Source organism: Rutidosis leptorrhynchoides, chromosome 4 (genome assembly GCF_046630445.1).
Source record: "Rutidosis leptorrhynchoides isolate AG116_Rl617_1_P2 chromosome 4, CSIRO_AGI_Rlap_v1, whole genome shotgun sequence".
In the NCBI taxonomy this organism is placed as follows: domain Eukaryota; kingdom Viridiplantae; phylum Streptophyta; class Magnoliopsida; order Asterales; family Asteraceae; genus Rutidosis; species Rutidosis leptorrhynchoides.
In genome coordinates, this window is record NC_092336.1 from 396465590 (window position 1) to 396537678 (window position 72089).

At 33.4% G+C, this 72089-nt stretch overlaps 1 protein-coding gene across 1 annotated transcript; it reads left to right on the forward strand.

The window, feature by feature from the left end:
* The first annotated feature begins 17485 nt into the window (after window positions 1–17485).
* LOC139841943 (uncharacterized) lies at window positions 17486–18280 on the forward strand. Its single transcript, XM_071832129.1, has 2 exons — window positions 17486–18056; window positions 18261–18280. The coding sequence occupies exons 1-2, from the start codon at window positions 17486–17488 to the stop codon at window positions 18278–18280; spliced, it is 591 nt and encodes a 196-aa protein (XP_071688230.1).
* The last annotated feature ends 53809 nt before the right edge of the window (window positions 18281–72089 follow it).

Here is a 72089-nt window from a genome sequence, read left to right on the forward strand (position 1 = left end):
TCCTACATATTTAGCAACATCGGCTTTCATACCCAGCCACCAAAAATGTTTCTTGAGATCCTTGTACATCTTCCCCATTCCAGGATGTATTGAGTATCTGGTTTTATGAGCTTCTCTAAGTACCATTTCTCTCATATCTCCAAATTTTGGAACCCAAATTCTTTCAGCCTTATACCGGGTTCCGTCTTCCCGAATATTAAGATGCTTCTCCGATCCTTTGGGTATTTCATCCTTTAAATTTCCTTATTTTAAAACTCCTTGTTGCGCCTCCTTTATTTGGGTAGTAAGATTATTGTGAATCATTATATTCATAGATTTTACTCGAATGGGTTCTCTGTCCTTTCTGCTCAAGGCGTCGGCTACCACATTTGCCTTCCCCGGGTGGTAACGAATCTCAAAATCGTAATCATTTAACAATTCAATCCACCTGCGCTGCCTAATGTTCAGTTGTTTCTGATTAAATATGTGTTGAAGACTCTTGTGGTCGGTATATATAATACTTTTGACCCCATATAAGTAGTGCCTCCAAGTCTTTAATGCAAAAACAACCGCGCCTAATTCCAAATCATGCGTCGTATAATTCTGCTCGTGAATCTTCAATTGTCTAGACGCATAAGCAATTACCTTCGTTCATTGCATTAATACAAACCCGAGACCTTGCTTTGAGGCGTCACAATATATCACAAAATCATCATTCCCTTCACGTAATGACAATATAGGTGCCGTAGTTAACTTTTTCTTCAACAATTGAAACGCTTTCTCCTGCTCATCCTTCCATTCAAATTTCTTCCCTTTATGCGTTAATGCAGTCAAGGGTTTTGCTATTTTGGAAAAATCTTGGATGAATCTTCTGTAGTAACCAGCCAATCCTAAAAATTGACGTATATGCTTCGGAGTTTTCGGGGTTTCTCACTTTTCAACGGTTTCAATCTTTGCCGGATCCACCTGAATACCTTCTTTGTTCACTATATGACCGAGGAATTGAACTTCTTCCAACCAAAATGCACACTTTGAAAACTTAGCGTACAGTTTTTCTCTCCTTAACAACTCTAGCACTTTTATCAAATGATCTTCGTGCTCCTGGTCATTCTTTGAGTAAATAAGTATGTCATCGATGAAAACAATGAAAAACTTGTCAAGATATGGCCCACATACTCGGTTCATGAGATCCATGAACACAGCTGGTGCGTTAGTCAATCCAAACGGCATAACCATAATCTCGTAATGACCGTAACGCGTCCTAAAAGCAGTCTTTGGAATATCATCCTCCTTCACCCGCATTTGATGATATCCAGAACGTAAATCGATCTTCGAATAAACCGACGAGCCTTGTAGTTGATCAAATAAGTCGTCGATTCTTGGTAATGGGTAACAGTTCTTGATGGTAAGTTTGTTCAACTCTCGATAGTCGATACACAACCTGAATGTACAATCTTTCTTCTTAACAAACAGAACAGGAGCTCTCCATGGTGATGTACTTGGTCTAATGAAACCATGCTCTAAAAGTTCCTGTAACTGACTTTGTAATTCTTTCATTTCGCTGGGTGCGATTGTATGGAGCACGAGCTATTGGTGCAGCTCCTGGTACAAGATCTATTTGAAATTCAACGGATCGATGTGGGGGTAATCCTGGTAATTCTTTCGGAAATACGTCGGGAAATTCTTTTGCGACGGAAACATCACTGATTTTCTTTTCTTCAGGTTTAACTTCCTTGATGTGTGCTAGAATTTCGTAACAACCTTTTCTTATTAGTTTTTGCGCCTTTAAACTACTAATAAGATTTAATTTCGCGTTGTTCTTTTCTCCGTACACCATTAAAGGTTTTCCTTTTTCACACATAATGTGAATCACATTTTTGTAACAAACAACCTCTGCTCTCACCTTTTTCAACCAGTTGTAACACCCGTTTTTCAGTTACACGTTATTTCGAGCGTCATTCGAAATACGAGGCTTGTAAGTGTATATTTGGATCCCAAATAAAGTTGGAGTTGATGTTCTAAAACCTTACCATTGGATAGTAAATCTCATTACGTTTCCAACGATATTTGATTCGTCGAAAACGGAGTTACGGTTTGAAAGTTACGACCAAAACAAGTTCAGTTTCAGACTCAGTTCATTGGGACTCCGTCCAGACTTTAGGACGCCGTCCAACAATGAAGGTTAGGACGCCGTCCAAGCATTTTGGACGCAGTCCAAAGTGCCTGACAGGCCAGCAACTGTATTTTAAAGGTTTTAAAAGAGGGTATTTGAGTCTTTTCACTTGGGGGTCAGTTTTGAGCCATTAAAACTGATCCACTCTCATTCTTATCCCCATTTCACCTTCTCAAACACTCTCATCAAACCCTAATGAGAGAGAGAGGTTCTAGCAAGAGAGAGTTGGGGATTTGGAGAAGAAGAAGTGTGATTCGGGTCGGGTCTCAAGAGTTAAAGTTGTTCACCTCGTTCACGACTACGTAGTGGTAGTGTTGGTAAGCTCTAAATCCGAATTTATTTGTTAAGATTATTGTTTGAGTTAAAGTTTGTGCTAGTTAGAGTTATAACCCATTTATTGTGAAGTTTGGGGGTTTTTGGGGAAGATTCATGTATGTAAACCCGAATTGGTGACTTAGGGTTTCAATTGATGGAATTGTTAGTTTGGACCTTGCATGTGTTAGTTAAACCATAGAACACTTGTGTTGACTTGATTTTTGGGTGTAAACCCTAATCTAGGTCAAAATGAGTCGAATGGGTATTTTGGGTCAAGTAAGCTTGATTCGGTGTCAAACTAAGTTATGGGTCAAGATTTGATGAACCAAGTATATAAATGTTTGATTCAAGTGTTAAATGGTATTTTGAAAAGTTAGTCACTAGCCGTTAGTGATTAAAGATGCTTTTGGGACTTATGTCAAGATGGGTTGACTTAGATGAGTCAAATTTGGTAATGACTTTAATTTTGGATTAATTGGATGATAAGCAATTTTGGTTAAGACCTAGATTGGTTTAAATGGTGTCAAATATAATTTTGGTTAAATTGTACTTGTTGGATGGGTCGGAATTATCACCCGTAGTGGTAATTGGTGAAGTCCGCTTTATGTGTCTAAATGGGCGGTTTGTGGTGATAGGTGTAAACCCTTGGTTAAGGGTGTTGAAGTCGAATTCTCTCGTAGAGAATGTATGTTGATTGTTTGTATATCTATATGCGTATTATAGGTAAAAGGTTTGCTCGGTTGCTTTTGGAGGCGATTTACGTTTATGACTTGTGCGGGCAATTCGAGGTGAGTGGAATAATTATATGTGTAGGTATATAATGTATCTATGTGTTGTAGCGTGAAATGTGTAGTGTCGAGGTGTTAAGACACCATGTTTCACGTGAAGAGTGTAGCATCGAGGTGTTAAGATGCCACTCGGGTGTAGCATCGAGGTGTTAAGATGCCACATAGGAGTGTAGTGTTGAGGTTTTAAGACACCACTCCGTAAAATAATGAGTGTTGCATCGAGGTGTTAAGATGCCACTCGGGGTGATGTTCCGAGGTGTTAAGGTGCCACCCTAGGGGTTAGTGGTGCGAGGTGTTAAGTGCCCTAACGGATGTTATGAACACCGATGGCGTTTTCGCGAGCGCCGTTCCCTTGTACTATTGGTTAACCATGGTTATTTGTGTTGTAGCGTAAGCATATTATATTTGTTCATATTATATATGCTTTTGTTATGCTAGCTTGATTATTGGAGGTTATAGCTTGTAATTGTGATGATAAGCTAATTGTGTTGCTAGCATGTATGCGGTATGTGAGTAAGTGTTTGCAAGTAGGTATATTATATATGTATGTGTATAATTATTGCATTCACTAAGCCTCGGCTTACCCCTCTCGTTGTTTACCTTTTTACAGGTATTTTGTTATTGATGCTAGCTAGTTGTTAGACTAGACGTGCAGGAGCGGTTGGGCTTGATGGGGTAGCTTTCGGATAATTGGACGCGGATGGGGGTTTTGGTAGTCCCCGGGATTATGCTCTTGGTATCGGGTTGGGTTGTAGAGTTCTAATCCGTCTAAAGAGATAAATGGGTCAAAACTGCTACTTTATTTGTAAAACGGGTCATTGTGAGCCCGGGGTTGTAAAACTTGTTTTTATGGTGGCAATATCTTAGTTTTACTTAATATGTCATATTGTGAAAATGGTTTCGTTGAAAAGTGTCGGGGAGTGAGCTTTTCGCTCGCGTGTAAACAAAAACTGATCAGTACTTTTTAGTTCATTGGGACGCCGTCCCAAATCCTTGGATGCCGTCCCAGTTGTAAAGGCTGGACGCCGTCCCGATTTCTGGACGCCGTCCAGATGGGTAGTCACAGAAATTTTTTTTTGTGTCGTGTTTTTGGTAAATCAATGTTGGGTTGTTACACCAGTCCATGCCAATTATTACATCAAAACTCCCTAACTCGACTGGTATTAAATCAATTTTAAATATTTCATCCCCCAGTTTAATTTCTCTATCCCGACATATATTATCTGCTGAAATTAATTTACCGTTTGCTAATTCGAGTAATAATTTACTATCCAAAGGCGTCAATGGGCAACTTAATTTAGCACAAAAATCTCTGCTCATATAGCTTCTATCCGCACCCGAATCAAATAAAACATAAGCAGATGTATTGTCAATAAGAAACGTACCCGTAACAAGCTCCGGGTCTTCCTGCGCTTCTGCCGCATTAATATTGAAAACTCTTCCGCGGCTTTGCCCATTAGTATTCCCTTGGTTTGGGCAATTTCTAATAATGTGGCCCGGTTTTCCACATTTATAACAAACTACGTCGGCATTATTTGTTCTGACCTTATTTGTTTCTTTATTTTTATTTGTTCTTTGGTCCGTAAACCTCACATTTTGCCGCGCCATGACCACTTCTCTTACACTTGGTGCAAACTGTTATGCAAAACGCATTCAGATGGTACTCTGCACACCTGAAGCATGGTTGTTTCTGTTGTTTGTTGTTATTGAGGTTGTTGTTGAGATTGTTATTGTTGTTGAAACTGTTGTTGTAGTTGTTGTTGTTGTTTTTTGGACGTTTGTTGTAGTTATTATTAGGATTGCGGTTATTGTTGCGATTGTAGTAGCGGTTGTGGTTGTAATTGTTATTGTTGTTGTACTGGTGACTCTTGTCACCATTTTCCTCCCACTTCCTCTTGAGTTGTTTCGTGTTGGCTTCTTCGGCCGCCTGTTCTTTAATTCTCCCCTCAATCTGATTTATGAGTTTATGAGCCATTCGACTTGCCTTATGTATGGAAGTGGGCTCATGTGAACTCACATCTTCTTGAATCCTTACTGGTAACTCTTTTACAAATGCGTTGATCTTCTCTTCTTCATCTTCGAATGCTCCCGGACACAATAGGCACAACTTTGTGAATCGTCGTTCATACGTGGTAATGTTGAACCCTTGTGTTCGTAACTCTCTAAGCTCTACCTTGAGCTTATTGACTTCGTTTCTAGGACGGTACTGCTCGTTCATCAATTGCTTGAATGCCGACCACGGTAGTGCGTAAGCAGCATTTTGTCCTACCTGTTCAAGATAGGTGTTCCACCACGTTAACGCAGTACCTATGAAGGTATGCGTAGTGTACTTAACTTTGTCCTCTTCAGTACACTTACTTATGGCAAACACCAATTCGACCTTCTCGGTCCACCGTTTCAATCCAATTGGTCCTTCGGTTCCATCAAATTCCAAAGGTTTGCAGGCACTGAATTCTTTGTAGGAGCATCCTACACGATTTCTTGTGGAATTAGTTCCACTGCTAGAACCAGAGTTATTGTTGTTATTTTGCATTGCGGTCTGCACTGGGGCTATGTTCACAGCAAGGAAAACACGAAAGTCTTCCTCGCTCATGTTCAAGTTCTGACGAGTCGTCGGTGCCATTTCCTTCAAAAATAGTCAAAAGAATTAAGTTAATCATATAGAATTTTAAGAGTAGTCAATAGTATTTCGTAGCATAGTATGAACTCATTTATATAAGCTTTTTCTTCATATTAGTGTTTTATAGTTTTAATTCGGGTAGTACCTACCCGTTAAGTTCATACTTAGTAGCTAATATACATTTCAACTACTACAATTCTATATAAAAAACCTGATTATAATAAAATTTCGCGTTCAAATTTTATACAAAATTTTACAAACTTACAATACCACTATTATACATATAGGATGAAATATAGCACATAATAACTTGCTACACGGCAGCTATAAAGGTAATTCTAATTAATACGCAAGTTGTTCAGCAAGGGCAATAAAGGCACGTAATTCATAAGTCCAGAAACAGGTCATGCATTCTGGTTTTACTAAAACGACTTCCCATCCGTGGTCTTGTGGAAAGTAACTGTTATGACCATTGGCTAGGCAGCATGTTGTAATGTTGTCAAAAGGACGAGGGTTTCGTAATGCCCAACAGCCTCGTAGCAATCTAAAAACCTTGTTTCTTACCCCAACTACTGAGTCCGTCACTTGTGGGAATGTTTCATTTAATAGTTGTAATCCGATGTTCTTTTTCTCATTCTGGTGAGAAGCGAACATCTCTAACCTGTAAGCATAACATGCTTCTTTATGTTGTATGTTAGAAGCTCTTTCTAATTCACGAAATCCTATGTTGGGATATGTTGAGTCAAAATAGGTTCTTAACCCGTAGCGAAAAATTGCGTTTGGCTTCCCCGCATTTAACGCTTTAAAGAAAACACGGCGTAACTTACAGTCTCCCCAATGTGATATTGTGATGCCCCGTACAACACCATCGTGTACGAATCATCAACAACAGGATAATTACAAGGTCAAATACTATATGCTGTTTCAAAACAAGTTTGCATTCATGAATAAAAGTGACGTTTTAACCAACGTCAAATGTTTAGCAACCAAAAGTGAGCCTCTACGAATAGCAAGCAATAATAGTACGTGACCCATAGGTCGTTACAAATACATCGTTTCCAAAGTAATATAGTTTGAATGCAAAGTAAACATTTCATGCGGTGACATCTCTAAGCGCAGCTGGTGTCTACAAAGCATGACTAGTACATCGGAAGCAAGCAAACCTTAAGCACCTGAGAAAAACATGCTTAAAAATGTCAACACAAAGGTTGGTGAGCTATAGTTTAAGTATAACAGTAATGTAAGGTAGGCCACGAGATTTCAATGCTTCAACATCGTTTCAAAACAGTATGAAAAGTATATGTATAACCGTGGGCACTTGGTAACTAACTTAACGTTTATCACCCCCTAAAAGTACACTTGGCTAGTGCGTATGTTTACGAAGTATTAAACACCCATTAAATGCTAGCGCTACTAGCCCGAGTGGGGATGTCAAACCCTATGGATCCATATCTAAGATTCGCGTTCAGCGGTTCAAAGACCAATGACTAAACGTTACCGAGCTAAGGGGAAATTTTATGCCGTTGTATAACCCACACATATATAAAGTTTAAATACTCGTGCCTAGTATGTAAAACGTAAAATGTGCATGTATTCTCAGTTCCCAAAATAGTTAAAGTAAAAAGGGATGCTATAACTCACAGTGGAAAGTAGTAAAAGTCGATACGCGGAAAGGTAAGCAAAGTGGTTGGTCTGAAAAGTCCTCAACCTAAGTCAAAAGTTGCTAAGTCAGTAAATCGTTCCCATAGGTTTAAAAGTATGTAAATCAGGTCTTAAGTATCATCATCATCCATCATTAAACAAAAAGTGTAAAGTAAGTTTCGTTCAAGAAAAGAGTTTAAAACAAAGGCTGACTTCGTTCAGCCTCTACGAACTCTATACAAACTGAAATAAGGTGAGGCCAGTGGTCATGGCTCTGTATATGAGTCCCCTAGAGGCTGACCAATTTACAAAATCAAACTCGTCTTCGTTTGACCGTGGTGATGGTTTAAGTGCGAGTAGGTCAGAAATTTCAGCATAACATTAATAGGGTGTAGTGACTTTTGGAGAGCCATAAATCCTAAACCGTACCTCGGATTAAGATGAGGCCTAAACGGAAGATCATCTACTCGAATTGAACTAACTAAAAATAAACTTTACAGTAGCCTAGGTTACTGATCAGACCTCAAAAAACAGTAAACAGTGTGCTTCGGTGGGTTCTTGGTGCTTGATGTTCATCACGGTTCTCATCCTTGATGCATATAGCTTCAAGTGTACAATTCATTGAGGTGTTTACATCATCTTTACCAAGTTTTAACCATCATAACACTAATTCAAGTCTAAGATATGTAGCACAACTCATTTAAGTGTTGCAAGTAGTTTGAAGAACCAAAGTTACATCAAGATCTTAGATCCGACACATACAAGAGTTATAAAAGTAATATTAAGCTACAAACTTGAAAGTAAACTAAATAAATAAGATCTTAAACTGTAGAACATAGTTCTTAGTTAGATATTGAAGATCCTAGACTCAAAAGTCTAGATCTAAAGTTCTTAAGTTAGATCCTAAGTTATAAAACTTGGATCTTTACTTTAATGAAACCATAAGTTATGAAACTTAGATTTTCATCTTGAAAAGTGTATGTAAGCTCATAAGCTCTTGTTTACAACAAAATTAGAAGACCATAAGCTATAGAAACTTAGATCCAACATAAGTATATGAAGTTATAACTAGAAAGTTATACTTCAATGTTCTTGAACTTACAAAGTTAACTTTGGTTCAAGAAAAATGAGATCAAGATTAACTAGTAACACTTGACCAAAATAACAACATCACAAACTTTAAAGTACATAAAATGAAGAGATAAACTAATTCTACAAGTGAAAAGTTCATGGTTGTTCATACTTTAAAGATTCAAGCCAAGACTTTGATCTTTAAGAAAGTAAACCTTGAGTTTACAAACATGAACACAAGTATGTTTAAAACTCATGAACTTTAAATCTTTTAAAACATTAAGTGTAGAACCATAAACTAGAAAGTTTAGGTTCTTGTTTGTTCTTGTAATAACAAGATAATATGAAGAATAAACTAGGAAGTTTGATTCTTAACAACAATAAATAACAAGCTAACAAAGCAAGTAATTCAACAACAACAAAGAACAAGTAACTTAATCAAGCAAATGATGATGATGATGTAGGTATATGTTTCGGTTTTCACAAGAAAAAGAAGTGAAAAAATGAAGCCTTGTTACTTACAATTTGAGAGAAAAGGAGAGTAAAAAGAAATTGCAAGTAAGTTGTGTGTGTTTGGAATGAGAGAATGCAAGTGAGTAAGTAATAAAAAAAAATTTTGAACTCTCCCACACCCATCTAAAGTGGACGGTTTCGGTGTCAAAGAGGAAGGGTCAAATGCAACCTTTCAAGCATGGGGAGGAGGTGATAGCTTAGAATGGTAATAAAGCAAATTGGTATGGGAAAGTGGTGTAAGTGTACATGTAACTAGATTCCTTTACTAATTAATCCAAGTTAAGTCCTTAACAAGTCATTAACATAATGTTGGGCTCCTAATAGTCCATTAAGAAAAGTAGGGTGGGCTTCCAAGTCCATTAACATGAATCCATTAACAATATCAAGTTTTAAGTAAGTAAGCAACAATTAATTAAATAAGGCCCAAGTAATTAACCACTTGCATTAGTTAATTAAAAATGATTAATAATAATTAATCATGAATGTAAATAATATTCGAAAATATTATTCGTTAAAAGTACGTGTGTCACAAAGACGAGTCGGGCATGTAAAGTCAAGTACGGTAACAAGTAAATGTATAAAAATACATTCATTAAACACAAGCATTAATAATAAATATTATTAATTAAACGTTGGAAAATCCAGGGTCGTTACAGATATACCCCACATATCAAAGAAAAGCCTTTTATAAACTAAGGCATTTCTGAAAAGTCTTTCAAATGTTTGACAAGTTAATTTCGCCATAACTAATTGTGCTGATGAATTCTGACCGACTCTAGACAAGATTTCCTCAATCATATCCTCTGGTAGGTCTTCTAAAATATTCGGTTATCTACCCTTAACGTCCATTTTGTTTTTATACTGTAAAACAGACAAGGATTAGATTTGTAAAAGATAATTAACAAACAATACAAGCAATTTTTACATAGAACATAAAAGTACAAGCATACTACAATACATATAATACACAACATGATTAAAACCCTCTAATCTGAATCACTGGTTTCTTCTTCTTCGAACTTGGTTCGTTTTCCTAATTTTCTAGGGATATATGGTGGTCTTCTAATACGAGCCGTCATTTTCCACAATGGTTTAGAAAAACCTGGTGGTTTAGAGGTTCCCGGGTTATTGTTACATTTTAAGAAATACGGACGTTGCCGATACATATAAAGTTCATCGGGGTTGGAATCGGGTTTCTCTATTTTTATACCTTTTCCCTTATTATTTTCTTTTGCTTTATTAAATTGGGTCGAGGTAATTTCTATAACATCATCGGAATCCTCATCGGGATCTGATTCATCAGAAAATTGGTAATCTTCCCAATATTTTGCTTCCTTGGTGGAAACACCATTGACCATTATTGACTTTGGTCCGTTGGTTGAGGATTTTCTTTTATTAAACAGATTTACTGTAGGTATCAATATTTCTTCCTCCGGAACCTCTTCTTCTTCCGGTTCTTCCTCTTCCGGTTCCTCCTCTTCCGGTTCCTCTTCTTCCGGTTCCTCCTCTTCCGGTTTCTCTTCTTCGGGAATTTGTGAATCTTCCTAAAGTATATTCGACTCTTCATTATTATTAGGTGAGTCGATGAGATTTGTACTAGAGGTAGACATCTATCATACAATATCAAACACGTTAAGAGAATAATATATCACATAATATTTACATGTTAATAATATATAGTTTCCAACAAAAAAATGTTAAGCAATCGTTTTTGAAGAAAAACACGGTCGAAGTCCAGACTCACTAATGTATCCTAAGAAACTCGGTAAGACACACTAATGCAAAAATTCTGGTTCTCTAAGACCAACGCTCGGATACCAACTGAAGTGTCCCGTTCATATTGATTATAAACGTTCCATATTAATTGATTTCGTTGCGAGGTTTTGACCTCTATATGAGACGTTTTTCAAAGACTGTATTCATTTTTAAAACAAACCATAACCTTTATTTTATCAACAAGGTTAAAAAGTCACCACTTAGATTATCTAGAAATGATAATCTAACTAATATCACACTTATACACTACCAATACATATTGGTTTACAAATATTAATATGTTACAACAAAATAAATCTTGAATGCAGTTTTAAACAATATTATACAAGCATGCTGACACCAAATCTTGTCCATTTAATAGCATGCAACAGCGGAAGCTCTTAACTAATCACCTGAGAATAAACATGCTTTAAACGTCAACAAAAATGTTGGTGAGTTATAGGTTTAACCTATATATTTATCAAATCGTAATAATAGACCACAAGATTTCATATTTCAATATATACATCCCATACATAGAGATAAAAATCATTCATATGGTGAACACCTGGTAACCGACCTTAACAAGATGCATATAGAATATCCCCTATCATTCTGGGACTCCCTTCGGACATGATGAATTCAAAGTACTAAAGCATCCGGTACTTTGGATGGGGCTCGTTGGGCCCGATAGATCTATCTTTAGGATTCACGTCAATTAGGGTGTCTGTTCCCGAATTCTTAGATTACCAGACTAAAAAAGGGGCATATTCGGTTTAATAATCCAGCCATAGAATGTAGTTTCATTTACTTGTGTCTATTTTGTAAAACATTTATAAAATTGCATGTATTCTCATCCCAAAATATTAGATTTTAAAAGTGGGACTATAACTCACTTTCACAGATTTTTACTTTGTCAGGAAGTAAGACTTGGCCACTGGTCGATTCACGAACCTATAACAAATATGTACATATATATCAAAGTATGATCAAAATATATTTACAACATTTTTAATACGTTTTGCTGTTTTAAGTTTATTCAGTCAGCTGTCCTCGTTAGTGACTTACAACTAGTTGTCCATTGTTAGATGTACAGAAATAAATTGATATATATTATCTTGACCCAATCCACGACCCAGTGTATACACGTCTCAGGCTAGATCACAACTCAAAGTATATATATTTTTGGAATCAACCTCAACCCTGTATAGCTAACTCAAACATTACTGCATATAGAATGTCTATGGTTGTTCCAAATAATATATATACATGGGTCGATATGATATGTCAAAACATTTGCATACGTGTCTATGGTATCCCAAGATTACATAATATATTAGAATACATATATAATACAATATAAGTTAGCTAGGATATGATTTGTATAGAATTGTTACAATATTTCCCGTAGCTACAACAATCAAAAAATATCCAATCTTGTTTTACCCATAACTTCTTCGTTTTAAATCCGTTTTGAGTGAATCAAATTGCTATAGTTTCATATTGAACTCTATTTTATGAATCTAAACAGAAAAAGTATAGGTTTATAGTCAGAAATATATGTTACAAGTCATTTTTGTAAGAGGTAGTCATTTCAGTCGAAAGAACGACGTCTTGATGACCATTTTGAAAAACATACTTCCACTTTGAGTTTAACCATGATTTTTGGATATAGTTTCATGTTCATAAGAAAAATCATTTTCCCAGAAGAACAACTTTTAAATCAAAGTTTATCATAGTTTTTAATTAACTAACCCAAAACAGCCCGCAGTGTTACTACGACAGTGTATATCCGGTTTTACGGTATTTTTCGTGTTTTCTGGTTTTAAATCATTAAGTTAGCATATTATATAGATATAGAACATGTGTTTAGTTGATTTTAAAAGTCAAGTTAGAAGGATTAACTTTTGTTTGCGAACAAGTTTAGAATTAATTAAACTATGTTCTAGTGATTTCAAGTTTAAACCTTCGAATAAGGTAGTTTTATATATATGAATCGAATGATGTTATGAAATCATTACTACCTCAGGTTTTATGGATAAATCTACTGGAAATGAGAAAAATAGATCTAGATTCAAAGGATCCTTGGATGGCTTGAAAGTTCTTGAAGCAGAATCATGACACAAAAACAAGTTCAAGTAAGATTTCCATTCGAAATAAGATTGTTATAGTTATAGAAATTGAATCAAAGTTTGAATATGAGTATTACTTTGTATTAGAAAGATATCTTACTGTAAATAAGAAAGATTTCTTGAGGTTGGATGATCACTTTACAAGATTGGAAGTAAGCTAGCAAACTTGGAAGTATTCTTGATTTTATGAAACTAGAACTTATAGAATTTATGAAGAACACTTAGAACTTGAAGATAGAACTTGAGAGAGATCAATTAGATAAAGAAAACTGAAGAATGAAAGTGTTTGTAGGTGTTTTTGGTCGTTGGTATATGGATTAGATATAAAGGATGTGTAATTTTGTTTACATGTAAATAAGTCATGAATGATTACTAATATTTTTGTAATTTTATGAGTTATTTCATGCTAGTAGCCAAATGATGGTTCCCACATATGTTAGGTGACTCACATGGGCTGCTAAGAGCTAATCATTGGAGTGTATATACCAATAGTACATACATCTAAAAGCTGTGTATTGTACGAGTACGAATACGGGTGCATACGAGTAGAATTATTGATGAAACTGAACGAGGATGTAATTGTAAGCATTTTTATTAAGTAGAAGTATTTTGATAAGTGTGTTGAAGTCTTTCAAAAGTGTATGAATACATATTAAAACACTACATGTATATACATTTTAACTGAGTCGTTAAGTCATCATTAGTCGTTACATGTAAATGTTGATTTGAAACCTTTAGGTTAACGATCTTGTTAAATGTTGTTAACCCAATGTTTATTATATCTAATCAGATGTTAAATTATTATATTATCATGATATTATGATATATTAATATATCTTAATATGATATATATACATTTAAATGTCGTTATAACTATAATCGTTACATATATGTCTCGTTTTGAAATCATTAAGTTAGTAGTCTTGTTTTTACATATGTAGTTCATTGTTAATATACTTAATGAAATTTTTAATTATCATTATCATGTATATATATAGTGTAACAATATCTTAAAATGATTCATATGTAATTAGTAAAGCATTGTTATAACGATAATCATTATATATATCGTTTTCAAGTTTATTGATTCAATAGTCTCATTTTTATGTATATAACTCATTGTTAAAATACCTAATGAGATACTTACTTATCTTAATATCATGTTAACTATATATATATATATATATATATATATATATATATATATATATATATATATATATATATATATATATATATATATATATCCATATATATGTCATCATATAGTTTTTACAAGTTTTAACGTTCGTGAATCACCGGTCAACTTGGGTGGTCAATTGACTATATGAAACCTATTTCAATTAATCAAGTCTTAACAAGTTTGATTGCTTAACATGTTGGAAACACTTAATCATGTAAATAACCAATTCATTTAATATATAAAAATATGAAAAAGTTCGGGTCACTACAAAGTGTACTCATGTGCCATACATGTGAGGGTACTTTCGTCCTTTTCCATATTTCTTCTCCATTTTCATTCTCTTTCATCTTCTATCTCTTTCTTGATATATGAACCCTAATAAAATCAAATCTAAATTACAATCCAAATTACAATCCAAATCAAGACTCCTAACTAAAATAAAATCCAAATCAATAAAACCATAAAATCTCATATATGATCTTCAAAAGTATCCACATGCCTGATTTTGGCTACTGATCCATTTTCTTCAACCTTCATTGACATCGATCCAAGACTAAAAAAGGTATCATTCAGGACTAAAATTTATCATCTTTACTAATTGATTTTTGTTAAAATAATCATATCAACCCCTTAAAACAAATAGACAAATTAAATTGATGGTTATATGAAAATATATGTTAAAAAATCAGATCTAACATCATATAAACCACAAAATTGAAACAAATGATTCAATCACCATCGATTGAAACCGTCGATGACGAAATCAGTGGTTTTCGAAAATCACAAACCATATCTGAATTTCTGAAAAAAAAACTCTCACCTCTTCACAAACGATTCAATCACCATCGATTGAAACTCTCGCCTTTTCGTCGTTTGAACCATCTTGATTTTCCGATAACCATTTACCATCATCGACACCGTCAGCCACCATCGTTTTCCAGCCGGGTGTTGAACCACCTCCGTAGATCTGGACTCTTTATGTTTGTATGTGTTCAACTGAATCGATAAAAAAAAAAAAAAAAAAACAATAAGTGGGTTTTAGTTTTTGTAAATTGTGTGAGATTAGGTTTTGGTTTTTGTAAATTTTGTGAGATTGGTTTTTGATTCGTGTATGTGTATGTAACTCCATGATGAGAATCTACAGCTGTTTTCATTCCCCCCCAAAAAAAAAACTTTTGAAGCAATGGCGAATCTTGGTTATAGGACTCAATAATAAATTGTTTAAGATTATAATTTTGGAAAGGAGTATTTGTTTGCAGATGCTTTTGATGGATTTGAATAGAAATTAGAGTTTATGTTTAAATATGGATGAATGGGTGGGTAAAGGGATAAAGAAGATAATAGTAATGGTTCATTGGGAAGAAATAACGAAATTACTAAAACACCCTCATGTGCTTATCATGTGACATGAGTTAACGGTCAAAATTGACAGAAATTAGACTGAGGAACGAGGAATGTAGTAAGTTAATACCACAAGGACGAGGGATGTAGAATTTTGGGCAAAAGGACGAGGAGTGTTGTTTGGTATAAACCACAGGGACGAGGAATGTAGTAAGTTAATATCGCAGCCTTGCAGGTACTCTTCAGTACCTCACATTTACTCGACCTGACATTTCCTATGCTGTTCAACAAGTTTGTCTATTTATTCATGATCCTCGACAGCCTCATTTTTCGGCCCTTAGACGGATGTCTGCAGCTTTTCTCTATGAGTTAATATTCAATACTAATTTTTCGATACAAATGTTATCAGCAATAAAGATTTTTTATTGTAGTTGTATTATACATTTGATAAATATCAATATTAACGTAATGGACTACTAAGTTATGAAAATGCCGTACAACGTACGAACTCATAAAATTAGTATTAAAATATATAATGTAAAATAAAAATAGGTAAAAAGTAATGCCGGAGTAATAAACTAAATATTAACAGAAAATACAATGTGATGTTTCATTAAAAAAAATATTTTTGACAGATAAACGTAATAACGTTAAAACAGATTAAAAATCAATCCAAAATTTAGAAAAAAAAAATGTGAATATGTCACTATACTCGTGCATTGGAAAAATATTTTTTCTATCAAGAATATAATTATTATGGAGGAATATTCAAATGAAACCAAATTTTAAGTTGAGATTCAAGGGACCAATCAGAATGCGACACGTGGCGCGATAATCACATGTGATTGAAAAAAATTAAAATTTTTTTTTTCTAAAAAAAAATTAATTTAATTTTTTTTCGATTTTTAATTTTTTTTTTTCCAATCACATGTTATTGGATTTGACATGCAGTAAATTACATGTGATTCTGCATGTCAAATTCAATCACATGTGATTGAAATTTTTTTTTTTTAGTAAAATGACGATTTTTAGTTAATTTGTGCTAAAACCTTTAAACACCAAGTTTTTGATCAAATCACCGAATTAAAGTCTGAAATTTTGAAGATATAATCACGAAACGCTAACAAACTTGATCAAATCACCAAATTAAAGTCGCGTTCCGGTTGAAATTTTTTTTTGAAAAAAGAAATTTGAATTTTTTTTGAAAAAAAATTTTGAATTTTTTTTTTCCAATCACATGTGATTGGATTTGACATGCAGAATCACATGTGATTGTGTTTTACAATCACATTGTGATTGGATTTGAAATGCTAAATTTAAAAAAAAAAAAAATTTCAAACAAAAGTAAAAAAAAAAATTCCAAAAAAAAAATATTTTTTAAAGAAAAATTAAATTTTTTTTTTCAATCACATGTGATTGTTGCGCCATATGTCGTGCTCTGATTGGTCCGTTAAATTTCAAGCAAATTATTGGATTCAAATATTACAACTCAATTATTATTATGTACTCCGTACTGTATATGAAAACACATACTGTGGACACACAGTAGACTAAATCAAGACTAGCGCCAAATATATTCACAGCTTATAAAACTCAACCAACTCCACCCAGCCCATTTATCAATTGCACTTTGCAAGCACTCATGGAAGATCAAACCACTTGCCTTCTTGATTGGTCATATTTCTACCATGGAAAGGTCTTATTTCATTTCTCACAACTCAAATTACATTGACTGTAAATTGCTTGTTAAAAATTGTTTATCTACTTGTTACTTTTTAATTATAATATAAAGCTGATAAACAATTTTTAATAAGTATATATAAGTAGTTTATAACAATTGGATGGAAATTATATATTGTTATGCACATTATATTTCTTTTCCAATTGAATCTTTTATCATGGGTATTGATATTGATTTAAACTGTTGTTAAACAGACAACGGAAGAATTATCAGAATCACTATTGATCAAGATAATGGAGCTTGAAGCAACAAGATTCAAAGCACAAGAAGAATTAAATAAAAAAGATGATCAATTAACTAATCTTAAACACCTTTTAACCACCGCAATTAACGAAAAGAATGAAGCCCAAAACCGTTACCAAACTCTCCTCAATTACCACCGTACAACTACCGTACCACCGCCGCACTCCGGCGTATCAAGCATAGAAGATGAACCCATCACCAATACCAACTTATCGCTATCCGATTGTGAAGAAAGCATTGTTTCATCGCCGGTGATGGAAACCCCAATTGGAGTAACACCGCCGTTAAGGTTGCCGGAGCTAGAATTGGGTTTTCCGGTGAGGGTTTTGCCGGAAAAAGGGAAGCTTTTAGAAGCAGTGATAAAAGCAGGGCCTTTGTTACAGAACTTACTTTTGGCGGGACCATTGCCACATTGGCGTCACCCACCGCCGCCGTTGGATAGTTACCGGATTCCTCCGCCGCCGGTGGTGATGCCACCGGTTCATTATTTGTTTGATAAGAAAAGAGGGTTTGATGAAGGGTCTGAGTCTTCCACTGAGACCAAATATCAAAGAATTGCTAGTACTAATTAAACTTTAAAATTAAAATCCTTTATTATTACTCTGTATTAGATTATATTAAAATTAAATATAGTCATGGTTTAACGTATAGCAAAAATCTCCCTCGTTTTTAGATCATCATGATTAAATTTAAGTTTGACAGATTTAATTTAGGAAACAAACTTTTTTTTTTTTTTTTTTTTTTTTATTTTGTTTTTTTGAAAAGGCAAGAAAATCTTATATTGAAACACACGAAATAAACAAACTACAACATCGCTAGGCAACTACACAAGGGGTATGCTTGGCGTCTCGAAGGAAAACAAGAATTGTTGCAAGGAGCAACTACTAGACTAGCTAAATATTTTTACCTCAATTTTTTATTTTATTTTAGGTAATTATGTTTATTTGTCTTATTAAATATAACTAAAAAAGGAGAGTGGTTATTTTTAAGTTAAAACTCTATACTCCATCTTTTTAAGTAAATCGTATGCAAACATGATCATTGGCAGTTACATGAGGATATGGAATACCTTGTGAATGATAATTCTTACGAACTGGATATTTATTTAATCTTCGTTATGTTCCTAATATGATTGTAGAAGATTAATGGCACATGTATGTGCCAATTATCAAGCTTGCATATGTTCGTTATTCTCATGTAAGTGTTAATAACCAGATTTCCATATTATTTACAAACAAAAATATAATATCATTAATTTTTAACGGAGTTCTAACCTAAAAGTAATAATACTCATCTTATTGATTAACATTTGTTAAAACAATTCTTTAAACGTCACAATAAACATAGATAACCTAATATAGGAAATTGTAGTAAAAATGTTACTCCATGCGTCTCATTTCAATAGTCCCTCTTTGACTTTTCAAGTCTTTTTTTTACTAACTTTGACTTAAAATATATTTGTTTGTGTTATGTATTATTTTATAAAATTTATATATATGAAAACACATTTAAAGCACAATACATTCATATAAATTTCATCAAGTAATACCTAATACAAACAAATATATTATAAATCAAAGTTGGTAAAGAAAGACTTGAAAAGTCAAACATGGACTATTGGAATGAGACAGAGGGAGTACCTTTGAGTGGAATTTGCCGTTTAATATAATATCGTTCTTTTATATATATATATATATATATATATATATATATATATATATATATATATATATATATATATATATATACACACACACACACTTGAGATTACATGTGAAAAACGCTTTTAAAAAAGCTTAAATTAAGCTATCAAAATACTCTGCTTGATGTAACACAGTATAAATTGTACTATTAAGCAAGGTTGCAAAATTTGCTATTCGGAGATTAATCGGTCGGGACGTTGGAAAGATTAATCGGCAATTCGGAAATTAATCGGGGATTAATCGAATTGTACTGTATACATTTAAATATTAAATTTTACAATCAATGTGTAAATATAGAAAAAAACCATGAATATAAAGATAAACTTTAACATAATTGCTTAAAATTGTTCATTTTTCTCCAAAACTATAAAGTTCTAGTTTAAATTCATGTTAAAATGTTAACCATTTTTTACTTTAACCGATTTTGGTTACCAAATTCGGTTTTGACCCATCAATTGACGTTGACTGTTTAATTAAACAGATTTTTGGAAATCAGAACGGTTTGCTCTTAAAAATGATTAATCGGAGATTAATCGGCGAGTAATCGGGTTTTTTACAACACTGCTATTAAGAGTGTTAATCGTTGACTTAGATGTCGGAGCTCACTTTTTGAAAGCTCTTCGCAAACGTGAACGCGAGTTCGAGCTCTATTTGTGTCAAGAAGTTGTATCTCTGGTCACTGTGAATTAGTTTCATTTCCGTCATATTAGAGTATTTATAGGGATGGCGATGGACACCCGAATTAGTGGATATCCACCAGATTTATCCACTTCGTGATGCATGTGGATGAACCTAAATGGATATGGATACGGATATGAATGAATCTAAATGGATATTATTATGGACATGGATGAAAAGTTTCATCCATGGTTGAAACAACCCAACCCGTATTCCATACGATAATTTTTTTTTTTTTTTTTTATAAAATAATTCACATTTACGCGCCAATAAAATGTGTAAGCCATTCCACAAGTTCCATTTAAAACGTACCACAATTTAAATGTTTACAAGGCACGAAGGCCATTAATTAAGTTTAATACAAGTTCGACCCACTACAAATGATAGTTTATAATCCAAACGACACCTCGAGCATAGTTTGGGACTAAACTATCCAAAACGTTATGCCAACTTCCAAAAGCTCCAACGAAACACCATCAAAGGACACCTAGTGCCCAACAACCCCTTTTCCCCTATCCGCACCTGCATCTAAAAGGATAAACAACGAGAGGGTAAGCTAAAACTTAGTGAATGCAATAATTATATACATGCATATATAATATACCTACTTGCAAACACTCGAATACACATACCGAAATACATGCTAGCAACACAATTAGCTTATCATCCATACGAGGCTACCAACCTCTAATACCACAAGCTAGCAAAACAATCGCATAATTATATATAACTCGAACAGTATAATAAGCTTTCGCTTACAACACAATAACCATGGTTAACCAATCGTACAAGGGAATGGTGCCCGCGAAAGACCATTGGAATTCACAACATCCATTAGTGTACTTAACACCTCGTATCACTAACCCCCGGGTGGCATCTTAACACCTCGATACTTCACCCCGAGTGGCATCTTAACACCTCGATGCTTCACCCGTCAATTACTTAGAGTGGCATCTTAAAACCTCGATGCTTCACTCCGAGTGGCGTCTTAACACCTCGACACTTCACTCGTCACGTGAAACGTGGTGTCTTAACACCTCGACACTTCACATCTCACGCTACAACAATTAGATACATTATATACCTACGCATATAATTATTCCACTCACCTTAACGATTCGGTGACGGTTTTATACTTCCGCAAGCTTCAAAGCAAAGTACCTAATATAATAAGTACTTCAATCAACACAATATCTAGTTGGACTAAATACCAACAATTTACTTATGTGCATTTAATGACTTAATGCATTAAATGCCCAATTTTCACCAAAACCGCCCTTAAGGGTCAAGACTCAACTTCAATCACTAAAGCTAGTAAATTAAAGTCTACTAACACAAACTTGGGTATTTCATACCCACTTCACCCAATTAGGTCAACTAGTACTCATTTGACCCATTAACACTTCTTTCATCAATTTAAAGGTGTATTAATGATCAACAACACCATTTAACACTTACAACCCCAAATCATAAGACCAAACCCTAGATTATGGCTATTTAGGGTTTCCTTTTATCACCTAACCCAAATCCACCCATATTACCCCCAAATGGGTCTTACAAGTTCCCAATGAACCAAACCCTAGCATAAACTAATTAAAACTCAAAACATGGAGTTAGGACTTACCAACACTATCCTCTTGTAGCTAAGAACAAGGAGAACAACTTTAATTCTTGCTCCAAGGTTTGATTCACAAATCTCCACTCTCAAATCTCAATTGAAATCAAATGGGTTTTTAAGTTTTGAGAGTAAATGGAGAAAGAAAAGGGAAATGAAAATGAATAAAATGGATGAGTGGTGGATGTTTAGTGCTCCAATCAGATCTAGACGTAAAATGATGATTTTGCCCTTGAACCACTTATTTTAAAAACAAAATCCGGAACCAGTTCACCCAGTGGGTCGCGGCGCGGCCCCAATTGTCGCGGCGTGGCGTTTAACGTATTTTACGAGCTTTCTTAAATCATTCCTGACTCAGATTCTAGTTATTTGTCTCGGCGCGACCTCATTCTTCGCGGCGCGACATATAAAGGAAAACTCGACCCTTCTTATCATGCCTCCTGACTCTGGTTTGAGTTCAATGTCGCGGCGCGACAAAGGCTTCCGCGGCGCGACAATTGCCTTCAACTGAGCCATTCGACAACTTACACAACTTAACGATTTATTCAACTTGTAAACTTTGTTTACGCTTCCTATGCACGTCTAAACTTCATATTTTAGTCTCACAAGACTTAACATCAACAAAGACTCATGCATATACCTATACACGCATATATTCTAGACATATCTATATATATACATACATATTTGTATACATATATTTATGTAGTGACCCGAACTTTTCCATGTTTATATATATTAATTGAGATTGATATTTACATGACTAAATGTTTCCAACGTGTTAAGCAATCAAACTTGTTAAGACTTGATTAAATGAAATAAGTTTCATATAGACAATTGATCACCCAAGTTGACCGGCGATTCACGAACGTTACAAAATTGTAAAAACTACATGTTGTGGTATATATAGACATATATATATGGTTGACATGAGATTATAATGAGTAAATATCTCACTAAGTATATTAACAATGTGTGATATACATAAGAAATGAGTTTACTAAATTAAGAAACTCGAAATGATATATATATAACGATTATCGTTATGATAACGTCTACTAAATACATATGTATCATATTTAGATATTGATAAACTATATTTAACATGATAAAATGATATTTAAATATATCATTAAGTGTGTTAACAATGAACTACATATATAAAAACAAGACTACTAACTCAAGAATTACGAAACGAGACTTATATGTAACGATTATCGTTGTAACGATATTTTAATGTATGTATCATATTAAGAGATATTCATAAATCATAATATCATGATAATATAATAGTTTAACATCTCATTTGATATAATAAACATTGGGTTAACAACATTAATTGAGATCGTTAACTTAAAGGTTTCAAAACAACACTTACATGTAACGACTAACGAAGACTTAACGACTCCATTAGAATGTATATATATGTTGTGTTTTGATATGTATTCTTACAATTTTGAAAGACTTCAAGACACATATCAAAGTACTTCTACTTAACAAAAATGCTTACAATTACATCCTCGTTCAGTTTCATCAACAATTCTACTCGTATGCACCCGTATTCGTACTCGTACAATACACAGCTTTTAGATGTATGTACTATTGGTATATACACTCCAATGATCAGCTCTTAGCAGCCCTTGTGAGTCACCTAACACATGTGGGAACCATCATTTGGCAACTAGCATGAAATATCTCATAAAATTACAAAAATATTAGTAATCATTCATGACTTATTTACATGAAAACAAAATTACATATCCTTTATATCTAATCCACATACCAACGACCAAAAACACCTACAAACACTTTCATTCTTCAATTTTCTTCATCTAATTGATCTCTCTCAAGTTCCATGAAATGTCCCGTTCATATTGATTATAAACGTTCCATATTAATTGATTTCGTCGCGAGGTTTTGACCTCTATATGAGACGTTTTTCAAAGACTGCATTCATTTTTAAAATAACCATAACCTTTATTTTATCGATAAAGGTTTAAAAAGCATTACGTAGATTATCAAATAATGATAATCTAAAATATACCGTTTACACACGACCATTACATAATGGTTTACAATAAGAATATATTACATCAAAAATAAGTTTCTTGAATGCAGTTTTTACATAATATCATACAAGCATGGAATCCAAATCTTGTCCTTATTTTTGTATGCAACAGCGGAAGCTCTTAATAATCACCTGAGAATAAACATGCTTAACATGTCAACAAAAATGTTGGTGAGTTATAGGTTTAACCTATATATTATCAAATCATAATAATAGACCACAAGATTTCATATTTCAATATACATCCCATACATAGAGATAAAATTCATTCATATGGTGAACACCTGGTAACCGACATTAACAAAATGCATATAAGAATATCCCCTATCATTCCGGGAAATCCTTCGAACATGATATAAACGAATTCGAAGTACTAAAGCATCCGGTAATTTGGATGGGGTTCGTTAGGCCCAATAGATCTATCTTTAGAATTCGCGTCAATTAGTAGATCGGTTTACTAATTCTTAGGCTACCAAGCAAAAGGGGCATATTCGGCTTCGATCATTCACCCATATAATGTAGTTTCATTTACTTGTGTCTATTTCGTAAAACATTTATAAAACTGCATGTATTCTCATCCCAAAATATTAGATTTTAAAAATGGGACTATAACTCACTTTCACAGATTTTTACTTCGTCGGAAAGTAAGACTTGGCCACTGGTCGATTCACGAATCTATAACAAATATGTACATAAATATCAAAGTATGTTCAAAATATATTTACAACACTTTTAATACATTTTGATGTTTTAAGTTTATTAAGTCAGCTGTCCTCGTTAGTAACCTACAACTAGTTGTCCAAAGTTAGATGTACAGAAAAAAATGATATATATTATCTTGAATCAATCCACGACCCAATGTATACACGTCTCAGGCTAGATCACAACTCAAAGTATATATATTTTTGGAATCAACCTCAACCATGTATAGCTAACTCCCACATTACTGCATATAGAGTGTCTATGGTTGTTCCAAATAATATATACACATGGGTCGATATGATATGTCAAAACATTTGCATACGTGTCTATGGTATCCCAAGATTACATAATATATTAGAATACATGTATAATACAATATAGGTTAGCTAGGATCTGATTAATATAGATTTGTTACCAATTTTCACGTAGCTACAACAAGAAAAATTATCCAATCTTGTTTTACCCATAACTTCTTCATTTTAAATCCGTTTTGAGTGAATCAAATTGTTATGGTTTCATATTGAACTCTATTTTATGAATCTAAACAGAAAATGTATAGGTTTATAGTCAGAAATATAAGTTACAAGTCATTTTTATAAAGGTAGTCATTTTAGTCGAAAGAACGACGTCTAGATGACCATTTTAGAAAACATACTTACACTTTGAGTTTAACCATTATTTTTGGATATAGTTTCATGTTCATAAGAAAAATCATTTTCCCTGAAGAACAACTTTTAAATCAAAGTTTAACATAGTTTTTAATTAACTAACCCTAAACAGCCCGCGGTGTTACTACGTCGGCGTATATCCGGTTTTACGGTGTTTTTCGTGTTTTCTGATTTTAAATCATTAACTTAGCATATAATATAGATATATAACATGTGTTTATTTGATTTTAAAAGTCAAGTTAGAAGGATTAACTTTTGTTTGCGAATAAGTTTAGAATTAACTAAACTATGTTCTAGTAATTTCAAGTTTAAACCTTCGAATAAGATAGATTTATATGTATGAATCGAATGATGTTATGAACATCATTACTACCTCAAGTTTTGTGGATAAACCTACTGAAAAAGAGACAAATAGATCTAGCTTCAAAGGATCTTGGATGGCTTGAAAGTTCTTGAAGTAGAATCATGACACGAAAACAAGTTCAAGTAAGATTTCCACTCGAAATAAGATTGTTATAGTTATAGAAATTGAATCAAAGTTTGAATATGAGTATTACCTTGTATTAGAAAGATATCTTACTATAAATAAGAAAGATTTCTTGAGGTTGGATGATCACTCTACAAGATTGGAAGTAAGCTAGCAAACTTGGAAGTATTCTTGATTTTATGAAACTAGAACTTGTAGAATTTATGAATAACACTTAGAACTTGAAGATGGAACTTGAGAGAGATTAATAAGATGAATAAAATTGAAGAATGAAAGTGTTTTTAGGTGTTTTTGGTCGTTGGTATATGGATTAGATATAAAGGATATGTAATTTTGTGTTTATGTAAATAAGTCATGAATGATTACTCATATTTTTGTAATTTTATGAGATATTTCATGCTAGTTGCCAAATGATGGTTCCCATATGTGTTAGGTGACTCACATGGGCTGCTAAAAGCTGATCATTGGAGTGTATATACCAATAGTACATACATCTAAAAGCTGTGTATTGTACGAGTACGAATACGGGTGCATACGAGTAGAATTGTTGATGAAACTGAACGAGGATGTAATTGTAAGCATTTTTGTTAAGTAGAAGTATTTTGATAAGTTTCTTGAAGTCTTTTAAAAGTTTATGAATACATATTAAAACACTACATGTATATACATTTTAACTGAGTCGTTAAGTCATCGTTAGTCGTTACATGTAAATGTTGTTTTGAAGCCTTTAGGTTAACGATCCTGTTAAGTGTTGTTAACCCATTGTTTATTATATCAACTGAGATGTTAAATTATTACATTATCATGATATTATGATATATTAATATATCTTAATATGATATATATACAATTAAATGTCGTTACAACGATAATCGTTACATATATGTCTCGTTTCGAAATCATTAAGTTAGTAGTCTTGTTTTTACATATGTAGTTCATTGTTAATATACTTAATGATATGTTTACTTACCATAATACCATTTTAACTATATATATATCTATATATATGACATAATATAGTTTTTACAAGTTTTAACGTTCGTGAATCGCCGGTCAACTTGGGTGGTCAATTGTCTATATAAAACCTATTTCAATTAATCAAGTCTTAACAAGTTTGATTGCTTAACATGTTGGAAACAATTAATCATATAAATATCAATTTCATTTAATATATATAAACATGGAAAAGTTTGGGTCACTACAGTACCTACCCGTTAAATAAATTTCGTCCCGAAATTTTAAGCAGTTGGAGGTGTTGTCGTATCTTCTGGAAATAAGTGCGGGTATTTCTACTTCATCTGATCTTCTCGTTCCCAGGTGAACTCGGGTCCTCTACGAGCATTCCATCGAACCTTAACAATTGGTATCTTGTTTTGTTTAAGTCTTTTAACCTCACAATCCATTATTTCGACGGGTTCTTCGATGAATTGAAGTTTTTCATTGATTTGGATTTCGTCTAACGGAATAGTGAGATCTTCTTTAGTAAAACATTTCTTCAAATTCGAGACGTGGAAAGTGTTATGTACAGTCGCGAGTTGTTGAGGTAACTCAAGTCGGTAAGCTACTGGTCCGACACGATCAATAATCTTTAATGGTCCAATATACCTTGGATTTAATTTTCCTTGTTTACCAAATCGAACAACACCTTTCCAAGGTGCAACCTTAAGCATGACCATCTCTCCAATTTCAAATTCTATATCTTTTCTTTTAATGTTAGCGTAGCTCTTTTGTCGACTTTGGGCGGTTTTCAACCGTTGTTGAATTTGGATGATCTTCTCGGTAGTTTCTTGTATTATCTCCGGACCCGTAATCTGTCTATCCCCCACTTCACTCCAACAAATCGGAGACCTGCAATTTCTACCATAAAGTGCTTCAAACGGCGCCATCTCAATGCTTGTATGGTAGTTGTTGTTGTAGGAAAATTCTGCTAACGGTAGATGTTGATCCCAACTGTTTCCGAAATCAATAACACATGCTCGTAGCATGTCTTCAAGCGTTTGTATCGTCCTTTCGCTCTACCCATCAGTTTGTGGATGATAGGCAGTACTCATGTCTAGAAGAGTTCCTAATGCTTGCTGTAATGTCTGCCAGAATCTTGAAATAAATCTGCCATCCCTATCAGAGATAATAGAGATTGGTATTCCATGTCTGGAGACGACTTCCTTCAAATACAGTCGTGCTAACTTCTCCATCTTGTCATCTTCTCTTATTGGCAGGAAGTGTGCTGATTTGGTGAGACGATCAACTATTACCCAAATAGTATCAAAACCGCTTGCAGTCCTTGGCAATTTAGTGATGAAATCCATGGTAATGTTTTCCCATTTCCATTCCGGGATTTCGGGTTGTTGAAGTAGACCTGATGGTTTCTGATGCTCCGCTTTGACCTTAGAACACGTCAAACATTCCCCTACGTATTTCACAACATCGGCTTTCATACCTGGCCACCAAAAATGTTTCTTGAGATCCTTGTACATCTTCCCCGTTCCAGGATGTATTGAGTATCTGGTTTTATGAGCTTCTCTAAGTACCATTTCTCTTATATCTCCAAATTTTGGTACCCAAATCCTTTCAGCCCTATACCGGGTTCCGTCTTCCCGAATATTAAGATGCTTCTCCGATCCTTTGGGTATTTCATCCTTTAAATTTCCCTCTTTTAAAACTCCTTGTTGCGCCTCCTTTATTTGAGTAGTAAGGTTATTGTGAATCATTATATTCATAGATTTTACTCGAATGGGTTCTCTGTCCTTCCTGCTCAAGGCATCGGCTACCACATTTGTCTTCCCTGGGTGGTAACGAATCTCAAAGTCGTAATCATTCAACAATTCAATCCACTTACGCTGCCTCATATTCAGTTGTTTCTGATTAAATATGTGTTGAAGACTTTTGTGATCGGTATATATAATACTTTTGACCCCATATAAGTAGTGCCTCCAAGTCTTTAATGCAAAAACAACCGCGCCTAATTCCAAATCATGCGTCGTATAATTTTGTTCGTAAATCTTCAATTGTCTAGACGCATAAGAAATTACTTTCGTTCGTTGCATTAATACACAACCGAGACCTTGCTTTGAGGCGTCACAATATATCACAAAATCATCATTCCCTTCAGGTAATGACAATATAGGTGCCGTAATTAACTTTTTCTTCAATAACTCAAACGCTTTCTCTTGTTCATCCTTCCATTCAAATTTCTTCCCTTTATGCGTTAATGCAGTCAAGGGTTTTGCTATTTTGGAAAAGTCTTGGATGAACCTTCTGTAGTAACCAGCTAGTCCTAAAAACTGGTGTATGTGTTTCGGAGTTTTCGGGGTTTTCCACTTTTCAACGGTTTCAATCTTTGCTGGATCCACCAGAATACCTTCTTTGTTCACTATGTGACCATGGAATTGAACTTCTTCCAGCCAAAATGCACACTTTGAAAACTTAGCGTAAAGTTTTTCTTTCCTTAACAACTCTAGTACTTTTCTCAAGTGTTCTTCGTGCTCTTGATCATTCTTCGAGTAAATAAGTATGTCATCGATGAAAATAATGACAAACTTGTCAAGATATGGCCTACACACTCGGTTCATGAGGTCCATGAACACAGCTGGTGCGTTAGTCAATCCAAATGGCATAATCATAAACTCGTAATGACCGTAACGCGTCCTAAAAGCAGTCTTTGGAATATCATCCTCCTTCACCCACATTTGATGATATCCAGAACGTAATTCAATCTTCGAATAAACAGACGAGCCTTGTAGTTGATCAAATAAGTCGTCGATTCTCGGTAGTGGGTAGCGGTTCTTGATGGTAAGTTTGTTCAACTCTCGGTAGTCGATACACAACCTGAATGTACCATCTTTCTTCTTGACAAACAAAACAGGAGCTCCCCACGGTGATGTGCTTGGTCGAATGAAACCACGCTCTAAAAGTTCTTGTAATTGGCTCTGAAGTTCCTTCATTTTGCTAGGTGCGAGTCTGTATGGAGCACGAGCTATTGGTGCAGCTCCCGGTACAAGGTCTATTTGAAATTCAACGGATCGGTGTGGGGGTAATCCCGGTAATTCTTTCGAAAATACATCTGGAAATTCTTTTGCGACGGGAACATCACTGATGTTCTTTTCTCCAGGTTTAACTTCCTCGATGTGTGCTAGAATGATGTAACAACCTTTTCTTATTAGTTTTTGCGCCTTCAAACTACTAATAAGATTTAACTTCGCGTTGTTCTTTTCTCCGTACACCATTAAAGGTTTTCCCTTTTCACGCATAATGCGAATCGCATTTTTGTAACAAACGACCTCTGCTCTCACCTTTTTCAACCAGTCCATGCCAATTATTATATCAAAACTCCCTAACTCGACTGGTATTAAATCAATTTTAAACGTTTCATCCCCTAGTTTAATTTCTCTCTCCCGACATATATTATCTGCTGAAATTAATTTACCGTTTGCTAATTCGAGTAAAAATTTATTATCCAAAGGCATCAATGGGCAACTTAATTTAGCACAAAATTCTCTACTCATATAGCTTCTATCCGCACCCGAATCATATAAAATATAAGCAGATTTATCGTCAATAAGAAACGTACCCGTAACAAGCTCCGGGTCTTCCTGTGCTTCTGCTGCATTAATATTAAAAACTCTTCCACGGCCCTGCCCATTAGTATTCCCCTGATTCGGGCAATTTCTAATAACATGGCCCGGTTTTCCACATTTATAACAAACAGCGTTGGTAATACTTCCTCCGACACTATTCGTTTCGGCATTACTTGTTCCGACATTATTTGTTCCTTTAGTTTTGTTAAACTTTGGTCCGTAGACCTCACACTTTGTCGCGCTATGACCATTTCTTTTACACCTGTTGCAAAATGTCGTGCAAAACGCCTAATGATTTTCTTCACACCTGATGTGTGCGAGAGGTGTATACGAAATAGTTATATTTTTATTGCGAAATACTATTAAATACGATACAATTTTACACAAGTTATTTATTTATTTACAGATGGGATATACCTAAACCTTGCTACAACACTATAGGCAGTGTACCCAATCGTAGAGTAGTATAGTTTTTAGTAAGTTCAGTTCGTTCCACAGGGAGATGACTTATTTTACACTATATTTTTAAACAATTATATTTGTACAAAATATATATAATTATATATAATAATATATAAAAGGGGGTTTTACCGTTTAATGACCGGTTTGTCGATTTTATATTTTAAGTCACAATTAAAACCTAATGCAAAATATAAATGACGATAATTTAAGTGCGTAAAATAAATAACAATATAATAATTATGCTTATTTAAACTTCCGTAACCATGATGTTTGACGTTTTGATTATAATTTATTACCCTGAGTTAATTGTCCTTTGTCCTAGATGTATTTGAAACCTATCTGGTTTTTGTCCATAATAGTTCATCGGTCATAATTATAAAATGCTCGGCAAATTTAACCTTATACCCGAAGTCAAATATTCTAACTAATTGGGGATTCGAACTGTAACAAGGTCTTAATACATTGTTTAATGAATACACCAGGTTATCGACTATGTGTAAACCAAGGTTTTAATACTTTGTTAACAATTACACCAATTACCCTTGAATGTAATCCACCCCTGTTTTAATGAGTCCATTGACTATTAATCCATCCCCGTGTCCGGTCAAATGAACAATTAATTGTATTTATAAATATCCTGACCATCGTATCCGATTAAGCGTATGTGGTTATATATAGATACGTCAAATTGTAACCTTTATATTAAATTAACGAGGTATCGTTAATTTAATATAAAGCCCATTAATAGCCCATAGTCTAATTTCCACAAGTGTCGTTCTTTTGTCCAAACCCCAATTATGGTCCAAAGCCCAATTATCCCGTCTTTAATATTTAGCCCAACATCACGATTACTTCGGCTCAAATAAGCATAATAATAACTTAAGTACGTGACATTAATTTAAAAAGGAGAACATAGCTTACATTGATTATTTATCGCGTAGTGTTACACGGATAGAACTTCGACTTCAAAACCCGTAAAATAACCTTTACATAACCCAAACTAATCTAATATAAAACTAACATATACTATATATATATTATATATATTATTATTACAGAGGGAGTATTATTATTATTTTTGGTGTGTTTTTACTCGATCAGAAGCCTGGTATTTATAGATGTGGCCTGAGATTTCACTCCATGCGATCGTATGGAAAAATAGCTTCCAGGCCATGCGATCGCATGGCCAGCTGGATCCAGCCACATTGCTTTGTTTTCTTCTTTGTCGACGTATTATTTAAATATATAATATATAAATAATTTATATAATTATTTAAATATTTTATTATATTCTTGTGCATAGTTGACTCATAATTTTCGGCCCGTTGCGTCGCGCGTTGATAGTTGGCTCAGGTCCTGGTTCCGGATTTTCGAACGTCCTTTCGTACTATTTAATATCTTGTACTTTGCGTTTCACAATTTGTAATTTGCACAAAAAATTATTTTCCTTAACTCCCAAAATCCGCGCAAGTCTTTTAACTCAATTTTTGGGACGCTTTTGAGTGCACTATGGCTTTAAGGACCCTTTTCCAGTTTTAGGATGCTTTTTCTTCAATTCTTTAATCTTCGTGCTTCGTCTTCGCATTTATTTATTTAAACGATTACAACTTAAAAATAGAATAATTACAACTAAAAACTTTACATATTGGGATGATATTGCGACTAAATATATGTTCGTTTGGAGCACTATCAAATATCTCCATACTTGAGCGTTGCTTGTCCTCAAGCAATACAGAACTTGAAATTAAATTACACGAATCACTTCTTTATTCTTCACACTTTATACATCAGTGATTTTGATACGGCGGTATAAACAATGATAGTAACGGTGTGGTTTACAGTCCCACATGACTATGAAAATTTAGATCCTTTAAGGAAATTAGATCTTTATGAAAACATTTAATCGTTTGAAAATTCAAGCTAGATTTTACCCTAGACAAGTTTTCCGGAATAACCCTTCACCGGTGTTTGCAAATTGTTTTTGTGAGTTTGGTGGGTTTCAGATTTGAAAATTTTAGCTCAAAAAACTTATGGTTTTGTGTCACCCACTTGCTAACCTTGTATTAGGAAAGCAACACGTCCAGTATACTTGCTCCGTATATTACCTTTCGGCAAACTACCATCCGGTTGTAAAGGAAAGCGTTGAACAAGCAACTGTTAAGGCAATGTCTAATGACATGCATTTGATTATGGTCCAAAAACATGTCGGATGCTATTACTATCCTTTGTAGGAGCAATAGTAAAGATCATCCTATGATTTTTTGGTCTGGCACAAGGTCCTGTCTTCGACCATGCTATGCAACCACCGTTCTTACGGTTGACACCCGATTTGGTTCAGATGACCTAATGAATTCCAGGTGAATTCCTAGGATTTTACGTTCAATGATAATGAACGCATTGAAAATGGGTTTTCAGAAAACAAATCGGTTTTAATTTTGATCAAAATATTTTCTCGTTCAAGCTCGAGTTTAGATATCATTGAATTCCATGAGTTTGTAATTCTCAATCTTTAAGGTCAATCTCCCACTTTACATATAGTATAACTTATGGTCTGACTCGTGCATTTAATTCGCGTAGGGTTTTAATATATTTATTATTATTATTTAGCTTTTAGTTATAATATATTAATTAGTTTATTTTAGTTTTATTTAAAATTAGTAATATTAAGTTTTAATTAGTTTTATTAATATATAAAATTAATATTTTTATAAATAATTATATAAAAATAATATTTTTATAAAAATAGGTAATTTTATCATTTTTTTGTCTCTTTTTATAATTTGTATATTTTAATAATTTGTATATTTTTCGTTCGCAATTAGTTTTAAAATTAGTTTTTCCGTAGTTATTTTAAATTTATAGATTCTTAGGCTTTGCTGTAAAATTCCTTAAGTGTTTTTCTTTAGATTAAGATTTAGGCGCTTTGGAATTTTGCGACGCCGTTTTTCACTTTAGTTTTAAATAGATTTTAGTGCCTTTAAGTAATTGCCGTTTTTGCATTTACCTTTAGACCTTTAGGCGCAACTTTTTAGATATAATTTTTAGACTTTTAAGTTTCGACGTTTTTCTTTCTTATTTTTATTTTTCGACGTTTTTCGACGCGCTTCTTTTTCTTTCTTATTTCTCGACGATCTAGTTTTTAGGACATAGAATTTTCTATTTATTCTCTAAAATTTCAAAAACGAAAAATTATTTTAAGCGGTTAAATTGATAGACATCCAAATTTTCTGCTTCGTAGTAATAGTTAGATTTGTTAGTGGCTGAGTTGTGAGCTTCCGATTTAAAGGGTTCTGGCTCCCTGCTGCATCTATTGGCTATTCGAAACGTGGGCAAAAGCAGAAAAGTCTATTAATTTGATAACTTATATAATTTTTAATTTTATAACTAATAGGATAATTAAGTAAATGCACCACATTGTAGCTAAAATTTGGTAATAAGCGCATTATGGAAAATCTCGAGAATATTTTGGAAACTCTTTATGACATCCGAAATCAATTTAATCAATACTCTCAAATGGGTGTTGATGACAATTCGTTCGGTCAATCTTGGATCACGAATGACGAAACAATAACTGGTTGTGAAATCTGTGGAGATTATCACTCAACATGGGAATGTTATTATTACGTTCCTATGGAAAATTATGAACCCATGGAACCTGAATGGAACGATTATGAAGAATACAATTCAAATTGGGATTATTCCCAAGAATATTTCCAAACTCCACAACCAGAAGACGAGGAAAATTATGTGTCTGAAAATTCTTTAGATTATATGAAAATCAAAATCGAAGAACTTGATGCTCAAAATGAACAAATGAGAGAGTTTATAAATAGGCAAGCTGAAACTCTATCAGATTACACACCTGTTGATCTGAGGAATATTGTGCAAGAAAATCTCATATCATCGAATTTTGATGAATTCGAGAGCTCCGAAATCACCAACTATCCCGATGATACTTTTTATTCAGCTTTACCAATTTCACAACATATCGACACATTAGCCTCTACCGACGAAATCATCGATCAATCAATGAATGAAGAAGAAGTAAGGGTGACAAATTGGTACTCTTGGGAAAACGATAAAGTTGAAAATTTTATCCCCGAGACCAAAGTGGTGGGACCGATAAGTACCGTTAATGAAAAAGAATCTACTTCAATCCCGAAATTCACCATTCCACAACCTTATAACCCAATATTCTCAATAGACAAGTCATCTACTGAAGATGAACTACGAGCTGTAAAAGATAATGATACCTCAGATTTCACCCAATTGGGTAATAGAGGTGAAAACTTTGATCTCGAGAATAAACGGAAGGAAATGTTAGGAATTGTCCACCCTATAGAAATATGTATGTCGGTGTATATTGATCCATTTGACCAAGAACCAGAAAAGAGACGTATCCATTTACTAAAAGCTACACTTAAAAAAGAATTAAGTAGTGACGATCGGGTGGTTCTAAACTTTAAACCCATTGATATATTATACACCACCCGAGATGTAAATAACTGGCTCACTATTCTAATTCATGGAACTTATTCTACTGACTTCACATATCGTCAGCTAAGTGTGGGGAAGTCTAACCCCACTTAACGTTAAATTAGGGGTTCGGGTTAGTGCATAACTCGTTAATAAACATGCATAATAAGTAAGGGTAAAAGACGCATTTTCAAATATTAACAAACAGCTCAGAAAAGCAGCCGTTTTTGAAGAAAAAAAAAACATGTGTGATAAAACAAGAAGGGATGAACGATGAGGTGCACCATCTATCATTCGACGAGCTTTGAAAATACAAACTGGGTATTTTTAATCATTTTCTACACTAATCACCCTCATGAATTTATAATTAGCGTCTGATTTCAGGCAAATGAGGGCATTGCATGATCTTAAGTGTGGGGAAGGGTTGTAAATTCTCTCGGGTTTATACTTGGCTTATTTTCTAAATATTGTGAAAATTTTAAAATTTTTCAACTAAATGAATTCAAAAGCATGTTTATACATATTTATGAACGATAAAACTATGTGTTAATGCCGAAATTATTGTTACTTCGGAAAGGACATAAATTGAGAAACAACTAAAACGCTTGAATTTATTTATTAAGATATAAAAAGACGCATGAAAAAAGCCAAGTGTGGGAAGAATGTACCAAGTTATTCAATTAAAAACTATCTATCACATGTTTTTGTAAAGTTATTGCAGGTGCTTTTATTTTGGACTAAATTAACCGGTTTACCCGATTTACTGTAATGAAAGATGGATCTGCACGATGAATCAATTCCATCATTAAAAGGAAGTAAAGTCTTCCGAAAAAGACACGCGCTTTTTGATTTAGGTCAAGAAGTTGTCGTCCAGACCAGCTGTAGATTGACAAAAAATTTAGAAAAGTCATCTCTAAAATCAGCAGGAAATCCACGGACCTCAGCATCAAATAGGGTCGCCAAGTGGTCAGACTTATCCTAACCATGAGAGGATCAGTCTTGGAAAATGGGGAGGGCGCCGTGCAAATTAGCTTGATAAGACTAATGAATCAGACCCCCAGAAAGGATAATCTCCTTAAAGATTAAAAATCAGCTTTTAAGACTGATATTACTCAATTCTTGAGATTGACCTTAAAGATTGAGAATTAAAAACTCATGGAATTCAATGATATCTAAACTCGAGCTTGAACGAGAAAATATTTTGATCAAAATACAAACCGATTTGTTTTCTGAAAACCTATTTTCAATGCGTTCATTACCATTGAACGTAAAATCCTAGGAATTCACCTAGAATTCATTAGGTCACCTGAACCAAATCGGGTGTCAACCGTAAGAACAGTGGTTGCATAGCATGGTCAAATACAGGACCTTGTGCCAGACCGAAAAATTATAGGGTGATCTTTACTATTGCTCCTACAAAGGATAGTAATTGCATTCAACACGTTGTAGACCATGAACATCTGCATGTCATTAGACATCGCCTTAACAGTTGCTTGTTCAATGCTTTCCTTTACAACCGGACGGTAGTTTATCGAAAGGTAATATACGGAGCAAGTATACTGGATGTGTGCTTTCCTAATACAAGGTTAGCAAGTGGGTGACACAAAACCGCAAGTTTTGAGCTAAAATTTTAAAATCTAAAATCCACCAAACCCACAAAAACATTTTGCAAACACCGATGAAGGGTTATTCCGGAAAACTTATCTAGGGTAAAAGCTAGATTGAATTTTCAAAAGATCAAATGCTTTCATAAAGATCCAATTTCCTTAAGGATCTAAATTTTCATAGTCATGTGGGACTGTAAACCACAACGTTACTATCATTGTTTATACCGCCGTATCAAAATCACTAATGTATAAAGTGTGAAGAATAAAGAATTGATTCGTGTGATTTAATTTCAAGTTCTGTATTGCTTGAGGACAAGCAACGCTCAAGTGTAGGGATATTTGATAGTGCTCCAAACGAACATATATTTAGTCGCAATATCATCCCAATATGTAAAGTTTTTAGTTGTAATTATTCTATTTTTAAGTTGTAATCGTTTAAATAAATAAATGCGAAGACGAAGCACGAAGATTAAAGAATTGAAGAAAAAGTGCCACTAAAACTGGAAAAGGGTCCTTAAAGCCATAGTGCACTCAAAAGCGTCCTAAAACTGGAAAAGGGTCCTTAAATCCACAGTGCATTCAAAAGAGTCCCAAAAATTGTGTTAAAAGACTTGCGCGGATTTTGGGAGTTAAGGAAAATAATTTTTTGTGCAAATTACAAATTGTGAAACGCAAAGTACAAGAAATTAAATAGTACGAAAGGACGTTCGAAAATTCGGAACCAGGACCTGAGCCAACTATCAACGCGCGACGCAACAGGCCGAAAATTATGAGTCAACTATGCACAAGAATATAATATAATATTTAAATAATTATATAAATTATTTATATATTATATATATTTAAATAATACGTCGACAAAGAAGAAAACAAAGCAATGTGGCTGGATCCAGCTGGCCATGCGATCGCATGGCCGGGAAGCTATTTTTCCATGCGATCTCATGGAGTGAAATCTCATGCCACATCTATAAATACCAGGCTTCTGATCGCGTAAAAACACACCAAAAATAATAATAATACTCCCTCTGTAATAATAATATATATAATATATATATAGTATATGTTAGTTTTATTTTAGATTAGTTTGGGTTATGTAAAGGTTATTTTACGGGTTTTGAAGTCGAAGTTCTGTCCGTGTAATACTACGCGATAAATAATCAATGTAAGCTATGTTCTCCTTTTTAAATTAATGTCTCGTACTTAAGTTATTATTATGCTTATTTGAGCCGAAGTAATCGTGATGTTGAGCTAAATATTAAAGACGGGATAATTGGGCTTTGGACCATAATTGGGGTTTGGACAAAAGAACGACACTTGTGGAAATTAGAATATGGGCTATTAATGGGCTTTATATTAAATTAACGATACCTCGTTAATTTAATATAAAGGTTACAATTTGACGTATCTATATATAACCACATACGCTTAATCGGATACGATGGGCGGGATATTTATAAATACAATTAATTGTTCATTTGACCGGACACGGGGATGGATTAATAGTCAATGGACTCATTAAAACAGGGGTGGATTACATTCAAGGGTAATTGATGTAATTGTTAACAAAGTATTAAAACCTTGGTTTACACACAGTCGATAACCTGGTGTATTCATTAAACAAAGTATTAAGACCTTGTTACAGTTCGAATCCCCAATTACTTGGAATATTTGACTTCGAGTATACGGTTAAATTTGCCGAGCATTTTATAATTATGACCGATGAACTATTATGGACAAAAACCAGATAGGTTTCAAATACATCCAGGACAAAGGACAATTAACTCAGGGTAATAAATTATAATCAAAATGTCAAACATCATGGTTACAGAAGTTTAAATAAGCATAATTATTATATTGTTATTTATTTTACGCACTTAAATTATCGTCATTTATATTTTGCATTAGGTTTTAATTGTGACTTAAAATATAAAATCGATAAACCGGTCATTAAACGGTAAAACCCCCTTTTATATATTATTATATATAATTATATATATTTTGTACAAATATAATTGTTTAAAAATATAGTGTAAAATAAGTCGTCTCCTTGTGGAACGAACCGGACTTACTAAAAACTATACTACTGTACGATTAGGTACACTGCCTATAGTGTTCTAGCAAGGTTTAGATATATCCCATCTGTAAATAAATAAATAACTTGTGTAAAATTGTATCGTATTTAATAGTATTTCGCAATAAAAATATAACTATTTCGTATACACCTCTCGCACATAATTTTACAAAATTTGTTTTTACATATCGTATATTACAAAAACTTGATGTGCGTAGAGGTGTATATAAAATAGTTATTAATTTTTACAAGAAAATACTATTAAATAAGATACAATTTTACACAAGTTTTATTTATTTATATAGATGGGATATACCTAAACATTGCTACAATACTATAGGCAGTGTACCTAATCGTAGAGTAGTATAGTTTTTAGTAAGTCCGGTTGGTTTCACAGGGAGACGACTTATTTTACACTATATTTTTAAACAATTATATATGTACAAAATATATTATATTAATAATATATAAAAGGGGGTTTACCGTTTAATGACTGGTTTGTTGATTTTATATTTTAAGTCACAATTAAAACCTAATGCAAAATATAAATGATGATAATTTAAGTGCGTAAAATAAATAACAATATAATAATTATGCTTATTTAAACTTCCGTAACCATGATGTTTGACGTTTTAATTATTTATTACCCTGGGTTAATTGTCCTTTGTCCTGGAAGTAATTGAAACCTATCTGGGTTTTGCCCATAATAGTTCATCGATCATAATTATAAAATGCTCGGCAAATTTAACCTTATACCCTAAGTCAAATATTCCAACTAATTGGGGATTCGAACTGTAACAAGGTCTTAATACTTTGTTTAATGAATACATCAGGTTATCGACTGTGTGTAAACCAAGGTTTTAATACTTTTTTAACAATTACACCAATTATCCTTGAATGTAATCCACCCCTGTTTTAATGAGTCCATTGACTATTAATCCATCCCCTGTCCGGTCAAATGAACAATTAATTGTATTTATAAATATCCCGCCCATCGTATCCGATTAAGCGTATGTGGTTATATATAGATACGTCAAATTGTAACCTTTATATTAAATTAACGAGGTATCGTTAATTTAATATAAAGCCCATTAATAGCCCATAGTCTAATTTCCACAAGTGTCGTTCTTTTGTCCAAACCCCAATTATGGTCCAAAGCCCAATTATCCCGTCTTTAATATTTAGCCCAACATCACGATTACTTCGGCTCAAATAAGCATAATAATAACTTAAGTACGAGACATTAATTTAAAAAGGAGAACATAGCTTACATTGATTATTTATCGCGTAGTGTTACACGGACAGAACTTCGACTTCAAACCTCGTAAAATAACCTTTACATAACCCAAACTAATCTAATATAAAACTAACCTATATATATATATATATATATATATATATATATATATATATATATATATATATATATATATATATATATATATATATATATATTTATTATATTATTATTACAGAGGGAGTATTATTATTATTTTTGGTGTGTTTTTACTCGATTAGAAGCCTGGTATTTAGAGATGTGGCCTGAGATTTCACTCCATGCGATCACATGGAAAAATAGCTTCCAGGCCATGCGATCGCATGTCCAGCTGGATCCAGCCACATTGCTTTGTTTTCTTCTTTGTCGATGTATTATTTAAATATATATAATATATAAATAATTTATATAATTATTTAAATATTATATTATATTCTTGTGCATAGTTGACTCATAATTTTCGGCCCGTTGCGCCGCGCGTTGATAGTTGGCTCAGGTCCTGGTTCCGGATTTTCGAACGTCCTTTCGTACTATTTAATATCTTGTACTTTGCGTTTCGCAATTTGTAATTTGCACAAAAAATTATTTTCCTTAACTCCCAAAATCCGCGCAAGTCTTTTAACTCAATTTTTGGGACGCTTTTGAGTGTACTATGGCTTTAAGGACCCTTTTCCAGTTTTAGGACGCTTTTTCTTCAATTCTTTAATCTTCATGCTTCGTCTTCGCATTTATTTATTTAAACGATTACAACTTAAAAATAGAATAATTACAACTAAAAACTTTACATATTGAGATGATATTGCGACTAAATATATGTTCGTTTGGAGCACTATCAAATATCCCCACACTTGAACGTTGCTTGTCCTCAAGCAATACAGAACTTGAAATTAAATCACACGAATCACTTCTTTATTCTTCACACTTTATACATCAGTGATTTTGATATGGCGGTATAAACAATGATAGTAACGGTGTGGTTTACAGTCCCACATGACTATGAAAATTTAGATCCTTTAAGGAAATTGGATCTTTATGAAAACATTTGATCTTTTGAAAATTCAAGCTAGATTTTACCCTAGACAGGTTTTTCGGAATAACCCTTCACCGGTGTTTGCAAAATGTTTTTGTGGGTTTGGTGGGTTTCAGATTTGAAAATTTTAGCTCAAAACTTGTGAGTTTATGTCACCCACTTGCTAACCTTGTATTGGGAAAGCAACACGTCCAGTATACTTGCTCCGTATATTACCTCTCGGAAAACTACCGTCCGGTTGTAAAGGAAAGGGTTGAACAAGCAAATGTTAAGGTAATGTCCCCTGACATGCTTTTAATTATGGTCTATAACGTGTCAGATGCAATTACTATCCTTGGTAGGAGCAATAGTAAAGCTCACCCTTATAATTTTTCGGTCTGGCACAAGGTCCTGTCTTCGACCGTGCTATGCAACCACCGTTCTTACGGTTGACACTCAATTTGGTTCAGATGACCTAATGAATTCCAGGTGAATTTCTAGGATTTTACGTTCAATGGTAATGAACGCATTGAAAATGGGTTTTCAGAAAACAAATCGGTTTGTAATTTTGATCAAAATATTTTCTCGTTCAAGCTCGAGTTTAGATATCATTGAATTCCATGAGTTTGTAATTCTCAATCTTTAAGGTCAATCTCAAGGATTGAGTAATATCAGTCTTAAAAGCTGATATTTTAATCTTTAAGGAGATTATCCTTTCTGGGGATCTGATTCATTAGTCTCATCAAGCTAATTTGCACGGCTCCCTCCCCATTTTACGAGACAGATCCTCTCATGGTTAGGATAAGTCTGACCACATGGCGACCCTGTTTGATGCTGAGGTCCGTGGATTTCCTGCTGATTTTAGAGATGACTTTTCTAGATTTTTCGTCAACCTACAGCTGGTCTGAACGACAACTTCATGACCTAAATCAAGAAGCACGTTTATTTTTCGGAAGACTTTACTTCCTTTTAATGATGGAATTGATTCATCGTGTAGATCCATCTTTCATTACAGTAAATCGGGTAAACCGGTTAATTTAGTCCAAAATAAAAGCACCTGCAATAACTTTACAAAAACATGTGATAGATAGTTTTTAATTGAATAACTTGGTACATTCTCTCCACACTTGGCTTTTTTCATGCGTCTTTTTATATCTTAATAAATAAATTCAAGCGTTTTAGTTGTTTCTCAATTTATGTCCTTTCCGAAGTAACAATAATTTCGGCATTAATACCTAGTTTTATCGTTCATAAATATGTATAAACATGCTTTTGAATTCATTTAGTTGAAAAATTTTAAAATTTTCACAATATTTAGAAAATAAGCCAAGTATAAACCCGAGAGAATTTACAACCCTTCCCTACACTTGAGATCATGCAATGCCCTCATTTGCATGAAATCAGACTCTAATTATAAATTCATGAGGGTGATTAGTGTAGAAAATGATTAAAAATACCCAGTTTGTATTTTCAAAGCTCGTCGAATGATAGATGGTGCACCTCATCGTTCATCTCTTCTTGTTTTATCACACATGTTTTTTCTTCTTCAAAAACGGCTGCTTTTCTGAGCTGTTTGTTAATATTTGAAAATGCATCTTTTACCCTTACTTATTATGCATGTTTATTAACGAGTTATGCACAAACCCGAACCCCTCATTTAACGTCAAGTGGGGTTAGACTTCCCCACACTTAGCTGACGATATGTGAAGTCGGTAGAATAAGTTCCACGAATTAGAATAGTGAGCCAGTTATTTACATCTCGGGTGGTGTATAATATATCAGTGGGTTTAAAGTTTAGAACCACCCGATCGTCACTACTTAATTCTTTTTTAAGTGTAGCTTTTAGTAAATGGATACGTCTCTTTTCTAGTTCTTGGTCAAATGGATCGATATACATCGACATACATATTTATATAGGGTGGACAATTCCTAACATTTCCTTCCGTTTATTCTCGGGATCAAAGTTTTCACCCCTATTACCCAATTGGGTGAAATTCGAGGTGTCAATATCTATTACAGCTTGTAGTTCATCTTTGGTGGATGACTCGTCTATTGAGAATATTGGTTTAGAAGGTTGTGGAATGGTGAATTTCGGGATCGAAGCAAATTCTTCTTCTTTAATGGTACTTATCGGTCCCACCATTTTGGTCTCGGGGGTAAAGTTTTCAACGTTATCATTTTCCCAGGAGTACCAATTTGTCACCCTTACTTCTTCTTCATCCATTGATGGATCGATGATTTCGTCGGTAAAGGCTAATGTGTCGATATGTTGTGAAATTGGTAAAGCTGAATAAAAAGTATCATCGGGATAGTTGGTGATTTCGGAGCTCTCGAATTCATCAAAATTCGATGATATGAGATTTTATTGCACAATATTCCTCAGATCAACAGGTGTGTAATCTGATAGAGTTTCAGCTTGCCTATTTACAAACTCTCTCATTTGTTCATTTTGAGCATCAAGTTCTTCGAGTTTGATTTTCATATAATCTAAAGAATTTTCAGACACATAATTTTCCTCGTCTTCTGGTTGTGGAGTTTGGAAATATTCTTGGAAATAATCCCAATTTGAATTGTATTCTTCATAATCATTCCATTCAGGTTCCATGGGTTCATAATTTTCCATAGGAACATAATAATAACATTCCCATGTTGAGTGATAATCTCCACAGATTTCACAACCAGTTATTGTTTCGTCATTCGTGATCCAAGATTGACCGAACGAATTGTCATCAACACCCGTTTGAGAGTATTGATTAAATTGATTTCGGATGTCATAAAGAGTTTCCAAAATATTCTCGAGATTTTCCATAATGCGCTTATTACCAAATTTTAGCTACAATGTGGTGCATTTACTTAATTATCCTATTAGTTATAAAAATAAAAATTATATAAGTTATCAAATTAATAGACTTTTCTGCTTTTGCCCACGTTTCGAATAGCCAATAGATGCAGCAGGGAGCCAGAACCCTTTAAATCGGAAGCTCACAACTCAGCCACTAACAAATCCAACTATTACTACGAAGCAGAAAATTTGGATGTCTATCTATTTAACCGCTTAAAATAATTTTTCGTTTTTGAAATTTAAGAGAAGAAATAGAAAATTCTATGTTCTAAAAACTAGATCGTCGAGAAATAAGAAAGAAAAAGAAGCGCGTCAAAAAACGTCGAAAAATAAAAATAAGAAAGAAAAACGTCGAAACTTAAAAGTCTAAAAATTATATCTAAAAAGTTGCGCCTAAAGGTCTAAAGGTAAATGCAATTTTATTCAGAAAACGGCAATTACTTAAAGGCACTAAAATCTATTTAAAACTAAAGCGAAAAACGGCGTCGCAAAATTCCAAAGCGCCTAAATCTTAATCTAAAGAAAAACACTTAAGGGATTTTACAGGAAAGCCTAAGAATCTATAAATATAAAATAACTACGAAAAAACTAATTTTAAAACTAATTGCGAACGAAAAATATACAAATGATTAAAATATACAAATTATAAAAAGAGACAAAAAAAATGATAAAATTACCTATTTTTATAAAAATATTATTTTTATATAATTATTTATAAAAGTATTAATTTTATATATTAATAAAACTAATTAAAACTTAATATTACTAATTTTAAATAAAACTAAAATAAACTAATTAATATATTATAACTAAACCCTAAATAATAATAATAAATATATTAAAACCCTACGCAAATTAAATGCACGAGTCAGACCTGTCAGGGCAGGCCATGCGATCGCATGGTGTTGAGGCTTCTGGCTCATGCGATTGCATGGGCCTGTAAGTCCAGTTTCTTTTTTTTTTCTCTTTTTTAATATAACTTTATATTGTTTTTCTAAATATATATATATAAATATATTTATACAAAAATAAATTAAAAATATTGTGTTTCGCCGACTCCCCGGCAGCGGCGCCAAAAACTTGATGTCGTGCGAGGTGTACGTGAAATACTATATATTTTTATTACAAAATACGTTACGAATTACACAAGTTTTAGTTATTTATTTACAGATGGGATATACCTAAACCTTGCTACAACACTATAGGCAGTGTACCTAATCGTAGAGTAGTATAGTTTTTAGTAAGTCCGGTTCGTTCCACAGGGAGCTGGCTTATTATACACTATATTTTAAACAACTATATTTATACAAAATATATATAATTATATATAATAATATATAAAAGGGGGTTTACCGTTTAATGACCGGTTTGTCGATTTTAAAACTTAAGCGTAAATATAAATGACAATAATTAAAGTGTGTAAAATAAATAACAATATAATAATTATGCTTATTTAAACTTCTGTAACCATGATGTTTGACGTTTTGATTATTTATTACCTTGGGTTAATTGTCCTTTGTCTTGGATGTATTTGAAACCTATCTGGTTTTTGTCCATAATAGTTCATCGGTCATAATTATAAAATGCTCGGCAAATTTAACCTTATACCCGAAGTCAAATATTCCAACTAATTGGGGATTCGAACTGTAACAAGGTCTTAATACTTTGTTTAATGAATACACCAGGTTATCGACTGTATGTAAACCAAGGTTTTAATACTTTGTTAACAATTACACCAATTACCCTTGAATGTAATCCACCCCTTTTTTAATGAGTCCATTGATTATTAATCCATTCCCGTATCCGGTCAAATAAACAATAATTTGTATTTATAAATATCCCGCCCATCGTATCCGATTAAGCGTATGTGGTTATATATAGATACGTCAAATTGTAACCTTTATATTAAATTAACGAGGTATCGTTAATTTAATATAAAGCCCGTTAATAGCCCATAGTCTAATTTCCACAAGTGTCGTTCTTTTGTCCAAACCCCAATTATGGTCCAAAGCCCAATTACCCTATCTTAATATTTAGCCCAACATCACGATTACTTCGGCTCAAATAAGCATAATAATAACTTAAGTACGAGACATTAATTTAAAAAGGAGAACATAGCTTACATTGATTATTTATCGCGTAGTGTTACACGGACAGAACTTCGACTTCAAAACCCGTAAAATAACCTTTACATAACCCAAACTAATCTAATATAAAACTAACCTATAATATATATATATTATATATATTATTATTACAGAGGGAGTATTATTATTATTTTTGGTGTGTTTTTACTCGATCAGAAGCCTGGTATTTATAGATGTGGCATGAGATTTCACTCCATGCGATCGCATGGAAAAATAGCTTCCAGGCCATGCGATCGCTTGGCCAGCTGGATCCAGCCACATTGCTTTGTTTTCTTCTTTGTCGACGTATTATTTAAATATATGTAATATATAAATAATTTATATAATTATTTAAATATTATATTATATTCTTGTGCATAGTTGACTCATAATTTTCGGCCCGTTGCGTCGCGCGTTGATAGTTGGCTCAGGTCCTGGTTCCGGATTTTCGAACGTCCTTTCGTACTATTTAATATCTTGTACTTTGCGTTTCGTAATTTGTAATTTGCACAAAAAATTATTTTCCTTAACTCCCAAAATCTGCGCAAGTCTTTTAACTCAATTTTTGGGACGCTTTTGAGTGCACTATGACTTTAAGGACCCTTTTCTAGTTTTAGGACGTTTTTGAGTGTACTATGGCTTTAAGGACCCTTTTCCAGTTTTAGTGGCACTTTTTCTTCAATTCTTTAATCTTCGTGCTTCGTCTTCGCATTTATTTATTTAAACGATTACAACTTAAAAATAGAATAATTACAACTAAAAACTTTACATATTGGGATGATATTGTGACTAAATATATGTTCGTTTGGAGCACTATCAACACCTATGACATGGCTGTTTTTGGTTTTTGTTGCCGTTGTTGTTATTGAGGTTGTTGTTGGGATGTTTGTTGTAGTTATTGTTAAGATTGCGGTTATTGTTGCGATTGTTGTTGCGGTTGTTGGGATAGTTGTTGCGATTGTGGTTGTAATTGTTGTTGTTGTTGTATTGGTGACCCTTGTCACCGTTTTCCTCCCACTTCCACTTGAGTTGTTTCGTGTTGGCTTCTTCGGTCGCCTGCTCTTTAATTCTTCCCTCAATCTGATTTATGAGTTTATGAGCCATTCGACTTACCTTCTGTATAGAAGCGGGCTCGTGTGAACTCACATCTTCTTGAATCCTTATTGGTAACCCTTTTACAAATGCGTCGATCTTCTCTTCTTCATCTTCGAATGCTCCCGGATACAATAGGCATAACTCTGTGAATCGTCGTTCATATGTGGTAACGTCGAACCCTTGTGTTCGTAACTCTCTAAGTTCTGCCTTGAGTTTATTGACTTCGTTTCTAGGACGGTACTGCTCGTTCATCAATTTCTTGAATGCCGACCACGATAGTGCGTAAGCAGCATTTTGTCCTACCTGTTCAAGATAGGTGTTCCACCACGTTAACGCAGTACACATGAAGGTATGCGTAGTGTACTTAACTTTGTCCTCTTCAGTACACTTACTTATGGAAAACACCGATTCGACTTTCTCGGTCCACCGTTTCAATCCAATTGGTCCTTCGGTTCCATCAAATTCCAAAGGTCAGGCAGTGAATTCTTTGTAGGTGCATCCTACACGATTTCTTGCGCCGTTAGCTGCATTGCTAGATTCAGCGTTATTGTTGGTATGTAGCGCAGCCTGTACTGCGGCTATATTTGCAGCAAGAAAGGTACGAAATTCCTCTTCGTTCATATTCATGGTGTGTCGAGTAGTCGGTGCCATTTCCTTCAAAATAGACAACTGAATCGAGTTAATCATACAGAATATTAAGAGTAGTCAATAGTATTTCGTAGCATAATATGAACTCATTTATAAAAGCTTTTTCTTCATATTAGCGTTTTATAAGTTTAAATTCGGGTACTACCTAACCGTTAAGTTCATACTTAGTAGCTAATATACAATTCAACTACTACAATTCTTTATGAAAAACTGCTTTTAATAATATATCGCATACAAATATTCTTCAAACTTACAACTTCGCTATATTACATATAACATGAAATATAGTACACTTTGATACAGAACAGTTTTGAAGATAAAACTAGTTAATACGCAAGTTGTTCAACAAAGGAAATAAAGACACGTAATTCATAAGTCCAGAAACAAGTCATGCATTCAGGTTTTACTAAGACGACTTCCCATCCTTGGTCTTGTGGAAAGTAACCGTTATGACCATTGGTTAGGCAGCATGTTGTAATGTCGTCAAAAGGACGAGGGTTTTGTAATGTCCAACAGCCCTGTAATAATCTAAAAACCTTGTTTCTCTCCCCAACTACTGAATCCGTCACTTGTGGGAAGGTTTTATTTAAAAGTTGCAATCCCATATTCTTTTTCTCACTTTGGTAAGAAGCGAACATCACTAACCCGTAAGCATAACATGCTTCTTTATGTTGCATGTTAGAAGCTCTTTCTAATTCACGAAATCCTATGTTGGGATATGTTGAGTCAAAATAGGTTCTTAACCCGTAGCGTAAAATTGCATTTGGGTTCCCCGCATTTAACGCTTTAAAGAAAACACGGCATAACTTACGGTCTCCCCAATGTGATATACCCCACCTATCAAAGGAAAGCCTTTTATAAACTAAGGCATTTCTGGAAAGTCTTTCAAATGTTTGACAAGTTAATTTCGCCATAACTAAATGTGCTGATAAATTCTGACCGACTCTAGACAAGATTTCCTCAATCATATCCTCTGGTAGGTCTTCTAAAATATTCGGTCGTCTACCCTTAACGTCCATTTTGTTTTTATACTGTAAAATAGACAAGGATTAGATTCGTAAAAGTTAATTAACAAACAATACAAGCAATTTTTACATAGAACATAAAAGTACAAGCACACTACAATACATTTAATACACAACATGATTACAACCCTTTAATCTGAATCACTGGTTTGTTCTTCTTCGGACTTGGTTCATTTTCCTAATTTTCTAGGAATATATGGTGTTCCTCTAATACGAGCCGTCGTTTTTCATAATGGTTTAGAAAAACCTGGTGGTTTAGAGGTTCCCGGGTCATTGTTACATTTTAGGAAATACGGATGTTATCGATACATATAAAGTTCATCGGGGTTGGAATCGGGTTTCTCTATCTTTATACCTTTTCCCTTATTATTTTCTTTCGCTTTATTAAATTGGGTCGAGGTAATTTCTATAACATCATCAGAATCCTCATCGGGATTCGATTCATCGGAAAATTGGTAATCCTCCCAATATTTTGCTTCCTCGGCGGAAACACCATTGACCATTATTAACTTTGGTCCGTTGGTTGAGGATTTTCTTTTATTTAATCGATTTACTATAGGTATCAATATTTCTTCCTCTGGAACCTCTTCTTCTTCTGGTTCCTCCTCTTTCGATTCCTAATCTTCTGTCTCCTCCTCTTCCGGTTCCTCCTCTTCCGGTTCCTCCTCTTCCGGTTCCTCTTCGGGAATTTGTGAATCTTCCCAAAATATATTTGATTCTTCATTATTATTAGGTGAATCAATGGGATTTGTACTAGAGGTAGACATCTATCACACAATATCAAACACGTTAAGAGATTAATATATCACATAATATTTACATGTTAATAATATATAGTTTCCAACAACAAAAATGTTAAGCAATCATTTTTGAAGAAAAACACGGTCGAAGTCCAGACTCACTAATGCATCCGAACAAACTCAGTAAGACACACTAATGCAATTTTCTGGTTCTCTAAGACCAACGCTCTGATACCAACTGAAATGTCCCGTTCATATTGATTATAAACGTTCCATATTAATTGATTTCGTCGCGAGGTTTTGACCTCTATATGAGACATTTTTCAAAGACTGCATTCATTTTTAAAACAACCATAACCTTTATTTTATCGATAAAGGTTTAAAAAGCATTACGTAGATTATCAAATAATGATAATCTAAAATATACCGTTTACACACGACCATTACATAATGGTTTACAATAAGAATATATTACATCAAAAATAAGTTTCTTGAATGCAGTTTTTACATAATATCATACAAGCATGGACTCCAAATCTTGTCCTTATTTTAGTATACAACAGCGGAAGCTCTTAATAATCACCTGAAAATAAACATGCTTAAAACGTCAACAAAAATGTTGGTGAGTTATAGGTTTAACCTATATATTATCAAATCATAATAATAGACCACAAGATTTCATATTTCAATATACATCCCATACATAGAGATAAAATTCATTCATATGGTGAACACCTGGTAACCGACATTAACAAAATGCATATAAGAATATCCCCTATCATTCCGGGAAATCCTTCGGACATGATATAAACGAATTCGAAGTACTAAAGCATCCGGTAATTTGGATGGGGTTCGTTAGGCCCAATAGATCTATCTTTAGGATTCGCGTCAATTAGTAGATCGGTTTACTAATTCTTAGGCTACCAAGCAAAAGGGGCATATTCGGCTTCGATCATTCAACCATATAATGTAGTTTCATTTACTTGTGTCTATTTCGTAAAACATTTATAAAACTGCATGTATTCTCATCCTAAAATATTAGATTTTAAAAATGGGACTATAACTCACTTTCACAGATTTTTACTTCGCCGGGAAGTAAGACTTGGCCACTGGTCGATTCACGAACCTATAACAAATATGTACATATATATCAAAGTATGTTCTTAATATATTTACAACACTTTTAATACATTTTGATGTTTTAAGTTTATTAAGTCAGCTGTCCTCGTTAGTAACCTACAACTAGTTGTCCAAAGTTAGATGTACAGAAAAAAATGATATATATGATCTTGAATCAATCCACGACCCAGTGTATACACGTCTTAGGCTAGATCACAACTCAAAGTATATATTTATTTTTGAAATCAACCCCAACCCTGTATAGCTAACTCCCACATTACTGCATATAGAGTGTCTATGGTTGTTCCAAATAATATATACACATGGGTCGATATGATATGTCAAAACTTTTGCATACGTGTCTATGGCATCCCAAGATTACATAATATATTAGAATACATGTATAATACAATATAGGTTAGCTAGGATATAATTAATATAGATTTGTTACCAATTTTCACGTTGCTACAACAAGAAAAATTATCCAATCTTGTTTTACCCATAACTTCTTCATTTTAAATCCGTTTTGAGTGAATCAAATTGCTATGGTTTTATATTGAACTCTATTTTATGAATCTAAATAGAAAAATTATAGGTTTATAGTCAAAAATATAAGTTACAAGTCGTTTTTGTAAAGGTAGTCATTTCAGTCGAAAGAACGACGTCTATATGACCATTTTAGAAAACATACTTACACTTTGAGTTTAACCATGATTTTTGGATATAGTTTCATGTTCATAAGAAAAATCATTTTCCCAGAAGAACAATTTTTAAATCAAAGTTTAACATAGTTTTTAATTAACTAACCCAAAACAGCCCGCGGTGTTACTACGACGGCGTATATCCGGTTTTACGGTATTTTTCGTGTTTTCCGGTTTTAAATCATTAAGTTAGCATATCATATAGATATATAACATGTGTTTATTTGATTTTAAAAGTCAAGTTAGAAGGATTAACTTTTGTTTGCGAACAAGTTTAGAATTAACTAAACTATGTTCTAGTGATTTCAAGTTTAAATCTTCGAATAAGATAGCTTTATATGTATGAATCGAATGATGTTATGAACATCATTACTACCTCAAGTTTTGTGGATAAACCTACTGGAAAAGAGACAAATGGATCTAGCTTCAAAGGATCTTGGATGGCTTGAAAGTTCTTGAAGTAGAATCATGACACGAAAACAAGTTCAAGTAAGATTTCCACTCGAAATAAGATTGTTATAGTTATAGAAATTGAATCAAAGTTTGAATATGAGTATTACATTGTATTAGAAAGATATCTTACTGTAAATAAGAAAGATTTCTTGAGGTTGGATGATCACTCTATAAGATTGGAAGTAAGCTAGCAAACTTGGAAGTATTCTTGATTTTATGAAACTAGAACTTGTAGAATTTATGAAGAACACTTAGAACTTGAAGATGGAACTTGAGAGAGATTAATTAGATGAAGAAAATTGAAGAATAAAAGTGTTTTTAGGTATTTTTAGTCGTTGGTATATGGATTAGATATAAATGATATGTAATTTTGTTTTCATGTAAATAAGTCATGAATGATTACTCATATTTTTGTAATTTTATGAGATATTTCATGCTAGTTGCCAAATGATGGTTCCCACATGTGTTAGGTGACTCACATGGGCTGCTAAGAGCTTATCATTGGAGTGTATATACCAATAGTACATACATCTAAAAGCTGTGTATTGTACGAGTACGAATACGGGTGCATACGAGTAGAATTGTTGATGAAACTGAACGAGGATGTAATTGTAAGCATTTTTGTTAAGTAGAAGTATTTTGATAAGTGTCTTAAAGTCTTTCAAAAGTGTATAAATACATATTAAAACACTACATGTATATACATTTTAACTGAGTCGTTAAGTCATCGTTAGTCGTTACATGTAAATGTTGTTTTGAAGCCTTTAGGTTAACGATCCTGTTAAGTGTTGTTAACACATTGTTTATTATATCAAATGAGATGTTAAATTATTACATTATCATAATATTATGATATATTAATATATCTTAATATGATATATATACCATTAAATGTCGTTACAACGATAATCGTTACATATATGTCTCGTTTCGAAATCATTAAGTTAGTAGTCTTGTTTTTACATATGTAGTTCATTGTTAATATACTTAATGATATGTTTACTTATCATAATACCATGTTAACTATATATATATCCATATATATGACATCATATAGTTTTTACAAGTTTTAACGTTCGTGAATCATCGGTCAACTTGGGTGGTCAATTGTCTATATAAAACCTATTTCAATTAATCAAGTCTTAACAAGTTTGATTGCTTAACATGTTGGAAACACTTAATCATATAAATATCAATTTCATTTAATATATATAAATATAGAAAAGTTCGGGTCACTACATTCCATCTTCAAGTTCTAAGTGTTCTTCATAAATTCCATAAGTATAGTTTCATAAAAATCAAGAATACTTCCAAGTTTGCAAGTCTACTTCCAAGCTTTCTAATCCATTCCAAGTAATCATCTAAGATCAAGGAACCTTTGTTATTTACAGTAGGTTATCTTTTTAATTAAAGGTAATATTCATATTCAAACTTTGATTCAATTTCTACAACTATAACAATCTTATTTCGAGTGAAAATCTTACTTGAACTATTTTCGTGTCATGATTCTGCTTCAAGAACTTTCAAGCCATCCAAGGATCCTTTGAAGCTAGATCCATTTTTCTCATTTCCAGTAGTTTTATCCAGAAAACTTGAGGTAGTAATGATGTTCATAACATCATTCGATTCATACATATAAAGCTATCTTATTCGAAGGTTTAAACTTGTAATCACTAGAACATAGTTTAGTTAATTCTAAACTTGTTCGCAAACAAAAGTTAATCCTTTTAACTTGACTTTTAAAATCAACTAAATACATGTTCTATATCTATATGATATGCTAACTTAATGATTTAAAACCTGGAAACACGATGAACACCATAAAATCGGATATACGCCGTCGTAGTGAAACCGGGGGCTATTTTGGTTTGGATAATTAAAAACTATGATAAACTTTGATTTAAAAGTTATTCTTCTGGGAAAATGATTTTTCATATGAACATGAAACTATATCCAAAAATCTTGGTTAAACTCAAAGTGAAAGTATGTTTTTCAAAATGGTCATCAAGATGTCGTTCTTTCGACGGAAATGACTACCTCTTTAGTAATTGACATGTAACTTAAATTTCCAACTATAAACCTATAATTTTTATATTTGGATTCTTAAATTAGAGTTCAATATGAAACCATAGCAATTTGATTCACTCAAAACGGATTTAAAATGAAGAAGTTATGGGTAAAACAAGATTGGATATTTTTGATCTTTTTAGCTACGGGAAATGTTTAACAAATCTATACAAATCATATCCTAGCTAACTTATATTGTATTATACATGTATTCTAATATATTATGTAATCTTAGGATACCATAGACAAGTATGCAAATGTTTTGATATATCATATCGAACCATGTATATATATTATTTGGAACAACCATAGACACTCTATATGCAGTAATGTTGGAGTTAGCTATACAGAGTTGAGGTTGATTCCAAAAATATATATACTTTGAGTTGTGATCTAGCTTGAGACGTGTATACACTGGGTCGTGTATTGATTCAAGATAATATATATATCGATTTATTTCTGTACATCTAACTGTGAACAACTAGTTGTAGGTTATTAACGAGGACAGCTGACTTAATACACTCAAATCTTTAAAACATAATAAAAATGGTTGTAATTATATTTTGATCATACTTTGATATATATGTACATATTTGTATAGGTTCGTGAATTGATCCGTGGCCAAGTCTTATTTCCGAGGAAGGAAATATCTGTGAAATTGAGTTATAGTCCCACTTTTAAAATCTAATATTTTTGGGATGAGAATACATGCAGGTTTTATAAATGATTTACAAAATAGACACAAGTACGTGAAACTACATTCTATGGTTGAATTATTGAAATCGAATATGCCCCTTTTTATTAAGTCTGGTAATCTAAGAATTAGGGAACAGACATCCTAATTGACGCGAATCCTAAAGATAGATCTATTGGGCCTAACAAACCCCATCCAAAGTACCGGCTGCTTTAGTACTTCGAAATTTATATCATATCCGAAGGGTGTCCCGGAATGATGGGGATATTCTTATATATGCATCTTGTTAATGTCGGTTACCAGGTGTTCACCATATGAATGATTTTTATCTCTATGTATGGGATGTGTATTGAAATATGAAATCTTGTGGTCTATTGTTACGATTTGATATATATAGGTTAAACCTAAAACTCACCAACATTTTTGTTGACGTTTAAAGCATGTTTATTCTCAGGTGAATACTAAGAGCTTCCGCTGTTGCATACTAAAATAAGGACAAGATTTGGAGTCCACGTTTGTATGATATTGTGTAAAAACTCCATTCAAGAAACATATGTCGATGTAATATATTTCTATTGTAAACCATTATGTAATGGTCATGTGTAAACAGTATATTTTAGATTATCATTATTTGATAATCTATGTAATGCTTTTAAAACCTTTATTGATAAAATAAAGGTTATGGCTGTTTTAAAAATGAATGCAGTCTTTGAAAAACGTCTCATATAGAGGTCAAAACCTCGCAACGAAATCAATTAATATGGAACGTTTATAATCAATATGAACGGGACATTTCTGTTTACACAATAACTAATACATAGGTCTTTTAATCATATAAATGAACAAGTTATAAGCGTACTAATAATTAAGTTTGTACCTTTACATATGTACGGGAAAAACGGGATGTTACAACTCTAGCATTCTTCCTCGTCAATTTCATCAAAGAAGAAGCGATCTTGGAAAAGTCTTGGATAAACCGACGATAATAACCGGCCAATCTGAGAAAATTTCGGATTTCCGTAGGCGTAGTCGGTCGTCCCCAACCCTTTACCGTCTCAATCTTCCCCGGATCTACTTGAATACCATTTTCGTTCACGATATGGCCAAGGAATTGAACTTCCCTTAGCCAAAATTTACATTTAGAGAATTTAGCATACAACTTCTCCTTCCGTAACGTCTTTAACACACTCCGTAAATGATGTTCATGTTCCTTCATACTCTTCAAATAGACAAGTATGTCGTCAATGAACACAATTACCGACTTATCCAACATAGGTTGGCACACTCGGTTCATAAGGTTCATGAATGCCGTCGGTGCATTCGTAAGACAAAAAGGCATAACTACGAATTCAAAATGCCCGTAACGCGTTCGAAAGCCGTTTTCTCAATATCTTCCTTACGGAACCGCATTTGGTGATAACCGGACCGTAGGTCGATCTTAGAGAAATACGTTGCACCTTGGAGTTGGTCAAATAAATCGTCAATCCGAGGCAATGGCTAATGATTCTTGATCGTCACCTTGTTCAACTCCCGATAATCGATGCACATCCGCATACTACCATCCTTCTTCTTCACGAATAAAATTGGAGCGCCCCATGGCGAAGCACTCGGTCGGATAAAACCCTTTTCAAGTAGCTCTTGGGTTTGATTTAACAATTCTTGCATTTCCGTCGGAGCTAAACGATAAGGAGTTTTAGCAATGGGAGTAGCTCCCAGAACCAACTCAATGCGAAATTCAACTTGTCTTTCCGCTGGAACACCCGGTAACTCATCCGGAAAAACGTCTTCAAACTCATTTACCACCGGAATTTCACGAATGGATGGGGGCTCATCTCGAGTATCAGCAACATGGGCAAGAAAAGCCATGCCACCACTAACAAGGAAACGACATGCCCGTGCAAAAGTGCATATCGGCACAAGTCTTCTCCGTTTATCACCGTGAATAATTAACTCTCCCCCACTTGGGGTCTTTACATGAATAAATTTTTCATGGCATGCAATATCGGCTCTATTATGATCGACCCACTCCATACCAACAATGATATCAAAATCACCCAAAGTCATCGGGATGAGATCAATTTTAAAGTTTTTGGCACCAAACACGACATCACAATTTTTACACACGTCAACCACTAGCACCGTTTTGCTGTCCGCTATTTCGACTTCTACCGGACGACTCAACTTAGCTAACGGTCTATTAAGTTTAGGCACAAATTTTGGAGACACAAATGATAAATTTGCACCGCTATCAAATAGAATTCTTTCCGGATTAGAGTTAACCATAAAAGTACCTGAGACAACTTCGTTGGATTGCTTGGCTTCCTCATTAGTCATCAAATAGTTGCGACCCCTAGCAGTACCCGCCGCCTTCTCTAGACGCTTAACATTATCGTTTCGCAAATCGGGACACTCCGGCTTCTTATGCCCTTCTTTACCGAAATTAAAACATGTGAGCTTGTTTTCGGAAGATGGTTTCGGACAATCACGAGCCATATGACCCGCTTGCCCACAATTGTAGCACGTAAAAGAAAAACCACCGGAAGCGCCCTTCTTCACGCTATTGACACTTTCGGCACCCGTCTTGCTCTTGTTCTTCTTGTTTGAAAAGTTAGAATGACTAGAACCTTCAAAATTTCTTTTAGAAAAAGTGAAATCACTTCTCCATGGAACCTCCGGCTCAAAACCCCGAGCCAATTCAAACAACTCTTCAAAAGACTTAGCCGCTCCCCGACTAATCTTACCCTTATACTCATCATTCATGGTACGGTAGAAATCTTTCATTAGCTTGTGATCGTCACCAACATATTCCAGACAAAAAAGAGTCTTTGCCAAGAAGGAAGACTTGAGAGTAACCAAGTCCATTGAACCTTGTTGCAAATTGTGCAACTCGTCCGGGATTCTATCAAGATCGAAAGAAGTTCGGTATTCTTTGAAAAATTCCTTCTTAAACTCTTCCCACGTCAAACTCATACATTGCTCCTCGCCATATATGTTGATTTTATCATCCCACCACAACTTAGCTTCTTCCCGCAACATACTAGAACCATACCTCGCCTTCTTCTCGGGAGGACATTCCGCGGTACGGAAAGCTCCCTCGATATCGGAAATCCAACATGTGCTTTTCAACGGATCCCGTACCCTATTAAACATCGGGGGTTGAGCATCCTTGAAATTTTTGTAATGGAAGTCCCGCCTTCCATTCCCACCATTACCATCACCCCCTTCACCACGAGGATGAATGTTTCTAGCTTCTAATGCCTCCTCGATCGCGGCATTCATTTGCTCATTTATCATTTCGGTTACTTGCCCATCAACCGACTCTTGGAAAACCTTTCGAACATCGTCAAGAAAATCCTTTTTTAGCCTTTTAAAGATGGCCTCAACCTTGGTCGTGAGTTCAATGTCCTCACTCGTACTTCCATCATTGGTGTCGTGTCCATTTCTCATCTTCATTCTATAAAACGAAGTAAATTAAGCAACGAAACGAAAGGACTTAACACATATGTATATACATATACACCACACTACCCCATCTTGCTCAACAATCGTCGTACATCGCTTGTTTGACACGATTTGAACCCGTAACAATGGTAGCTAATCATTGTTACGTGATCACGTCGCATTAATTCGCTAGTACAACGTCTATCTCGCTTGATGACTGCTAAGACAACATAAAACAGTTAGTGCAAGGTTAATTCACATAAACCTAAGCACTAATCATCTCCCGGTCCGACCCGTCTCCTACAAGTCCCGCATAAAGCGCATACACTAATAAGTCTAAGTCTAGGCACCTATCTCAAGTCGCCTAAATCCCTTAGACCATGCTCTGATACCACTTAAAACAACTCAACCCGTATTCCATACGATAATTTTTTTTTTTTAAATAATTCACATTTATGCGCCAATAAAATGTGCAAGCCATTCCACAAGTTCCATTTAAAACGTACCACAATTCAAATGTTTACAAGGCATGAAGGCCGTTAATTAAGTTTAATACAAGTTCGACCCACTACAAATGATAGTTTATAATCCAAACGACACCTCGAGCATGGTTTGGGACTAAACTATCCAAAACGTTAGGCCAACTTCCAAAAGCTCCAACGAAACACCATCAAAGGACACCTAGTGCCCAACAACCCCTTTTCCCCTATCCGCACCTGCATCTAAAAGGATAAACAACGAGAGGGTAAGCTAAAACTTAGTGAATGCAATAATTATACACATACATATATAATATACCTACTTGCAAACACTCGAATACACATACCGAAATACATGCTAGCAACACAATTAGCTTATCATCCATACGAGGCTACCAACCTCCAATACCACAAGCTAGCATAACAATCGCATAATTATATATAACTTGAACAGTATAATAAGCTTTTGCTTACAACACAATAACCATGGTTAACCAATCGTACAAGGGAATGGTGCCCGCGAAAGACCATCGAAGTTCACAACATCCATTAGTGTACTTAACACCTCGTATCACTAACCCCCGGGTGGCATCTTAACACCTCGATACTTCACCCCGAGTGGCATCTTAACACCTCGATGCTTCACCCGTCAATTACTTAGAGTGGCATCTTAACACCTCGATGCTTCACTCCGAGTGGCATCTTAACACCTCGACACTTCACTCGTCACGTGAAACGTGGTGTCTTAACACCTCGACACTTCACATCTCACGCTACAACAATTAGATACATTATATACCTACGCATATAATTATTCCACTCACCTTAACGATTCGGTGACAGTTTTATACTTCCGCAAGCTTCAAAGCAAAGTACCTAATATAATAAGTACTTCAATCAACACAATATCTAGTTGGACTAAATACCAACAATTCACTTATGTGCATTTAATGACTTAATGCATTAAATGCCCAATTTTCACCAAAACCGCCCTTAAGAGTCAAGACTCAACTTCAATCACTAAAGCTAGTGAATTAAAGTCTACTAACACAAACTTGGGTATTTCATACCCACTTCACCCAATTAGGTCAACTAGTACTCATTTGACCCATTAACACTTCTTTCATCAATTTAAAGGTGTATTAATGATCAACAACACCATTTAACACTTACAACCCCAAATCATAAGACCAAACCCTAGATTATAGCTATTTAGGGTTTCCTTTTATCACCTAACCCAAAATCCACCCATATTACCCCCAAATGGGTCTTACAAGTTCCCAATGAACCAAACCCTAGCATAAACTAATTAAAACTCAAAACATGGAGTTAGGACTTACCAACACTATCCTCTTATAGCTAAGAACAAGGAGAACAACTTTAATTCTTGCTCCAAGGTTTGATTCACAAATCTCCACTCTCAAATCTCACTTGAAATCAAATGGGTTTTTAAATTTTGAGAGTAATGGAGAAAGAAAAGGGAAATGAAAATGAATAAAATAGATGAGTGGTGGATGTTTAGTGCTCCAATCAGATCTAGACGTAAAATGATGATTTTGCCCTTGAACCACTTATTTTAAAAACAAAATCCGGAACCAGTTCACCCAGTGGGTCGCGGCGCGGCCCCAATTGTCGCGGCGTGACGTTTAACGTATTTTACGAGCTTTCTTAAATCATTCCTGACTCAGATTCTAGTTATTTGTCGCGGCGCGACCTCATTCTCCAAGGCGCGACATATAATGGAAAACTCGACCCTAATTATCATGCCTCCTGACTCTGGTTTGAGTTCAATGTCGCGGCGTGACAAAGGCTTCTGCGGCACTACAATTGCCTTCAACTGAGCCATTCGACAACTTACACAACTTAACGATTTATTCAACTTGTAAACTTTGTTTACGCTTCCTATGCACGTCTAAACTTCATATTTTAGTCTCACAAGACTTAACATCAACAAAGACTCATGCATATACCTATACACGCATATATTCTAAACATATCTATATATATATATACATACATATTTGTATACATATATTTACACAATAACTAATACATAGGTCTTTTAATCATATAAATGAACAAGTTATAAGCGTACTAATAATTAAGTTTGTACCTTTACATATGTACGGGAAAAAAAGGATGTTACAATGGATATATTCATTAACACCCGAAATACATATACAAATACATAAATATAGATATATGCTTACATATTTACCCTTACAAATGTATTTAACGTTAGATTTATGTTTTCCTTTTAACCTTAGAATGAAATAAGTATTAAGTATGATATATTATATATTTAGTTTTTTATAATATATGTTTACTAGTAAATTCAACAAATTGTATTCGATCTTCAGTTAAGATTATACATTCTTTTAGATAAATTTTAATTATTCTTGTGAGTAGATTTTAATTATGTCATATTATATTTATTTTCGTATATTGTGTGTTTGTTTCATCACATATTAGAAAGTACTATAATATTTTAATAATATCTAATGTATATCCATTAATTCGCTTAATTCAATAAATATGGATATTAAATGAATATATATATGGATACGGCATCACAGATCTCTATATCTGATCCATTATCATCCTTAAGTATTTATAGAGTTATTTTAACTTTACGAGATGAATTTGTAAGTTTTCATAAAAAAATAGTGAAATCAAACACTTCTACACATGAATATTCAAATGTGTATATGATCTCTCTATCTCTCTACTACTTCAAATTTGATCAAAAATACTCAAGAGTGTTATAGAATATAGATGACACTTTTTTAAGTCGCATACTTATAAATAATACATGTATTATATACAAGGTCGGTCCCGAGAATTCAAGATCCCCGAGCGAGGCGGAAAAAAGGCGTTTAGGCCTAACGAATAATATAAGTGATTTACGCGTTAGAAATTTAGCGGACAATTGCAGTGATTTGTAAGAATTTAGGCACGACTACGCCATGCAAATGACGTGATCTTCATTCTAAGCATAAAATAAAAACCTTTAGTTACTTTAGTTTCTCTTTTCAAAACAGATTAACACGGATACAGAGTACTATTTTTTCAAAATATAAGCACAACATTTATATAATTAAGCTAACATTGAATAGACAAAGAGTGGGATTCAAAACGAAGTGGTAAAAATGAGTTACACCACCATTCCTCTTCATCATTCTTTCTGTGAAATTTTCCTCCCTAAAGATTCTCCGCATAATGATGTACTAATTATTTTATAGAGTAATTGCACTTCATGGTCAACTGGTCAAGTGATTCGTAAATCTAACTCAACCTGCTGCTAACTTTGATGGTTATACTCTTAAGATGCCTGCCACGAGCCCACTATTTTGGAACGCATGATACGTTGTGAGGATCTTGTTGGAAAATATGGATTAGTGGGTAAAGAATCAACAATTGGATTGATACTAGAATCGTGTGAACACTTTCTTAATAGAGTATTTCGACCCACCTGGTCACGAGTCACACAAAATCACTATTAGGATAAGACTAGTATGAACAATCGTCTTGACCAAAAGATAATTGTTCCTTGCAATTGTAGATTGTATAAATCTGGAAGCTTTATGTTGATAGTGTGTTAGACATGTTCAAAATCTGGAATATTGTGTAAAAATGTCTAACCCTTCATATGGAAATGAATCCATATATTTATAATGGGTCAAAAAGTGTCTTTGAAGAGTCACACCTTTTCGTATGAATCCATACAATGCTTGGAATGTTACACCCATGTATTTGTGCTTAAAAAAAGTCTAAATACATGGAAAAACTGTTCATAAATGTCCTGAAACAACCCCACAATGTTTGGGGTTCAAATGTGCATTTTGGGTTGAAAAAACACCTTTTCAGCGAATTCAGTGTTAAGCCGCGCCGCGGGTCCAGGAGCCGCGCCGCGGGCTAACACTTCCAAAAATGCCAAAACTCTCGAACTCAAAATCACCCTTTAAGCTGCGCTGCGGGCCCATAAGCCGCGCCGCGGCTTAAAGCTACTGCACACCAAAATCAAGTTTAAGCTTATTTTCAAGTGTGTTTAGCTTTTCAAGTCGCCTTTTGCATTCTTTCAAGTCGCATTTCGCATTCCTTAAGTTCCAAATGTTATTTCCAAGCTCACTAACATATCTTCAAACTATTTTACACTTTATAAACGTGTACTCCACACTCCCCAAATTAGTGTAGCGTTTCAATGGTTTAAGCACTTTCAACTTAGCAATCCAATCAACTAAAATGCGTTGGATCATGCTAAAATCACCAACAATTCCCCCCCCCCCATTTTAGTATGATCCTTGATTACTAAAATACCAACAAACAGATAACTAGTGCATAAGTGTAAATGTCACATGGATTGAATTTACACATAGTATATTACACGTGCAAGAATTCGAAAATCAGGGTGCTCTACTAGTTTGAACCCATCAATTCATTTGAAAATCTGTCGATAATATACACACTAGCTCCATACTTTCTACAATTAATCTGACACTATTATAAGCCATGAGTCCCAATCCTCTCATGAATATATCAAAAGCTAAGTCCCAAGCTTTCTTGAGGCGGCTTAACCTCATGTTCACATAGGTAGTTTCTTTCGATCTTGCTCCCGCGATGTAATTTTTCAAGACAACTATTAAGAAGTATTTAACTTCAATCTTCTTTATCTAACGGGTCCGAACACATACTTTGGGATCATATATTAAATGTGTTTCAATCTTCAGATAGTAGGCTTTCCTCATTAAATTCAGCTCCTAGCATTGTACTAGAAAGGAATTGGGTATTCCACTATGAAAGATTTAAATGGACTTCAATCCCACAACATTAGCCAACTTGTGCGCACTACCGGCTAATGCTTTTCTCAAGTGATTTAGTCAAATTTTGTTATGAGCCAACAAAATCCATATACATCACTTCATTCGTGATAAACCTCACGAAACACTATTTGTCTAAGGCATAAGCGTCTAGCTAGACTTTTACTTGTATAAATACATGCCTTAGTCACAAGTCATCCCATCACTAGGGATCACCATGAACTTTAATCTCATTCATCACAACTTCAATCAATTTTCCTTTCTTTTGCAATCCTTTAAACCAAGGATTTACCAAGTCCTTATTATACAGTAAGAAACTTGTGAGATCTCAAATCAGTTGATTGATTAGTCCTTGCACATGTCCACTTTTCATAAGTCATCAATGTAAACATATAATTTATACACCCTTGATAATGTATCCTCATTATCCTTGTGTAAACAATTATTATCATTACATTAGGTAGTGAGATTATTGTTATAAACATACCCTAGTCAATCCACTTCTAAACCAAGAAGTAAAGACAACAAGTTTATGATATCCATAACCTCAACATCAACCTTTTTGATCCAAGATACCCCATCTATACCAAGTGTTAAAATCCAACAACTTGTAGATGTATAATCCTCTTGATCAATAGTAAACTCAAAAATAATTTAATATGCCTAAAAGATTCACATTGTGAATTAAACCATAGTCCATGGTTGACTTTTATAAGTATTAAAATACTTAAGTCCCATCATAATAAATTCCACTAGACCATGCTTAATCTCTCTAACACCATGCTATATTGGTCACTTGATGTAGTCACATACACCATACCACCAATTTCCATAGCATACCGGCACTTGAAAACAATTAAGCAACATCTAATCCTTATCCTTGTTCCATATTAAAATATACTTGTTTCACTAACTTATACCATTTTAATATATCATCAAATGGTTATGGACATACCTCATCAATGAATAAAACTTCATGGTAATTTTATTTAGTAACAAAATAGTCACTTCACAATCATAAAGATTGTCTTGTGACTTATCCAACGGATTATTACTACCCGTTAAATAGCCTAACAATTGTTACCCATTGTCTTTACAATAATCGCAATTATTAACAACTCATGAGGGGGGTTCCATATCAATATCCAAAGAATGTATAAACAACCTTCTTTTATTGACATCCCCTATTCATGCATAATTGTATCAACATATCCACATCTAATATGGAATAAACTAAAGACACAGCATTAACTAATTTTTATGTGTCATCATGCATAGCATGTATTTAATTATGTATGAAAAATATACTAATATTACATGCATAATAAATGGCCTATTAATAGATTTCATACTAATACCAAAACATAGTATTCTGTAATGAAATAATTCTACTCATGGCAAGAAGACCTACATGTATGCTTGTGTGAAGAAAATTGTAACCGTATATTGTCAGTTGTTTCTAGTTAATTAACACCCGTATGTGAAACAACCACATAGATACACTTTCATATCAAATTGGTACAAATTAATTAACCTACCGATGCTTTACCAACCTTCACAAACGTTTCATGTTGTAAACATTTTATCAAAACGTTTGATCTCACAACAAAAGTAGCCTTTGTCCAAAATAAAATATGAGACCCACAAATTGTAGTGAATCACAAAAACAAAATTGTTTGATCAATAATTAAAAAGATACTTGCCATCTTTTGTTGACATTAAAACATTCACTTGTCTTAGTGAATAACCGACAATATCAATTTTCCCATAATCATATTGCATATTTATAAGTATCATATTATACTTATAATGTCTATCGTAATTCAATAGAGAAAATAAAAGGAAATGTGTACTTGTCATGAAGATTTGACCAATATGAACATCCATCACTTGAATCTTCAACCCATCAATTTGATGATCAATAACTCTTATGCACATCCAATATGAATCCCATAAGACCATAAAAATTCTGCCATGAACACAAATTCATTCCTTCAAACTTTACACCAATTTGAAAGTCTTTTCCTTCACCGATTCATCCCGGTCTTGATTCCTAAAATACTCTATTAAATTGTTGGAAAATATGGATTAGTGGGTAAAGAATCAACAACCGAATTGATACTAGAATCATGTGAACACTTTCTTAATAGAGTATTTCGATCCACTTGGTCACAGGTTACACGAAATCACTATTAGGATAAGACTAGTATGAAAAATTGTCTTGACCAAAAGATAATTGTTCCTTGCAATTGTAGATTGTATAAATCTGGAAGTTTTGTGTTGAAAGTGTGTTAGATATGTTCAAAATCTGGAACATTGTGTAAAAATGTCTAACCCTTCATATGGAAATGAATCCATATATTTATAATGGCTCAAAAGGTATCTTTGAAGAGTCACACCTTTTCATATAAACCCATATGTCGGACCCCGTCCTAATCCATCTGGACGAAGTCATCAACATTTGGTCACATCGCGAGGTACTTGACCTCTATATGATACATTTTACAAAAATTACATTCGTTTTTAAATGAAAAACTTTCATTACATCGAAAGTTGACGGCATGCATACCATTTCATAATATATCCAACTATAAAATGACTTAATATTCTTGATGAACTCAACGACTCGAATGCAACGTCTTTTGAAATATGTCATGAATGACTCCAAGTAATATCTCTAAAATGAGCAAATGCACAGTGAAAGATTTCTTTCATACCTGAGAATAAACATGCTTTAAAGTGTCAACCAAAAGGTTGGTGAGTTCATAGGTTCATAATAAAACAATAAAATTCATGATTTTGATAGACCACAAGATCCAAATACAGTACACCTATCTCGTGTACGAAACCATTTTTCATAATGCTTAGCAGAGTAGGTTCGTATCCTTTTCTCCCCCGTAGGTTGCCTCGCGATTTTTAAATAATCGTGCACATATCTTGTGCACAAAACTAATACACATAACCCGTGTATAAAAAACATTCTCTCGCTACATAACATTCATTTCGATTTCATTGCTCAATATGGTAACCGACCTTAACATATAATGCGCATCAATAATATCCCCAAAACAGAACCTCTCATCTGTATAATATATAAACTTCAAAGTACTAAACACCACGCCCACTAGCTCTTCCGTCTAGTGAACATTCTGGGTGGGGGTGTTAAACCCAGCATCTATGTTTAGGATTCGCGTAAATTAGGGCCATACCAGTTTCTAATTCTTAGATTACCAAGCAATAATAATCAGGGAAAAATATTAACAACAATTAGTGGCAATTATCACGTCCAACTAATTCAATAATAATCCACAGAACTTCTGTCTGCATAATAATTCATTCGAGGAATGTTTTGCTTGTGTCTATCTCGTCAAACATTTATAAAAGCATCTCAGTCCAAAAATATAGATTTCAAAGGCATTTAGTAAAGCAGTTGTAAAAAAACAGCGCATTTATTCTCAGTCCCAAAAATGCAAAGAGTAAAAGGGAGCAAATGAACTCACCATACTGTATTTTGTAGTAAAAATACATATGACGACATTGAACAATGCATGGTTGGTCTCGGATTCACGAACCTATATCATTTATATATATTAACACATTATAATATAAATCAACTAAGTTTATATATTTTCTGTTAGGATTTTAAGATTAATATTCTTATATATAATTTCATTAATACTTATAATACGTTATGATACTTGTTTGATATTTAATAATATTAGTTAAAACGAAATTTTATGTAATACTAGTATAATATATATATTTTTATAGAAATATCTTTTATTTGTAAAAATTAATAATTCGTAGTAATACTAGCTTAATGATAATAGTGATAGTAATAATAGTAACAATAAAATATTAAGTTTAAAAATGATAATTTTACTAAGGATATTGACTTTAATAATAATGTTATATGATAGTTTTAATAATAAAAATGATACAATAATAATAATACCAATAAAATAATATAATAATAATAATTATAAGGTTAATAATAATAATAATGATATTAATAATACTTGTGATAATAATAATGTTAATGATATTAATAATAATAATAATACTTTTACAAATAATAATACTAATAATGAAAATAATAATAATAATAATAAATTACTACCTTAAGAGTATAAGCTTCAAAAATAAAAATGTCTTTGCCAAGACTCGAACTCTTAACCTCTCGCTCACACGACAACAAACCCAACCATTCCTCCATTCCATGTTTCCTGAATTACTTCAAGTTTTAATTACATAAATCCTGTATTTCTGTGTTTCCCCTTCTTCTTCAACATCATCATCATCAAACCAAATTTCATTTTGGCCCAACTCCACTATCCGGCCCAACATAGTCGAACAGAAAAAGAAAGAAACAAAGCTCACGATGCAAAAACATAAATGAAGCCCAAGTTGTTAAGCCCAAGTGAAAAATCAATTGACCCAATATTAATTAAAAGTATCTGGAGGTTTTCGATGGCGGCTCGATCAAAAACACGAGTAGCAGAACACAAAAAAAAATCACGATTGTTCATGGTTCTTCGGTTCATCACTAGCATATCACGATATCAATATCATCACCTCTCATCTATATCACGATCATCATCATCTTCTTCTTTAAACCAATCGATCATCGCCATAACATCATCATCATAATTCATACGATCTGTCATCATCATTATTAACATCATCTCTAATCATCATATTCACGTTCTATCATCATCATTCTATATCATGATATCGAATCATCACTTCATAGTCATCATTTTCGTTACCCAACTACTGTTCATCAATGTTTACTGTTCATCTTCTTCTTTTCGCGTTTCATTTGTAAAACTAAAAACTAATAGTGCAGCAGTAATTTTTGACTATTTGTTGGTGGTTTTCTATCGAAAAAGAAGCTAAACAGATGGGTTACAGTAGCGAACAGTAAAACAATAATTTACAGGTTTATGAAAGTGAGGGTGGTGGTTTTGAGTTTTGGATTTGAACAAAACAGAAAAATAGAAGTAGGAAATACACGATAGCAGCAGTAGTCATACGGTTGTGATGGTTGCGAGACAGAAACAATTAGCAACCATAAATTTGATGGGTTTCCATGGTCTTCAAATATAACTTGATAGAGAGAGATGGTGAGGTAGAGAGAGATGAGAGAGAGTGAGTGAGTTGGTTGATATAGTGTGTTCATGGTAGTGAAGGTATTGAGGTTGATCATGGTTGTGGAGCTCGACAAGAAGAGAAAGAAACAGGAAAAATAAACTCAGGAATGGTGGTGATGGTTCGTGGTTGATCGGAGCTTCGGTGGTATAAGGTGGCGAGGTGATGGTGCTCTCGGTTGGGTTGTGAAGGTTGAAGAAGAAAGGGTGATGTTTTGTGGGTATTAATCTAACTCTCTGCATCCATATATATATATATATATATATATATATATATATATATATATATATATATATATATATATATAACTTATATATATATATATATATAATTATAATATTAATAATAATTAATAATAATATAATAATAATATGATAATCATTGATAATAGTAATCTTGGATGTTAAATTGAAAGGAAACAGAAGCGAACAGTTAAGTAGCCTATCATTTGGATTGTTTCTACCGACAGTTTTCACGGACTACTAAATCATACTCCGTTGTTAACTCAGTGGCGGATAAAAGTTTTTCAGAAAAATCTCATATTTTTAAATTAAATAGCTTTATTTATTTTGGTCATTATGGTATAAAATTCGGTCATTAACTATTAAATAAAAATTACATTAATTATTCACTCTCAATTCCAAGTAAAAGATAAAAAATTTTAAAATTTAATAAATAGCTCCTAAATACATTTTTACTAAGCCTATAATTTATAAAACCCATTTTCGGATCACAGTTTATTTTAAAATCGCATAAGTTCCTTTTTAACTCGTTTACTATCTATCGAATGATAATTGAGCGTTACCGTCGTTTATTAAATAACTTCGAAATCACAAAATATATATTCTATATACTTTATATATATATATATATATATATATATATATATACTCTTTAAATAATAATTATTATATATTATTATTATTTTTCAACATTGATTATAACAATTACAATATATAATATTTCTTTTTATAATATATATATGCGTATCTATATATTATATATTAAATTAATAATATTAAATATACTGATATTATTTTATATATTTATTTCTAACAATTAAATCATAAATTATTTCAAATAATATTTCAAATAAAATTTTATATATATCTATTTACAAATTAGTTGTTCGTGAATCGTTCGGGAGTAGTCAAAGGTCAAATGATATTATGAATATAGTTTACAAACTTTGTTACTCAACATTACAAACTTTGCTTATCGTGGTGAAATCATTTAAAGATTAAGTTTAAATTTGGTCGAAAATTTCTGGGTCGTCACACCATACAAGGATTGGAATGTCACACCCATGTATTTATACTTAAACAAGTCTAAATACATGGAAAAACCGTTCATAAATGTCCTGGAACAACACCACAACGTTTGGGGTTCAAATGTGCCTTTTGGGTTGAAAAAGCACATTTTCAGCGAATTTAGTGTTAAGCCGCGCCGCGGGTCCAGGAGCCGCGCTGTAACGACCTGACTTTTTCGACTTTTAATTATACTTTATACTTTCACGAAACTGCGTATTTGTGCTTTCTGTGTTAGATTTTATTCTGGGATCATTAACTATGTTAATTACTTTCGTTAATGCCTTGCAACGTGTTATTAAGTACTTAGTTACTTAACTTGATCCTCGAATGCATTTATGACCGTTAGTGTCTGATAGTACTCCAAATGAACATATATTTAGCATCAATATCCTTCCAATATGTAAAGCTTTTAGTTGCAATTGTTCTATTTTTATGTAATATTCGTTTAAATAAATAAGTGCGAAGACAAAAGAAGAAAACGACGATTTGAAGACGCAAATGACCAAAAAGCTAAAAAGTACAAAGTACAATCAAAGTGGTTCAAATTATTGATGAGAAACGTTTAAAAGTTACAAGAGTACGAGCCGCGAAACGCAAAGTACAAGATATTAAATTGTACGCAAGGACGTTCGAAAATCTAGAACCGGGACATGAACCAACTATCAACGCGCGACACAATGGAGCTAAAATTACAAGTCAACAATGCACAAAAATATAATATAATATGTAATTAATTATATAAAATTATATATATTATATTATATATTAAATAAATACGCGCAGCCCACGTTTAAAACTCAATGTGAGCTGGAACAGCTGGCCATGCGATCGCATGGCCAGAAGGCACAAAAGTCATGCACTCGCATGAGTTACTGTAGCTGGCCAGATTCTATAAAAAGTCAGTTTTTCGGACGAGTTATACACACCTAATTCAATCTATCTCTCACTCTCTTAATATATATTTATATTTATTTTAATTATAATTTTAATATTAAAGTTTAATAATAATAAGGTTATGGTAGCAAATGTTGTAAGTTTGTAAGTCGAAATTCTGTCCGTGTAACACTACGCGATTAATACTCATTGTAAGTTATATTCAACCTTTTAAATTAATGTCTCGTAGCTAAGTTATTATTATGCTTATTTAAATCGAAGTAATCGTGATGTTGGGCTAAATATTAAAGACAGGGTAATTGGGCTTTGTACCATAATTGGGGTTTGGACAAAAGACCGATACTTGTGGAAATTAGACAATGGGCTATTAATGGGCTTTATATTTTTAATTGAATGATAGTTCGTTAATTTAATATAAAGATTTACAATTGGACGTACCTATAAATAACCACATACACTCGATCGGATACGATGGGCGGGATATTTATAAGTACTAATAATCGTTCATTTGACCGGACACGGGGATGGATTAATAGTCAATGGACTCGTTAAAACAGGGGTGGATTACATACAAGGACACTTGGTGTAATTGATAATAAAGTATTAAAACCTTGGATTGCACACAGTCGATAACCTGGTGTAGTCATTAGCAATGTAATAAACCTTATTACAGTTTAAGTCCCCAATTAGTTGGAATATTTGACTTCGGATATAAGTATAATTTGACGAGGACACTCGCACTTTATATTTATGACTGATGGACTGTTATGGACAAAAACCGTATGGACATATTGAATAATCCAGGACAAAGGACAATTAACCCATGGTAATAAATTAAAATCAACACGTCAAACATCATGATTACGGAAGTTTAAATAAGCATAATTCCTTTATTTTATATCTTATCGCACTTTTAATTATCGTACTTTTTAATTATCGCAATTTTATTTATCGTCATTTACTTTACCGCACTTTTAATTATCGCATTTTTATTTATCGTCATTTACTTTACGCTTTAAATTAAGTCATTTGTATATTTAATATTTTACATTAGGTTTTAATTGCGACTTAAGACATAAAATCGACAAACCGGTCATTAAACGGTAAAACCCCCCTTTTTATAATAATAATAATAATACTTATATATATATATATATATATATATATATATATATATATATATATATATATATATATATATATATATATATATATATACAAATATAGTTTAAAAAATATAGCGTTAAACTTGGCTAGCTCCCTGTGGAATGAACCGGACTTACTAAAAACTACACTACTGTACGATTAGGTACACTACCTATAAGTGTTGTAGCAAAGTTTAGGTATATCCACTCTATAAATAAATAAATAACTTGTGTAAAATTGTATCGTATTTAATAGTATTTCGCAACAAAAATATAACTATTTCGTATACACATCGCATAACATCAAGTATTTTTGGCGCCGCTGCCGGGGATCCGGCGAAACGCTATATTTCTTATATCTAATTTTGTAAAAATATTTTGTATTTATATAAAAACATAAAAAAAATAATAATAAGAATAATAATAAGTAACTGGGCCGAGCCTGTTGAAA

Excerpts from the sequence above, each read along its gene's own strand:
- LOC139841943 (XM_071832129.1), top strand. The coding sequence starts at position 17,486 with ATGGAGCTTGAAGCAACAAGATTCAAAGCACAAGAAGAATTAAATAAA. Across the intron at positions 18,057-18,260 it reads CAAATATCAAAGAATTGCTA|GCAAGAAAATCTTATATTGA; the intron begins GTACTAATTAAA and ends TTTTTTGAAAAG.